The sequence below is a fragment of the Babylonia areolata genome, chromosome 13, assembly GCF_041734735.1.
Source record: "Babylonia areolata isolate BAREFJ2019XMU chromosome 13, ASM4173473v1, whole genome shotgun sequence".
In the NCBI taxonomy this organism is placed as follows: Eukaryota; Metazoa; Mollusca; class Gastropoda; order Neogastropoda; family Buccinidae; genus Babylonia; species Babylonia areolata.
Window position 1 is genome coordinate 11,319,193 of NC_134888.1, and position 60,948 is coordinate 11,380,140.

At 41.4% G+C, this 60,948-nt stretch overlaps 1 protein-coding gene across 1 annotated transcript; it reads left to right on the forward strand.

The window, feature by feature from the left end:
- Window positions 1-11,902: 11,902 nt before the first annotated feature.
- On the forward strand, window positions 11,903-60,634 carry LOC143289053 (acyl-coenzyme A thioesterase 10, mitochondrial-like). Its single transcript, XM_076597864.1, has 5 exons — window positions 11,903-12,096; window positions 18,934-19,019; window positions 46,841-46,928; window positions 55,507-55,660; window positions 60,166-60,634. Exons 2-5 carry the CDS (start codon window positions 18,973-18,975, stop codon window positions 60,207-60,209), a joined length of 333 nt encoding a protein of 110 aa, XP_076453979.1. The 5' UTR covers window positions 11,903-12,096; window positions 18,934-18,972; the 3' UTR covers window positions 60,210-60,634.
- The last annotated feature ends 314 nt before the right edge of the window (window positions 60,635-60,948 follow it).

Here is a 60,948-nt window from a genome sequence, read left to right on the forward strand (position 1 = left end):
TTATATTATCATAATAAGGAGCAACACATTATTGGAAAAGAAAGCTTGTAGTTAATCATATTGTAAAGACAACAACAACAATAAAAAGTAAAAAAATTAATAAATAATAAATATAAAAAATAAAGACTTGCTAGTACAGAATGATAACTATGAAACATGCAAAATTGTGATTAGGTAACAGTTTCCATAATTGGAAGGTAACTGTTCCACTTTGTACGGAAAGCATGATGGTTCATTAGTATATAAGATGCATGTTCTTCGATTTTGTATCTGTATCTGAGCCGTGTTTTAAATGCATTGAGTTGTGGTGGTGGTTTATTGAATTTGCATTTGTACAGAAAGTTTTTGGCAAGTAAAATAATGAAATCTAAAATGTCATCTGTAGCAAATGTGTGTGAGTTTCTAAATAAAACTAATTCTTCACATAATTGGGCATTGTATACATTATTGCATTTGTTATTAATATCAGTTTGGAAAGCAGTCCAAAATCTCTGCACAATCTCACATCTCCAAAAAAGGTGTTCAAAGGTTTCTGGATGTGATCCACAGAAGTTGCATTTATCATTATGAGAGATATTCATCTGTTTCAGTGATCTGTTTGTTGCAATAATCCTATGAACTATTCTTATTTGAAATCATTTTAAGTTAACATCACTTATTTTGTGTATTTTGTGAAATGTCTGTTTCCAGTTAATGTTCAGTTGCAACAAATTGTTCCATTTATTACAGCATTTAGGGGTCATATTGTTTTTAACTAAAGTGTCGTAATAAACTTTTGTTCCTTTTTTTCACTGAATATATCATTTGTAATGATTTTCTCATCTGCAAAGCAATGTCATGAATTTCAATGTTCAGGTTTTTTTTAATATAATTTCTAACAGACCTTATGCAACCATTTAAAGTAAGAAAATTTGTTATATTTCCATGCTTTTGACTAAAGTCTTCATAGGAAAGGAAACTACTGTCCCCATGCACTAGATGAGAAATATTCCAGACCCCCTTTTCCATCCAATTTCTGTATGATAAAATCTTACTTCCAATTTTGATATTTTGGTTCAGAAAGATTGGTTCTGCTAAAACTTCTTTGCTGTTTGATAGTGGGACCTTCTGACAAAATTCTTTGTAGGCTTGGAAAACATGAATCCAGAACTTATTCTTGTCATCAGGTGTTGGTAGACAGGGTCCATATCTATCAATATTTTCAATACTTGGATTGATTGCTTTTATTATTAATGTCCATTTATGATTTGAAAACTTTAATTTACGTATCCAGCTCAGTTTAAGACCTTTAATAAATTGCTTCATGTCAAACATTCCTAATCCTCCTATTCTTGTACTTTTAATTACTGTTTTTCTACTTATTCAATCCTGTTTTTTGTTCCAAATGAACTTAAAACATGCCTTCTGCAGCTCATCAATATATTCATCAGGTGGATTTGGTAGAAACATCCATAACTGGGTTATTTTTGATAAAATTAATGACTTGAGAACAGCTATCCTTCCTAAAGGGGTAATCAATCTTTTTATACATATTCTGAATGACATTCTAATTTAAGATATTTTGTCTTTATAGTTTTATTCCTCACATTATTCTAAATCAACAGTAAACCACACTCCTAAGATCTTAAATTTTGGTGGGTTCCACACCATATTTAACTGAGGTAGATATCTAATTTGACACTGTTTTCTGCTACCCAGCCATACTGCTTGAGTTTTACCTGCATTCATAAATAATCCTGAAAAACTACTAAACGAGTCAATTGTCCTTATGATCTCCTCAAACGATATTCTATCTCCTTTGGTCATCAATTGGGTGTCATCTGCAAACTGCAATTTTATGTTCTGTATTGTTAATATAAGTACCTTTAATCAGTTTATTTTCTCGTATCATTAAGCCAAGGATTTCAACACATAAAAGAAATAAGTAGGGTGAAATGGGATCACCTTGACAACATCCTCTCTCTACTGGAAACCAAGAAGACGCCGTTTCGTTTACTACTACTGTTGATTTAATATTTTGATAAAAAGTACTTATCCATCTACAGAAGACTGGACCAAATCCAAATGCTTTTAACACTTTCATCATGAAAGTGAAGTCAACAGTATCAAAGGCTTTTTCAAAATCTATACAAATCAATAAACCAGGCAACTGTTTTGAATTTAAATAATGAATCATATCATATATTAATCTAATGTTGTCACCAATAAATCTGTTAGACATAAATCCTGTTTGGTCATCACTAATTAAAGAAGAGAGCACAGACTTAACTCTATTTGCGAAGCAAGAAGATTCAATTTTATAAACAACATTTAATAAAGATATCGGTCTCCAGTTCTGAATAAATTCTTGTGGTTTGTCACCCTTTGGTATACAAATTATTATGCCTTCTTTCTGTGTTTGTGATAGTTCACCTTTATTCAAACCTTCATTTAGTGACCTGACAATTACATATCCAAGATCCTTCCAAAAGAATATTAAAAATTTGGCAGAAAAGCCATCAGTACCTGGACTCTTATTGTTCTGCATGTGTTTAAGTGCCTATTCTGGGTCATTCCAGAACTGAATGGTAGGATTGGCCAGCCTGTCTTATGTGGCCTGTCTTGCACACACGTTGACAAAGTCACTGACCAGTCGCCGGCTCACGCGTTATCAAAGTGGCGTCTGAAGCAGGGGGTTCTCAAAATGTTGCGGAGCGAACGAGGCAGCGACGGCAACGTTTTAGTGTTGCTGAAGTACTTGAAATGCCACAAACTGAAGGGTCGGACATCGAAGAGGTGGATGATGACGAAGAAGAAAGTGAATTAAGTGCAGAAAGTGAGCATGGGTATGGTGATTCAGGGTGAAAAATTGGCATTATTTTCTACATAATGGCAAAACTGTAAAAATATGATAAGAAATTTGATTTTTTTTTTTATGTAATAGCCCAACATGTAATAAACCAGTTTTGAAAGTTTCATTTTCTTACTTTTGTATTTTTTTGTAATTTTTTTTTTTCCAAACCCTTACAAATGGGCCATCTGTGGGGAAAAGCAAGGGAGAAAACTTGCCGTCCTGAGTGAGTTAAACAACATTTGATTTCACTTTTCAAAGCTATTTTGCATGACTCATGAGAGTTTAAAATCATGTTTTGGGGACCTTAAGTTTCCAACAATGAGAAACCCCCTGCCTGGGCCATGGGTTGTAACAAGTGACAGCATATTGTCATCTGGGCAGTAGTAATTGAAGATAAGTAAACAGCTGTCACTCATTATCAATCTGATTACAATGTACTCTACCTCATCTTTGACCTTTTTGATTTCACTGACATTAAAGTTTTTTTCTGACTTTGGTCACCATTATGTTTCTTTTCCCTGTTAGTCAATCTGGTACCCACTTGTAAATGGGTTTCTTTTAAGAAAACAACAACAGATGTTGATATCATTTTTATGAAAAAAGGAAAGAGTTCTCATTTATTTTTCCTGTTCAAAACTCTTTTTGCATTCCGATGTATGATATTTATGAAGGGCTTTTCTCTTGGTTTTTCTGTCACTGTGCACTTGGCAGTTTACTTTATTCCTTCCCCTCCCTGTCCAAGAAAACAAATTCAAATGACCTCGAGCCCTCTTACCCCCAGGACGCACGGCACTAATCACCCCTGAAATCCCATGCCAAAGCGAATAACTCAGCGATTTTCGATAGTGGGTAATTATAAACACTGATTAAAAATATAATTACCTTCTTTTGTTTCACATGTTTATTTTTCCTGCATTCCACACATAATAAAGTTGCAAAAGAATTTTTGTTTCCAGGCTCATGTTGCTTTGTATTTACACACACAAAATAAATGTGTCAAACTTGATGGTTAACTTTGAAAAAATTCTTTTAATTACAGTATGATTTTCTTTGAAATAAGTTTAACCCTTTGAGCCCTGACCACCGCTTTACCGGTGGTGGGGAGGGATGGTATAATGCCTGGCCACCGGTTGAGCAGTGCGTAAACACTTGTCGTGTTTTGCTATTGGTTGACTTACATTGAAGAGCCAATCAGAAAAACCGTAATATTCTGACATCAGCGAAAGTAGTACCAACATTGCCGCGCCTTTTCACTGTGTTTTGTGCTTGTGCTTTGGATAAAAAAGATCGATTTCTACCATGAAGCGTGCAGAGTCTCAACCTGACACGCCTCCTTTGATCAACTGATTCTGCATGCTCAGATTCATTTTCAACATCACTATCTGTAGCAAAATCATCCAATTCGAATTCCACCTCACTATCAGAGTAATCATTGTCATACTCTACTTCTGATAAATCATCAAGCATATCAGTTACTTGCTGCGTTGTGTACAGTTGTTTTCTCACACGTTTTGTCCCTGATTTCTGCCCTGACAGGCCAGGTTGGGACTCTGCACACTTCAAGTGTTTACACACCTCTCAACCAGTGGCTGGGCATTATGTCATTTTTCACTGCCACGGGTAAAGCGGTGGTCGGGGCTAAAAGGGTTTAATACCAATTATTTGCAAATTTTGGCTGAGGAGCTCAGGCAGAAGGGTTAAAATTGCTCAGGAACTCAGGGCTCAAAGGGTTAACTGGGTTAACTTCTAACACATCTTCTTTTTGACTCACTTGTTTTAACCCGGTGTTTGGTTGTCTATGTGTGTGTCTGTGGTAAACTTTAACATTGCCATTTTCTCTGCAAATACTTTGTCAGTTGACACCAAATTTGGCATAAAAATAGGAAAAAATCAGTTCTTTCCAGTCATCTTGTTTAAAACAATATTGCACCTCTGGGATGGGCACAAAATTTTTTTTTTAAAAGAAACCATTTTATATGCAAACTGAATTTACTTTTATCTTTATATTTTTTTTTATTCTCTAAAGTTTGCACTTTGATCTGATGTTCTGACACAACAACAGGAACTTCTTTTGCCAAGCATGGAAGTTATATTTATTTTGCATGTCTTTGGTGCTGATAGTAAAAAAGGGAAATTAATCTGTAATTAATTACATTTTGAAATTATACTCAAGACATAAAAAAACTTTTGTGTTTTACTCTCAGTGTACAGGGCTTTCATTATGTTCATTCGCCCAAGTAGTCTTTTTCAGAAAATACTAAAATCAATACTACGAGTGGACTTTATAGATCTATTGGCTGAGCCCTGAAGGTCATGGGCAAAAATCAATTGCGTACATATATTTATACATATTCAAAGCGCATATTCCTCGCAAATGAAGGACGCCATTTTGTTCAAGTTGTTGACCTGCCCGTTCAATCCTATATTCAATCAATACACGATAACATTTGATGGAAAGTTGGAGGAGACCATTAAATATTTATTCTGAGAAAGATTTGTGAATGCCTCATCACTTACTGGATTATGCCCCAAACTGACATAAAAATATCAACAAAATCAGTCAGAATTCACAGTTAAAAATAATAAACCATGAGAGTTAATACCCTTGATGAAACGTAAAAATTTCCAGTCTTGACTTTTCTCAAAATGAAGTCCTTTTCACTTCATACGACGTTTAGGAAGTACTTGTACTTGGCTCTACATGTTATTAATTTAACAAGATACTCAATTTTCATTTCAACTTTAAAACTATAAAACTAGAATGAACATGAAAGAGAAATTGAATCAACCGTGTCGTACTACATTCACAGCGGGTGTAACTAAACTTGTACATCTATCTAGATCCAGAGAAAACGGCTATATGTTGCAGTGTGATTGTGGCGATAGCCACAGACTTAAAAAGAATTTTTAATTGCCCTTAAAGATTTTTTGAATGCCGAAGATACACTAGAATAATATAATTTAAACAGCGTTTTCACTGTGAATACCGCAATCGATTTATCGCACTTAAAAAAGCACATTTAAATATTGAATTTTAGAACGTCTGTTAAGGAGCCACGATAGTGTAATGGGTAAGACAGTTTCTTTTCACCCGAAAATGCGTGGTTCAAATCTGCCATCAGAACTTCTTTTTTTTTTAACCCAAAGCTTTATAATAACAAATACAGAACACATTTTAACGATTAGATTTTTTTTAAAAGCGAGTCTTGAAGGCCTTGCCTCTCATGTTATTCCTTTTCTTACTCAACTTGAATTCCAACAATGAACATGCTGATATTTATGTTCTTTTCATTTTGAGGGATGGTACGTTTTCCTATGATGGTCGGGAGAAAAGCAGCAGCAAACAAACAAAAACAAACAACAAACCTACCTCACATGTAATTTCTCCATACTGAAAGGAAAAATATAATCCATTTAACTAGCAAAATCAGGAAGATCGTGCAGAATGCCAATAAGTATCAGTGCAATCAACGACTGACAGCATCGATTCCGACGGTCTGGCGATCGATTTATGATTTCAGAGGTCAGGCGATTGATTCACGATTTCGGAGGTCCGGCGATCGATTCACGATTTTGAAAGTCTGGTGATCGATTCACACTCAAGTACCAACTACACTCTCAATATCGGTAAAACTCAGTCAGTGGATGTCTAGGTCACTCAGTACAATCGACTTTTACAAAATTCTCACGCAGAAATCATCTTTGGAATAGTCGTTCGGATTAGGGTAAAGTGATCTAATTCCAACCGGTTCAGTCACCTGCTTTGGTTCTCAACAAATTACTGTAGACTAACAGCATACCTATTTGACTCGCACAGTTAGTAACTTTTGTCAGACTGTCTGCGATCGAATACAACGCCTGTCGTGTTTCCATGTGCTATTTTTAGTTCTGCAGAAGCCGTTAAAAAACGGTGTGCTTGATATAAATCTGACCGGGTGGATCAAAATCCGACCAATTCAGTCACTTATTTTGGTTCTCAAGACATTACTGTCAACTGTCAGCATATCAATTTGGTTCGCAGTCTGTCTGTGATTGTAGAATGTCTGTCATGTTTCTGTGTCCTATTTTTAGTTCTTCAGAAGCAGTTAAGAACGTTGGTGTACCTGATCTAAATCCGACCAGCCTGATTTAAACCCAACCATGTTGATCTAATACCGACCAGAGGTCTGAATATGTGAATCTGCATCTGGATATGTACATTGCTGGGGCTGAAATTGACTGTAACTGCAACGGGGAAGGGGTTAGGTGGGGTTCCGCACAGGAGTGGGTCAACTGGTGTTGGCTCTGAACCATTTGCCTGAAGCCAGTTGACATGATAGGCAGGTTGTTCCACTCCCCTGTTGCAAATGTGCGTGTTTGCGTGTGCGCCCGCAAGTGTGTTGTGCAGTGTGTAAGAACTGGTATAGGGATCACACACACACACACACACACACACACACACACACATATATATATATATATATATATATATATATATGTGTGTGTGTGTGTGTGTCTCATCCCTATACCATATATATATGGGGGTGGGTGGGTTGGGCTCTGTGGGTGCGCAGATGACTGGTCTGTCTGCTTTTCCTGGCCTGTCTGCGTTGCTCTGCTGCAGCAATCCTGTTGGCCTCACAGGATTTGGCGCCTTTGTGGACAGCTGAACGCCACTTTGGTCTGTCCATTGCATTCAGCTCCCATGTGTCGTGGCTGATGCTGAAGGCCTTCAGAGAAGCTTTCAGAGTGTCTTTGAAGTGCTTCTTTTGGCCTCCATGGGAGCGCTTGCCATGTTGGAGTTCGCCATACAGCAGTTTCTTGGGGAGCCGGTGGTCTGGCATGCGAACTACATGGCCTGCCCAGCGCAGCTGGGCCTGCATCAAGATGGTGTAGATGCTGGGCAAGTTTGCACGAGTGAGCACCTCTGTGTCAGGGATCTTCTCTTGCCACTTCATGCTGAGAAGTTTTCTGAGGCTGGTGGTGTGGAAGTGGTTCAGCTTTTTGGCGTGGCGTTTGTAGACCGTCCATGATTCACATCCATGGAGCAGTGTGGTGAGAACTATGGCCTTGTATACTTTGAAATTCGTCTCCAGGGCGATGCCTCTCCTGTTCCAAACGTTTTTATGGAGTCTGCCGAAGGCAGCGCTGGCTTTGGCGAGTCTGGCATTCACCTCGTCGTCCATGACAACTGTGCGAGAGAGAGTACTGCCCAGGTATGTGAACTTGTCCACCGCGTTCAGTCGTTGCCCGTTGATGAAGATGTTTGGTTCAACGTAAGGCTTTCCTGGAGCTGGCTGGTGCATCACCTCAGTCTTCTTTGTGCTGATTGTGAGGCCAAAGTTGTCACAGGCAGCAGAGAACTTGTCGACACTGTGTTGCATGTCAGCTTAGGAGGCAGCGTTGAGAGCGCAGTCATCAGCAAACAGGAAGTCAATGACGGTGTCTGTCCTCACCTTGGTTTTTGCTTGAAGCCTCCTGAGCTTAAAGAGTGAGCCATCTGTGCGGTACCTGATGCCAATGCCTACGTCAGCGTCTCTGAAGGCATCTGTCAGCATGGCTGAAAACATGAGACTGAACAGGGTGGGGGCAAGAACACACCCTTGCTTGACTCCGTTGGATGGTGATGAACTTTCTGGGACATCCGTACTTCGCCATGATTCTCCAAAGGCCATCTCTGCTAACAGTATCGAAGGCCTTGGTCAGATCGACATAGGTGGAGTAAAGGTTGGCCTCAGCTGGAATGGAGTCTGAGCCAGAGGCTTTGCCATTGGATAGCAGACGGACAGCTTTCTGGGTCTCCTCCAAAGTTGGAATGGCATCCAACGACTCACTGACTGGCACCTGGGGGAGTCGGTCGATGGCTTCATCATTGATGGTGGAGGGGCGGTTCAGTACACTGTCAAAGTGTTCAGCCCATCTCTCAAGGATCCTATCCTTGTCAGTGATCAGGGTAGAACCATCAGCACTGAGGAGTGGAGCAGATCCGGAGGTGGTGGGACCGTAGACTTCTTTCAGGCCGTTATAGAAGTTCTTCATGTTGTTCCTGTCTGCAAAGCCCTGGATCTCATCAGCTTTGTTGCTCAACCAGGAATCCTGCATCTGCCGCAGCTTCAGCTGGATGGTGCTGCGTGCGCTCTTCAGTATGTCTTTCTTTGACTGTGACTTGGGATCTTCAGTGTGGGCTCTGTAGGCTTGGCGTTTGTCTTCCAGCAGCTGCTTGATCTCAGTGCAGTTCTCATCAAACCAGTCTTTGTGCTTCCTGACAGAAGGCCCCAGGCACTCCATGGCAGTGTTGTACACCGTCTCATGCAGTGCGCCCCATGCTGCCTCCACATTCTGGTTGTCCAGCACGGTGGACTCAAGGCGTTCCTCCAGGGTGTCAGCAAAGCTCTGCTTGATGTTGCCTAGCTCCAGCTTGTTGACATTCAGGTGTTTGAGTGCTTTCATGCCCTGAGGCCATCTCTTGGGCTGGATGCGGAAGTTGAGCTTGGAGACGATAAGGCAGTGGTCTGTCCAGCACTCGGCGCCTCGTGACTCATACGTCCTGCCTGTCCCTCTTCCTGACGATGACAAAGTCGATGAGATGCCAATGCCCAGAGCGAGGATGCATCCATGACGTCTTGTTACGGGTAGGGAGGCAGAAGATAGTGTTTGTGATAAGAAGGTCGTGCTCAGCACATGTCTGGAGAAGTAGTTGGCCATTGCTGTTACAGTTACCAACCCCATGCTTCCCAATCACTCCTTCCCAGGAGGTGCTGTCACAGCCAACTCTCGCGTTAAAGTCACCAAGAATGATGAGCTTGTCTGCGTTGGGAACAGTGGTGATGACAGCGTTCAGGTCCTCGTAGAACTTGTCCTTGATCTCATCTGGGTTGGTCATGGTGGGCGCGTAGGCACTGACAATGGTGGTAAACTTCTTCCCGTTGCATATAGGGAGTTTCATCATCATCAGGCGATCGTTCACTCCTTTCGGGGGCCCAGCCAGCTTGCCAACGAGGGTTGTCTTCACTGCGAAGCCAACTCCAGCCTCACGTCTCTCTTCAGGTCCGCGACCACTCCAAAAGAAGGTGTAGCCTGCGCCTCGCTCACAGAGTTCGCCTTCTTCTGCCAGTCTGGCCTCACTTAAGGCAGCGATGTCGATGTTGTACCTGGCTAATTCACTCGCAATGAGTGCTGTGCGTCTCTGTGGTCTGTCTGAGTTGCCTCTGTCCAGAAGCATACGCACGTTCCATGTGGCAATGGTCAATGGGGTGCTCCTTGTTTTCTTCTTTCTTTCCTTTGTGTGTCAACCGCTTGAGTAGGGTCCCCATCAGCCGCAGTATGCTGACTAGGGTGGTGTAGAGCAGGCAATGTTTAGGGCACCTTTTCTAGCCCCTTCCTCATGCCATGGAGGTGAGCAGTGCTGTCCTGAAGAGGGCTGCTCAGTCGCTCAGGGGGCTGCCGATCTCCACTGCTGCTCCAGTCGGTGAAAAACGACCCTGTGGCCTGAGCCGCCTGTGTGCAGGTCCGTGGCTACGACTGCCAGTGTACCCACACCTGTCGCTTCGTCGCTCGCCTGTCGCCACAGGGCTTGGGGAAAATGATGGTATGGGATGAAGGATGACTGATGACTTGCGCGATGACTTTGTTTATAGTGAGGAGGAGTTGCGCACCGTCAACCTCACTTTCTTGTCCGAGACCATCTGTATCCAGTGGCAAGACGAGGTCAAGACGACTGGAGATGGAAACGGATGCAGTGGATGACCAGGATGTCCCATGTGCCTCATCCTGCCCTCAGCACTCCACAGTGCTCTGCTGCAACCGCCTTCCTCTCCGTTGAAAAATGAAGGTTTCTTCCGCAGAGTCTGCCGGATTCAGTCTTCACATGCTTAGGTAGACAAGCCCTAACTCACCGAGGGTTTGAGACCCATCGGCTACCCTCGCCTAGTTTAGCCAACCTGTCAAAGCCGTTGCCCAGGGGTTGGGCGCTGCCACATGCTAGCAGCTTCTAGGACCCATAGGTGAGAGCTGGGTGCTGGTGGGGACCAATAGAGGACGAACCACTCCCGGAAGAGCGTGACAAGCCCCCCCTCTAGAGGTACTACCCCTCCCGTGCACCCCCTAAACCCCCATACATGTATCTATATATATATATATATATATATATATACACACACATACACATATATATACATACATACATACATATATATATGTATATGGCCAAGAAAGGGGACACACACACACACATACATACGCACACGCACAAAGTCCATGTCACATCTGAACTGGTCGGAATTAGATCCACCAATTTAAATAATGGATCTAACCTTGATCGATTTTGTCAGTCAATGCCTGGACAAAAATAGCCTTGAAACCAGCCGAAATATTTGTTGTTGTTTTTTGTTTATTTATTTATTTATTTTTTTTATCACAACAGATTTCTCTGTGTGAAATTCGGGCTGCTGTCCCCAGGGAGAGCATGTCGCTACACTACAGCGCCACCCATTTTTTTGTATTTTTTCCTGCATGCAGTTTTATTTGTTTTTCCTATCGAAGTGGATTTTTTTACAGAATTTTGCCAGGAACAACCCTTTTGTTGCTGTGGGTTCTTTTACGTGCGTTAAGTGCATGATGCACACGGGACCTCGGTTTATCGTCTCATCCAAATGACTAGCGTCCAGACCACCACTCAAGGTCTGGTGGAGGGGGAGAAAATATTGGCGGCTGAGCCGTGATTCGAACCAGCACTCTCAGATTCTCTCGCTTCCTAGGCGGACACATTACCTCTAGGCCATCACTCCACATTTTATGTAATAACTTCCCAGACTCATGCTCTGTTCACTGGTATGTGAGACAAAGCTAGTGAATCAGCTGTTTCTTATATGGAAATGCGATACTTGCCAAACCAGTGCATTGACGACACTGCGATTTGGCGCCAAAACTGTCGTCAAGTAAGTCACACACATGCGCCACTATACGTCACCATCGGCTTCCCGTGATGCCTCGGTACCCTTGTCCTCAGGCATACCGCGGCAGTGAAGGATGAGGACATGTCGGGCCTCAACGAACCCTAACAGCTCCTCCAATGCGCTCATCTGCCAGTGCCAGGTTTGTGATGGCAGAGAGTGGTCCAGGCCCACCTCCCCAAAAGCTTTCACTCGGGGGGACCGAACCAACTCCCGCAGCTGATCTGGCACTATGCTCTGCCCGCGTCGAGGTGGTGCTGCACAATGCCGGGGATGGAGCCCGACAGCAACCTCCATTGCAGCTGGGAAGGCCTCTAACTCCTGTGATGTGAGGTAAGTTCTGGGATCACAGAAGGAGGCACAAGATCCAACTAGCTGGACCTCTTTCCCAGCCGAGACAAACGTGGCGTTCAGCACTGCAGTCAGGCTAGAGCCAGCCGCAAGCTGCATTTTGCCAATGACACTGTCCAGATGGAAGTGTGTGTTGAAGGCCCGGGGTCTGGCGTCGTCTCTCCCCTCCAGTTGAGCCGTCGGGTCAGCATAACGTGTACGCCGTGTACAACCTGGAGGCCATTAGGAGAGCAGCTTTCCAGTGGAGGAGGGCCGATGCCGAGGTCAGCGGATGTAGGCTGCACACCTCAGGGGTAGGCTACCCAAAAAGTGTGCAAGGCGGTGATTGCGGCCCGCTGACTCTGTGATGCTATTACCAGCATCCATCAGCCGGCCCTGCCACCCCATGAACTGCGCTAGTTCAGGGAGAGTCATTCCCCAGTTAAATGACAGCCACATCACAACCTGTGCTAAAGCATCCTTCTCAACTCCAGGACTAAAGGCAGAGTCGGGTCAAGATGTTCTCTGAAGACACTGGGCTTATGCTGCTCCATCGCATGGTTTTTGAGGCTACTAACCTCCACCTCACAGCCTGGAACCCAGCAACCGGTCCCATATTCCATGGTTGCCACTGGAGATGAAGCTTGGCCTTGAGCTACTACATGCAGACCTGACGCCATGGTGGAGACTGGCGACTGGAAGTTTCCAGACTAGGTGTTGGTGTCTGGGGCCCGTGCTGCAGTCTCTTGACACCCTCATGGCATCTCTGCCAGTGTCTCCTGCGGCTTTTTGAGGTCCCCTGTACTGATGGTATTACAGGGGCCTCAGGTGGTGTGTTCTTCTGTGCCTGGAGCCAAAACACTAGCGTCGGCCAACTGTAACCGTCCGATGCGTGCGCCCATGCTCCCAAGTCATGAGACCCAGGGGCAGGGCGAGTCGGCACCCCTGTTTGGGGGCGGCCAGTCCCAGCTGACTCCTCACAGAACCCAGAGGACCCTTGCCTTGCCCTCTTTCTTTGACTGCGTGTCCTTCCCCTCCGACGTTTAATTTCCTTTTTCTTGGTATGGGGGACATGAACGCCAGAGCTCTCGGCTCCAGATGCTGTGATGGAAGACATGAGCAGAGCTTTTGGGGACAGCAGCGGGCCAGCAGCCGATAGTGGGGGTACAGCAGAAAGCTCACAAATGGTTTCTGGGAGCCGGGGATCTGGCTGTTTAGTCACAGATCCCGACGGCTGGTGGGTATCGTCTCCTGACGAGTTGGGGGACATCAAAACACTGGAATCCAGCATTTTGACGTCAGCCTCCATTGGACTCTCCGAGAGCTCCCCAGAACCTTCAGCTGCCTCTGTTTCCACCCCATAACCTGGTGCTAGCCATGGCTGAGTATCCAGCTGAATGTCACGCCATGCTCTGTCTGGGTCATACAGCTTGGCCGGCTTCCTGTGGTGTTGCTTGGGCAGTGGGGCAATATGCTGCTCAATCCAATCTGGGGAATGAAGTTTGAGATCATGCATAGTTTTGGCCGCCCTGTCCAGCCACTTATTAAGTTCAGCAGACTCAGACGAGCTTTGTGACTTTACCTCGCTCACCTTTTACAAGAGTGTCTCTAGCCTCTCCTCGTTTTTCTTGGAGGTGTCCAGCCAGAGGTCTCTGACGAAGTTCTCGGCAGACTTGGGGAGGTCCCCCTTGGTTGAGGGTTGCTGAGACTTCTTGCTGGCATCTTCCATCATGTACCTGGAACAGACAGAGATATCAGTGCCTTGGGCGCACACAAGACTCACACTTGTATTTATCAATGTCAAGTGTGTTTGTCGCTGTGATGTTAACACAGGACCCATGGTACCATTCTTGGCAGTAATCACACTGGATCATAAATCTGCCTTCCCAGGGTCTCCTGCACAAACAATAGGCCTGATTACTGTCATCCATCTGTTCCAGTGGGTCATCTGCTCTCCGCTGGTGCTGTGTAATCCATACTGGCGTCTTCCTGTCTCTGCAAGGAGCCATACGATCATGGTCAGTAACAAAGACAGCATTACGCAGCTTAACCCTGTACAGGTATGCTGATAGCTTCTTTACTATCACCCCAGGTCCTTTCCATGGAGAGCAGAGTTTCCTGCACTTACCCTTTGGGACTGCCGTGTCTAACAGGTAAACGTCTCCTTCAGTGTATGGTCTCAAGAGAATCTTAAGATCATAATTCCGCTTCATGACTTTCTGGGACATGCTCAGTGTTTGCCTGGCGACAGCATGGGCTTGTTGCAGGGTTTTGACCAGCTCTGACACATACTCGTCCTGGTCTTCATAGGTCTGCCCTGGCACAGGAAACATCAGCTGTCCTGGTATGTTGACTTCTCGGCCCAGCATCATTTTATTGGGGGTTAGGCCCGTCGATCTGCTCACCGACGCCCTCATGGCTCCCACAATCTGCTGGAGGTGTTCATCCCATTTGTTCTGGGACTTCCCGATGAAACACTGGATGGCATCCAAGAGTCTCCTGTTGTAGCGCTCTACCTGTCCATTGGAAGAAGGTCGATATGGTGTTGTTCATGCCTTATGGATTTGTAGTGCATGGCAGAGCGCTTCAAACAGTTTGCTCTTGAAGATCCGGCCCTGGTCCAAGAAATGGGCAGCCAAAACTGGAAAAGAATATGTCAATAGCGGTCTTCGAGTCACTTCCGCCTTCTGAGAGGGTAGGGGAACACATTCAACCCACTTAGTGAATTGATCGACCATCATCAGGCAGTACTCATTCCCTCTGGGTGTTCTAGGGAGTGGTCCGATGAAGTCAATGTGTACCCTCTCCATTGGTGCGCCTGCATGGTACTCAGTCAGGGGAACTCTGCCATACCGTTTGTTCTTCTTGTGGCTGTAAATGTCGCATGACAAGACATAATTCTCAACATCTCGGGACAGATGCACCCAGAAGAATTTCTCTTTTATTTTGGCTTTGGTTCTAGCTACTTCCTGATGAGCGGCGGAAGGTAGGTCATGGTGATACTGAATCACCTTCTCTTGGAGTCCCTTGGGTACCACCAACTCCAGGTCTGCTGAGTCTGTACACTGATGGAACAGCACTTCATTTTGCAGTTGAAACATCTTGTTCACCCAATAGTATTTGGCCTCAGGTGATGCCAAGAAGAGTTTCCCTTCTTCCAGAGGTGGTTTTCCCCTCAGGTGATACAGTATGGGTGTCAAATCCAAGATGGCTACCGCCGTCGTCGGGTCAGTCGTCCGGTATTGGCGGGAAGTCGTGGCTGGGTATCTTCTCAGAGCTTGCGTGGTGTAAGATGCTTTCTCCTCAAAGGTCAAGTGCACACAGCACAGGTTTGCCGATGCTGCAGGGTGACCAAAACACCAGTGAGTTGTTTGCAGCACCCCTCTTCCGATAGCAAGAGTAACTGCCCCTTGGTGCTGAATTTCTGGCGTCTGCTAACCGTGTTTCACAAGTCTCTTCCATTCCATTTTATCCAAGTGTCACATGAGCTTTAAATGTTGTGCTGCTATGGTTTGTTAGAGCATGTTGTCTGGCCCAGCAACACTGTCTTCAACTTAGCTCCTGATCCAAAGACATATCATAGGAGCACAAGGTGGATTGTTTCCTGAGGGTCTCACTTTTAACGCTGCACATAGTTGCATGATGGACTCACCTGCTGATCCACTCCATCCTGGTAGGAACATCACAACTTTGTCCAGAGCTGCTTATTTCTTTAGGCAAGCCTGGCTTACAGCTGTCCCCCATATCTGAAGGTCATGTCACTTTCCACCACCTGTGTGCCAATGGGTTAGGATGGTATCCCACTACCAAACTGGTAGTCTGGTCCCAGTGAAAAGTAACTGTATCCAGTGTTATGCTTGTGAGAGAGACAGACAGACAGATAAGAGAGAGAGAGAGTGTTTGAGAGATTCGGATTTGGATGATTTATTCATATAGGCCATTGCCCCTCATAAAGGGGTATACAACATTATTAAACATGCAAGTGCACAGGCGAAACAATCATCAAAGGAATTATGATATCATAATTGATCTTAACTTAAATGCCTTATGTAAGTAAATGGACAAATTCTTTACAGTGCTTTCTTTATTAGATGCCATCAACAGACTTAGCCTAAACTGATTTGGAAACTTAAAATACTTTAGTGGAATATACTGTTCTCTTAATTTACTTAATGCAGTACAACATAAAATAAAGTGCAACTCATCTTCAACACCACTTCTACACAGAGGGCAATTCAACTCAACCACAGTATGCTTTCTATAACGATAATAATGTTGAGCAATTTCTGAAATACCTAATCTAAATCTTGCCATTATGAATTTTAAATGTTTGTCTAAGCTAATTTGCAAGTACATTTTCACTTCATGAGTAGTACAGAATGTTTTGTACATTTCAAACCGGTCGATGTCTTCCATATGAGTTCCATTCCTGCCACCTGCAAACAATCAATCTTTCTTCAAATTCAGTGAGAAACTGTTTAATTTCCTGGACACCTTGATTCATCCATACATATCCAAAACCATATTGGTATAATTTACATTGAATATTTGATGCCCAATTTGAGTGTTTGAGAGAGAGAGAGAGAGAACAGCAGAATCAGAGCTTTGTAGTTGAAGAGTGTTCTTTTATCTGGCATGGGTCCATTAATGAATGTGACACAAAAACTGCACTGCTGAGACAGAAATGTTTCTGAACATGGAATCCAGGAGCATTGGACCTCATTGGTCTCCATAACAGTGCAAAGGGAAGAGAAGCTAGAGGGTTTATGCACAAAGACCCACCCTTGAACAGTGGTGATAATTCAGTTTATTGCTCCATCACATGATATGAGGATAGTATAGAAATGATTGTCACGGAGCACACCTGAAGGAGGTTCTGGTTTATTCCTAGCTCATCGCCTGATTATGAGGATAGTGTAGAAATGATTGTCACAGAGTACGCCCGAAGAAGATGCTGGGACACAGATGAACACTTGTGAATGGTAGCATACCCAGCTTTAACAAGGTGGTTCTTTTTTTTCCCTTTTTTTTAGAATCTTTGTAACCATATGTGATGCAGCACATAAAAACCCCGCTAAAGCTGCAGCCAGCTATTCTTAGCTTTGCACAAAAGCGCATCATAAGAGTCAAAATAATGAAAATCAAGATTTTTACGCATTTCATATCTTTGAAGTGTTATCTTTGCTGTTGTTAAGTATTTTAGCATAAAACTGCCTGTAACTGCAGTATTTTTAATTCTTTTAGGTACATGCACTGTTGGTACTGCAGCACACATTTGTCACTTAAATTGCAATGTTCAGTGCATTTGACTCAAGGTTTTTCTGAAATTACATCAGTCAATGATGTGGCAGTACACTTAATGGCTGTAGTTAGTAAAGGTTATTTTGATCTGGGATCTAAAGCTGAAGTTCAAAAGATTCATCAGCATTGCAGGAAAAAACTTTTGTTAAAAAATGCAACGTTTGTCTCCCATTTGAATATTCACTGTCACTGTTGACTCTGCTCTCTTGTGGTATGACGTCACTCCTCCACTTGCCGTTCTTGACTTCATTCAAGTACAGAGACAAAATATGAATTTTTCCCATTCTTTTTTTTTTTTTATAGAAATTTATTGTTACTTAATTCTGTATCTTTTGACACCAATACATGTTCCAGATAATTATTGTTCTAAAGTTACAAGCAGGCAAATGTATGTTTTTGTCATGAGCCAATTTCTCCATTTGTTCTTTTCGGGCACACCAACTTTGAAAAAATATGGGGAAAAAAGATAGATAGATCAATTCTGTTTTTTGTAATTTAATCTGTGATTTTTACACTTTCTGAAAGTACATTGGGGGGAAGATCATAACCAACCTCAGGTTTGCAGATGACATTGACAGCTCGTGCAGGTGGAGAAGAAGAACGTGCCACCGTAGTAAAAAAGCTTGATGAGGCCTCAGCAAAATATGGGATGAAGGCAAGTGCTGAGAAGACCAGGCTGATGTCCTGTAGCAACACCACCATCACAGTGGACATAAAGGTTCACGGACAGAAACTTGAGACTGTCCAACATTTCAGACATCTGGGTGCCATAATCAGTGACCAGGGTTCCAAACCAGAAATTCTTTCAAGAGCTGCTCAAACAGCTGTGGCATTGGCAAGACTGAAGCCCATATGGAAAGACAGCAGAATCGCCATCAGTCACAAGATCAGACTCATGCTTGCATTGGTACTTTCCATATTTTTGTATGCTTGTGAGACATGGACTCACACGGCAGAACTGCATAAGAAAATCTAAGTTTGGAAATTGAGATGCTATCGAAAGATCTTGGGCATCTCATATCTGGAACACATCACCAACGAGCAATGTTGTCAGACTATCACTCACCATATAGGGCCACATGACAACCTACGGACCATGGCGAAGAAATGGAAACGAAATGGTATGGTCATACCACAAGATCAAACAGCCTAGCCAAAGTCATCCTCCAAGGAATGGTTGAGGGGAAGTGAAGAAGAGGCAGATAAAGGAAAAAATGGTCTGACATTATTGAAGAATGGACAGGGCTAACATTTGCTGAGATACAATCACTCACACATGATCTCCAAAATGTAGAAAGCGAGTGCACGAGTCAACATTGTGGTACCACGACGGTTCTCCACAGAGCTAAGAGACCAAGTCATGGCAAGGCAAGAAGTATATAAATGTCAAAAATGATAAATTCCGACTTTCCAGTTTTAGTGTGTTGCTTATATTTGTTTATTTTCTGCTGTGGGGTGCAAGTTAAAAAATATTATGTTTAAAATGCTGTTTACACTCAGTATTTTCATTTCATTTATTTGGAATTTTCTTCTTTTCAGGAAAGAAATATTTATAACAAGATATTTGGAGGATTTCTGATGAGACAAGCTTTCGAATTAGCATGGGCCAATGCTGCACTTTACTGGTAAGTAGAACTTGCGGTGAAATTTACTGAATTGTAAGCTGTACAATGTTTGAACCAGTCACATCTGAAGAATAAAAAGGATAGTATTTATTGAAAAAGGGTTTGAAATCTTTAACTGTCAGTGAACCCCTCAACACAAGCAAAAAACAACTTTTAAGACTGACATATTGCATGTTTGACATGTTGCATGTGTCGGAGACTTTCTCTTCAGCCGGAAGCTGGGCTTGTAGGTAGGTCCCAAGAGGATGAAGTGGCCTGTCTCTTGCATTGGTTGCAGACAGACACTGCACTGTACTTCCCTGTGGTAGCTGTTTTAATTAATGGAACAGAGTCCTCCATCTGTTTGTCAGAGTCAGAAAACATAATTCCTTTTTTAGCTCATGTGTGTAAATTAAGTAAGTCTGTATAACAACCTTGTCCCCAAGAATAAGAGACTTCCAGTTTCTGAATGGACCAGTGTAGCTTTGGCTACATTTTGCTTGAATTTGTGCCTTTGCTTAAAGAACATTGTTCTGAGTAGGTTCCTTAACAAAAAATAAGACATACCCAGAAGATCATAAGGTGCTGTCACACTAAATCAAAAGCCATAATTTTTTTTTCATTGGCAAAGAAGTCTTCCATTAATTTTGCAGGTTCAGCACATAGCTGTTCAAATTCCTAGATGTCATGGATTGGAAACAAGAAATTTTACCTTGCTTATGGGTGCAAGCATATGTATATTAATAGTCTATTGTAGATTGATACAGAAAGGAGTATGAAAGGTATATAATTATCAGGAAATTAAAGTTTTCTTTAAAAAAAAAAATAAAAAAAATAAAGAAAAGGGGATGGACAGAACAAAACAAACATTGGAAGAACAAATACATGCGAGCAGACACAGTTGTGTTTAACACATATCACTCACCTTTTCCACACACTTTGCCAGGTATGCTTTGACGATGACTGGCATGCGCTTTAACAAATATGTAGTATTATGTCAGCTTGCTGCAGTGATAGTGTATACATTGATTTGATGATTTGATCAATTATCAGTTGTTGAGTGGTGAAAATTGTGATTGGAAAGGTATAACTTACTCAGTGCCAGAGAAATATGTATCAGTGTATGTATTTATAGGGATGCAAACTTGTAATGGTGCATGTGTGTCTGTGTGTGTATATGTATGCATATGTATGTGTATCACTATGTATAAGTGTCTACATATATGTATGAAGATGTGTGTGTTTATGTGTATGTGTGCAGTCTTTTATTTTGTACAAGTTGCTTGGTCTGTTTAACCAATATCAATTACATACTATGTACTCAGAAATCACAATACATGTGATACAGGTGTGCACAGTTATTAAAAAACAAAACAAACAAAAACAAACCCAGAAAGAGACACACAGAGAGACAGAGAAAGAAAAAGGCATGACTTCCACCCCCATCATCTCTTTTCCCAGCTGTTCCCCCCACATCCTATTCAACATCACCCCCTCCTCCCCCACCATGTTGATCTCTCATGAGGTTTGTGCAAGTTAATGCTGGAATTGCTTGAACAAAATAAATGATGTGCACCATATTATACTCCTGAATTATGAAATTTTGATGTTGTTTTTGTAATGATTATTACAATATGCTATTATGGTTGATGATAATATGATTTGTGTTCATTGCTCTACCCTTAATGCATCAGTTTCAGTTTCAGTAGCTCAAGGAGGCGTCACTGCGTTCGGACAAATCCATATATGCTACACCACATCTGCCAAGCAGATGCCTGACCAGCAGCGTAACCCAACTCGCTTAGTCAGGCCTTGAGATCAGAATATGGTTGGTGTGTGTCATTGATATCACCTGTTAGTACATCTTTACCTTTGTTTATGATATTTGCCTTTGGAAGTAGTGGATTTCTGTTTACACTGTCAAAATTCTGTTGCGCAGTTGGGAATGGCATGTACAATGATGCTAAGTCGCTAATGTCCATTAGTGATTTTCCTGACCACCACTCCACCCCCTCCATGCTCCCTTCTCCCCCTTTTTCAAATGTGCACATAGGCACATCGGCATGCATACTTGAGGAAAAGGAGAGAGAGAGAAAAGAGAGACACAGAGAGAAAGAGAGACACTTTATGACACTTTTTTTCCAAAATGTTTTTATTCAGACAAAGGTTTACAGATAAAAGTATATTATACACTGGGAGGTTACAACAGTAATTGTTCTGAACATCAATCGTTCCACATCAAGATTAATAAGGGTGTAAATATTCATTCAAACATTGATATTATGTCCAGTTATAATGAAATTGTAGTAACAGCAGAATTTGCAATATCCGTTCACACGTTGATTCCGTTGGTTTTACTGTGCCCAGTTTACATCAAAATGATATAGGCAGAACAGCAATTATTCGTTCACACATTGATTCCATGTTATATTACAATACTTGGCTAAAATCCAAGCATAGTCAGAAAAATGGGTATTCTTTCACTCATGAAATTTAATGCTTAGTTTACAGTAACATATCAGTGATTATTCATTCACACCTTGATTCTGTATGATGCAGATCTTAATCTTGTACGATGTGTATGTATGGTGTCCATTTCTGCACAAATTTGTTATATTGCATAGATGTTTTGAAAACGTACTTGTCAATTTCATATGCCTTTTTTAAGATCTTTCATGAATATTTGTAATGTTGGTTTTACTTTATTAATTCTACAGTTGTGTATTTAAAGTGTGGCTGTCAATAAAATTAAAACATGTGAGAAGCAACCATCAGTTTTTGGTTTTTTTGTCGTATACAAATAGTACCAACACGTGGTGTTGAGAAGTCTGTCACAATTTGGACATTTTTCTTTTATGTATCATACAAACTCTGTTCAAAATAACTGTACTGGATTACATTTCCATAGATAATGCAGGACTGTGTCTTTTTCATTAAAAAAATATATATATATTATTTGCTAACACTCCAATATTCATCAGCATAGAATTTATCACAAGGACATGATTATTCATTTTAAATTGGAATTATTTTGATTCTGTTTCTTGGATATTTCTTGTATTTAAAAAAAAGTTCTTCCATTCGAGTTGATTTTCAAAACAATGTTTACACAACCAAACTCGAATGGATTTTCAAAACAATGTTTACACAACCAAAGTATTCCATGTATGGAACTGGGTTATTTATTATATCTAGAAATTCATGAAAAAAAAAAATTTTTAATCTTCCATTTTCTTTAACAAGTTTTTTTTTTTTTTACATAAAAGATATAATTTCTAACCCATTCTTTGAAGTACAAAACTTGTCCATCAATCTTGAATTTTTTTTTTTTTTTTTTTTAAATGGTTCCATCAAAATATCTTGTTCATCATGTACATCCATAGTGTTGAAAAATTATGAATAACTGCGAAATACATCTTTCCAAAAATGGTTTATTATCATCCTCCAACTTTCATTGCTATCATACTACAGAAATTTATATAAAGAAAAAGATGTAAAAAATATAAATGTAACAAAGTACACATTTGGTGGTAAGGGGCTTTAATTTAATTTTATTTATTTATTTATTTTATTTTATTTTATTTGGATAAAGGAATTTAACATTAAAAGAAATATAGTTTTGATCAATTTTGTTGTGGATCTTGATCCTGTTGTATCAATATCCTGCCAAGGATAAGAGCTCCCCCTGCCCTTTGGTCATCCTCTTCCGCCTTCACAGCCGTTGGGAAAGGTTTCCTCCCCCAGGATTTCAAGGATGCTGCTATTGTCCACATTTACAAACGGAAGGGAGACAAAACATCCTGCGACAACCACTGTGGAATCTCTCTCCTCTGCATCACCAGCAAGATCTTCGCCCGCATCATACTGAACAGACTGGTTGACCATGTCTCCAACACAGTCATCCCTGAAGCACAGCGCGGCTTCCGCTCAGGCAGGGGAACACGTGACATGGTGTTTGCTGTACGCCAGATGCAAGAGAAGTGCCGTGAGCAGAACAAGGAGCTCCACATGGTCTTTGTAGACCTGACTAAGGCCTTTGACACGGTGAACCGCCATAGTTTGTGGAAGATCCTCTTAAAGTTCGGCTGCCCAGAGAGCCTAATCCAGCTGATTGTGTCTTTCCACGATGGCATGCAAGCGAGAGTACAGGAAAATACTTTCTTCTTCTTCTTTTCGGTCGCACTTGTCACAGAGTCAGGCTGGCCTGCGAGACAAATGTCGTCGTGGCTTCCAGGTCTTGTCTGCAGCCGTAGAGCTTGGTGCGTAGTGGGGTCGCTTCTGGCCACACGGTGTCTCTCAGTCCCTGGTGGAGGGGACAAGTCTGCAGAACATGTTCTGGTGTTTGGTCTTCAAGGCCACAGGGACAGGTCGGTGATGGTGCCAGCTTCAGCTTCTTGAACATGTGCGCGTTGAGGCGGCAGTGTCCTGTGCGTAGGTGCATAATTGCTACCTGCTGCCAGCGTTCAAGCTCGTGATATGCATCCCTTGTGGCTTGTGGTCGCAGTGCTGCCTTCACAAGGGTCTTCTTTTCAGCGAAGCTAACACTGTTGTTTGGTTGTCTTTCTTTCGCTCCGAGTTTGGCGAGCTGGTCCGCAATTTCGTTGCCTGGAATTCCGCAGTGGGCTGGAACCCATTGCAGGACTGCTCGTCGTTGCTGGGCAACTTCTTGTAGTTTCTCCTTAAGACGAGGAAGTTTATCTCTTGCAAGGGCTTCCAGGACAGACAACGCATCTGTCAGAAAGACAACTTGTGGGCATTCGCTCTCCGAGTCGTGAACCATTGAAGCGGCCTGCCTGAGCGCCTGAACCTCAGCTGCGTAGTTTGAACTGTACTTTCCTGTGGGTATCCTTGCTGTGGATGTGTGGTGCTCAGGAGACTTCATGTACACTCCTGCTCCTCCGTCAGCAACAGCGTTGGTTGCAGAGCCATCTGTGTACACGTGAATCCAGGATTCTTCAGGGTACCTTTCAGCAATCATGGCTTGTGTCAGAGTGTGTTTGGCCGTGTCATCCTGAGAATCTCCTGGAGCGACCTGAGGGACTGATGTTGAGATATGAAAACTTGTGGAGTCTTCATTCCATGGCTGCGGCAGGTCGTTGGGACTCAGTGGAAGCGTCGATGGAGGCACACCATCCCAGTGCGCCCTGGCAAGTCTCTTGCTTTCATGGATAAAGCTACTGCGCTTGAGGCGGTTCTTTGTCAGTCCGTTCATCCTCTTCTTCATCGGATGATCAGGCAGGCACTGGAACTTTTCTGCTTGGACCATGATTTTGGCGTCTCTCCTTTGTGCAAGGGGTTGTATGGCAGTAACCTCCTCCATGGCCTTGATTGGTGTGGATCGCATGGATCCGGTGATGATCCGTAGGGCTTGATTTTGGACCCTATCCAGAGACTGCTGGTGGGTCTTCGCTGCAGTAGACCAGGCTGTTGAGCCGTACTCAAGGTGGGGCCTGGCGGTTCCCTGGTAGACGCGCTTGAGTATCGTTTCGTTTGCTCCCCAGCTGGTTCCGGCTAGCTTTCGCATGATGGCCAACTTGCGTCTGGCTTTTGCTTCAGCACGTTTGATGTGTGGCTTCCAGGTTTGTCTCTTGTCGAAGGTGACACCAAGATAGGTAGCCTCCTCGTCACTTCTCAGGGGTGTGTCGTCCAGTTTGATGGTTCCTGGTTTTTGTTTTGGTGACAGTGTGAAGAGTGTTGTAGAGGACTTTTCTTTGTTGATGGCTACACACCACTCCTCTGCCCATGCTGCTAAGCGGTCTGCTGCTAGCTGCATTCTGTAGGTGGCGGTAGTGGCATGTTCCTCCTTACACCACATCACTAGGTCATCAGCGTAGAGTGCAGCATGGATACCTTTGGGAAGTGTTTCAATGAGGTCATTGATGAAGATCAAGAAGAGGGAAGGGGAGAGGACTCCTCCCTGTGGAACTCCGTGTCGCAGCAGTACTTTCTTGCCTTTGTGTCCGTCAACTGTGACCCTTGCCCTGCGGTTGTGGAGATAGGATCTGATCCAGCGCAGCATGTTCCCTGCGACCCCACATCTCTGCAGCTTCACGAGGAGGCCGTCAGTCCAGACTTTATCAAAGGCCTTTTGCAGATCAATCCAGGCAGCAAGAACTACCTTCTGCTCCTGGAACGCATCTTCTATTTCTTGTGCGAGGTAGGTAGCTTGGTCCTCTGTGCTGTGAAACTGACGAAAGCCTGCCTGTTCAGAAACCAGGATGTTTTCAGTCTCAGGAAAATACTAACATGTCGGATCAGTTCCCTGTGATAAATGGAGTGAAGCAGGGCTGTGTCTTGGCACCCACACTGTTCTCTGTTCTCTTCTCTGCCATGCTGATTGACGCCTTCCAAGACTGACCGGGGCATCTACATTCAGTTTCGCACAGATGGCAAACTTTTCAACTTGCGGCGACTCCATGCCAGGTCCAGGGTGTTTGAGGCACTAATGAGAGAGTTCCTCGTCGCTGATGACTGTGCGCTTGCTGCACACACCCATGAGGACATGCAGTTCATTATGGACAGGTTTTCAACCTCCTGCAGGCGCTTTGGACTCACCATCAGCCTCAGCAAGACCGAGTCCATGTACCAGCTGACTAGTTCACAGAACACCAGTGCCTCCCCCCTCCTGCAATCAAGATCAGTGACACAGAGATCAAGTCAGTCGACAAGTTTTGCTACCTGGGCAGCACCCTATGCAGCAACGGAACCCTTGATGCAGAAGTGACGCTGCGCATTGCCAAGGGCAGCTCCACCTTTGGCAGACTCAACAAAAGGCTGTGGAACAACGAAGGCATCAGGCTCAGCACCAAGATGAAAACCTACAGAGCTGTTGTGCTGACCACCTTGTTGTTCTGCTGTGAAACATGGATGACGTATCGCCGTCACATTCAACAACTTGAGCAGTTTCACCAGAGATGCCTACGAAAGATCCTCGGCATAAAGTGGCAAGACAGGGTCTCCAACCTCCAGGTCCTAGAGAGGAGCGGCCTGCCCAGCATCGAAAGCCTGCTGATCAAGTGCCAGCTACGCTGGACAGGACATATTGTTGGCATGACAGACAGCAGGATCCCAAAGATGCTTTTGTATGGCCAGCTGAAGGAAGGCCACCGTGATCTTGGAAGACCCTGCAAGTGCTCAAGGACACCTTGAAGACAAACCTCAAAGCCTGTGACATAGACATCGCTTCCTGGGAAACTGATGCCCTTGACCGCTGGAGGATGCTGTGCTCTAGTGGCATAAAGACGTTTGAAAACAAGAGAATGCTGGCCATTAAGGAGAAGCATGAGCGAAGGAAGCAGGGCTCAACTTCTGGAGAAGTTTTCCCTTGCAACACCTTTGGGAAGTGCTGCACATCCAGAATCGACCTCTTCTCCCATATGAGGACACACACTGACAGATAAGCCTGCCTGCCTACTCATCTGTCGGACCGACGGGAAACTCCATCATCATCAATATTCTGTCATTGATTAATCAAGGATCAGTATTCTGTCGGCCACGCCACTTTTGCAGCCGTGTACCTGAGTGGTTTATTGATGGTACAAAAGAATTACTGATTGTTTACTGTATTAAAGGATAGAAAAGATCCATGCACTGGCCCAGGTACATATAGCAGGCCAGTCACAAAAGGGTTTTTCTATTTCATTTACAATAGTTAAGTAAAGAAGGAGAGGAGAAGAAGAGATAAGAAGACAATGCCTGAATAGACATAAACAAGAACATGTCAGGAATGCAAGTGGATAGAAAGCACATGTATACATGGAAAGACTACCACTTAGTTGGCATAAGCAACAACATGAGATAATGCATATGTGTGAAGACTAAACACTGACAGCAAATGACAGGTCTAATACATTTAAACACTGTAGTTAAAGTGGTTGAAGCTAGGCTGATTTAGTGAAAGTACTCTGACAGTATAGATTTAAGTAAAGTTCATACTGTGTCAAAGTGACTCAAATGAATCAGTTATCATGTAGCACTATACTGGAGTAAGCGATATTGGATTGGGCATGATACCTAAATTACAATTAACAGACTGTGATACATATCAGATGGTTTTAACCAATAACTGATATTAATCCAACACTATCTTGTAATCACAACAGAATACACACATATTAGAGTACTGAGCACGCTGAGAGACCAGATAGTGAGTGCTCAATAAAATGATTTGAAAACTATTATGGCTTAACCATTAAGTGATGAATTATCTTACTCAAGTAACCCATTGCACCAAAGCCAAATATCAACATAGCTAAGCTTGTGCTCAATATTTAAATCTCTTCCACCAAAACGGGATAAGTAACTTAACCTTCATCAGTGACAGCAAATGAGAAAGAACGCGTAATTCACTAGAACATTCTGAAATAGTCGAATAAACTATCAATGGCCAAGACGTCACCAACTGTGACGTTGAAAAGAATCAAGTGGAATACTGCTACAAGTATATGATGACATGGTGATTATTTAGATCAATCATAGCTGAGCTGTGACTACATATCAAAGCAATAACTGAACAAAGTAAACCAAACTAAGGCAATATCAACATACTCATATGAGCACAAGTACTGTGTTGAAGAATACAATTTACAAATCATCAGCACATTTTACACACAGGACTTACAGCGATACATAATGATATGTTGGCCTCTTGCAGCTACACATTGTGTGCGACACACACTCAGTTAGTGGTCAGCTGGCTGGCTATCGCTGCGGGCAAGTGAAAGGTCGATGTAGCATACCCTCATCATATTTATAGTAATTGGGTGAACTGCAAAGACGCTCGCATGGCCCGTGAAACAAAACGGGCCTATGGCGCTAAATATTTGAATAATCTGTGTTTGTTACAAGGTGTTCAATGATAGATTTCTAAATTATTCCTGAACCAATTTACCTTGGATTGGTCGCAAAGCAAAGAGCTCAACACCTACTTTCTAATGAGTATGAAATGAAGTGTTGATTATTTAAGATGAATTTATAATCTTATTTTAAGTCACCTGAAAAGGGTCAGTTTTAACACAGTCGCTGAAAATTACAAACTGCGTTAAATCAAATTAACGTAGGCAAACACAAATGAAATAGATTTAAAGATGGAATTGTGACAAGTCTGCCAGTATAAAATACTTGTAGTTTACTGATCCGACAAAAGAAATATTTGTTAAATACGGTGTGTCAGAAACACAGTTTCAACTTGGACAAAGCTGTTAAGCAATGTTAAATGTTGACAATGAAAATCAGGTTTTGTATCTTCTAAATACCTGATCTGTTCTCAATCAGCTATGCTTCTAACTGATCAAAGTGTGTGTGTAAGCACAACAAATATAATCTGCAGTGAACGATACCTAGATTTGATTTAATACATGTTCGGAGCAGTTAGAATGGGCACTGATTATTCAAATTTCATGCCTTATGCCTGAGTCATTGAAAGGCAGCAGGTACGCTGTGACAAAAATGGCGTCTGCTATAGCTGTTCTTGAAACAGTATTTGAAGCCAGGTGAGTGCTTGGCTACATAAACATAGACGGTTTTGTCTTGAATCTGCCTGAGCTATATAAATCAGATTCAGAAAAAATAGAAGGACTGATAAGTAGACGGGAAGCAACGGAGGCATTAAAACAGATTAAGAATAACAGTAGACCAGGAACTAATGGAATAACTTTTTTTCTTTCTTTTTTTTATGATCTAAGCGACTTTGTGGTAAGATAACTGAATGAAGGCTTTTTGTAAGGAGACCTGTCCATAACACAAATTATCATTTATTTACCAAAGGGAGATAAGCCAAGACAGTATGGATTTCCACATTCTATAAAAATTAAAAAAAAGAAGTATATTTTGGCTTACATAACAGTTAATGTGAAATATTTTACAAAATAAAAATACAAAGGGAGTGTCACCAAGGGGATCCAATTTCCCCATATCTTTTTGTACTGTGTTCAGAAATTTTACCATGTAAAAGTAGAGAAGATGTTGATATCAAAGGTACTGATTTTAGATTCAAACTTAACAAGAGAGGCAAGGCTTTCAAGACTCACTTGTGATACACTTAAAAAAAAAAAAAAAAATCCAAGCTTTTTATGTATTGAGTATAATTTCAAAATGTAATGTTTAAGATGAGAAAGATCAGTTTAAAGCAAATTAACTCCCCTAGCATTAATTACAGAGTAATTTCCCTTCTTTACTATCTGCACCAAAACGTTTGCAAAATAAATAAAACTTCCATGCTTAGCAAAAGAAGTTCCTGTTTGAACAAAAAATGATAATAATGACTGCTCTAGTTGTTGGCTCAGAATATCAGATCAAAGTGCCAAGTTTAGAGAATACAAAAAATATAAATATAACAGTAAATGCAGTTTGCATATAATTAGGCTTCTTTCTTTATTTTTTTGTGCCCATCCCAGAGGTGCAATATTGTTTTAAACAAGATGACTGGAAAGAACTGAATTTTTCCTATTTTTATGCCTAATTTGGTGTCAACTGACAAAGTAGTTGCAGAGAAAATGTCAATGTTAAAGTTTACCACGGACACACACACACACACACACACACAGACAACCAAACACCGGGTTAAAACATAGACTCACTTTGTTTACACAAGTGAGTCAAAAATCATCTAGTCTGCAGATGATACATCTTCCTTATTAAAAGGCTATAAGTCATCGTATGAAAGAGTATTCTTATAACATTAACTAGTTTGAAGAAATCTCAGTTTAAAAATTAATCATGAAAAAACATACAATGTTTGGTTGGGACAAATGAAAAAGTCTGCTGATATATTCTTATCTGGAAAGAGAATGACATGGAATCCTCCAAAATATATACTCCTTGACAGTTGGTTTACAAATGAACTGTCAAAATCGACAGAAATTAATACCGGTACTTTAGAAAAGCTAGTAGAAGTGGAAAATTTATTAAGGATTTTATCAAAATGTATATGTACTGAAATCTTTTACATTATCAAAACATATGTTTATTGATACTTCTGCCAAATCCACCAGATAGAGACATGAAGTGTTTACCAAAACAATGTTATGAGTTTAAATGGGATAATAAACTGGACAAGATTAAAAGAAAATATTCTGCACAGAACGATAAAAATGGAGGAATAGGTATTCTGAATGTAGAAAACTGCATACAAGCTTTAACAAGAGGGCAAGGCCATCAAGACTCACTTGTGATACACACCTAAGAAACAATAAATTGAAAAATATAAATGAAACTTGATTTTTTTTTAAATTGTTAAAATGTGTTCTGTATTTAATATTATAAAGCTTTGAATTAAAAATTTTTTAAAGCCATAAAAGCAAATTCAAACCAAGCATGTTAGGGCAAGAGGAATTTTATTCACAGCACAATTTTATTCACAAAGCACAATTGATGTTAAAAAATGATATTTCATCGATCATGTTTTTCTTCTAGCGTAATAAATAGGTCACAGTATTTGAATTGATAAATCATTTTATTTTGGTATATCTCAGGCAATTAAGAAATTCTTAAAAGTCTGTGGTAAAGGAAATGTTGCCATGATCTCAAGTGCACTGCCACATGTATCCACTTTCTCCACATCTGCGGAGATCCTGTAAACAGGCTCACATGCAGCCAGCAGAAACTACAACATGGTCCATTCAGTTTCTCTTTTATGTGCATTCTAGTTAATTCAGTATCCACTTTAAAATATTCATATGCAATAAACATGTTGATGCTGTAGTTAGTGTCACTGTATGTGTTCTGTCCAGAATTTATATTTCTTTTCTATTAAAGAAACTATGTGGTCCATTCAGTTTCTCTTTTATGAACATTCTCATTAATTCAGTATCCACTTTAAAATAGTCATATGCAGTAAAAACGTTGATGATGTAGTTTGTCTCACTGTATGTGTTCTGTCCAGAATTCATGTTTTTTTCTTCTTTTAATTGCGAACAAGAAAAAACAAGATATGCACAGACCAGTCTAGATAAGGCTGACCAAAATTCAGTGAAACAGTTGATTCATTTTTGACTCACTTGTGTAAACAAAGTGAGTCCATGTTATAACCCGGTGTTCAGTTGTCTGTGTGTGTGTGTGTGTATGTCTGTGTGTCCGTGGTAAACTTTAACATTGCCCTTTTCTCTGGAAAAACCTTGTCCGTCAATACTAAATTTAGCTTTAAAATAGTAGGGGAAAAAATCTTCACAGTCACACCAATAACAGGTTGTAAGTCTCCCAAATTAAGCTGTGTTTCGCGTATTGTTAACAGTTTATTTCATTGAGGCTATTTCCGGGATTTCGAAAACACCATATTACCGCATCCCAGTTGCAGTAGCATAGGCGATGCTTTGTAAGAACTAAGCTTGTCGTACGTCTATCTAGATCCAGAGAAAATGGTTAAATGTTGCAGTGTGATTGCAGCGATGGCAACATCTCCTTTACCGCAGACTTTAAAGAAATCTTAAATGCCGGAGATACACCAAAATAACATGATTTGAACAGTGTTATCACTATGAATACCACATTGATTTTCAATTGCCAAAGATGTGGAACAAGTGCATTATCACTATGAATACCACATTGATTTTCAGTTGCCAAAGACATGGAAAAGCTCCCTGATAACCTCCGTCATTCTGATTCCCTTGCATCTTTTAAATCTTGTCTCAAAACTCACCTTTTCCCTCAGCAATAAGTTCAATTGTGGCGGGTCCACTTCCTTTGCGTTAGCTGTGATTGACTATGTGTGTATACATATGTATGTGTACATAACTACATGCATGAATATGAATGTGTATTGTGTGTGCATGTGTTTATGTAAGTTTGTGCCTGCCTATGTGTGCGTATGTGTTAGGGTAGCTGTTAGATACACATGTATGTTAAAATGTTTGTATGCATTGTGTGTGTGTGTGTGTGTAGTCACATTTCGGTGTGTGTATGTAATATTGATGTAATGTTTTATGTTAACAAAAGCGTTTTTGTAAAGCACCAAGAGCAGATTTCTGGATAGTGTGCCATATAAGTATCCATTATTATTATTATTGATTTATCACCCTTAAAAAAAGCATCCTTAGATATTAACCCCTGGGCTGCCTATATGACGAGATAACTCATCATCACAAGCATGTACGCTTTGCTGCCACAATGACAAGATAACTCATCATCAAAATATTCTGACTTTTCCCTGGTTTGCATTCAGTTCATTGACGAAAATGCTGGTCGCTTTAGCTTGGGGAATCCTTCTGGATTCTATTCATGGCTAGAAACCCCATCTGCGTCATGAGGCAGTCCTTTATTTGAACATTTTGGTTGGGTTACTGCCGCAATGTTTTGCCTAGCTCCTTTCCTCGCTCGCTGAATAAAATGTTTGACTGACGCCGTGCTCAAGACATGCGATCGTGGCGAACTAAAAATCAATGAAGATTGCTTTCTTTAGCTGATGTTCAGAAAGCATTGAAGCGTAAATTCGAAGGAGAAGACAGTGATGAACATTTATAGGACGATTTGATAGAAAATAAAGGGAACAATCAAGAGAGTGGCCAAGATACGACTATCAATGAGTGATGCCGGCTGCACAAGCGTAGCAGGCAACACAAACTAACCGAATTATTAGCAGGATACAGTGTGAGCGATTTTATTGGCACTCAGCCAGCACAGTCTGTTGAGAACTGGATAAAGTGATCATGTAAGGGGGGTGCAGAGGATGGGGGTGGAGACTTAGGGGGCGTGGCCTCACATCCATATTATCACTTGGAGAAATCACAGTGCATTGTGTATCTGTCTCTTTTAAAAGATTTTTTTTTTTATTGTGGTTGTTCTAGTATGATTTTGTGTGTGCAGATATCCATTTGTCCAGAAAATATATTTTAGTGCAGATTACCTGACTAATGTTTGCAATGAACAAGTTGAAAATGTGACAAAAAACAAAACACTGATTTCAAAACAACAGCATGTCACTAAAGATATATAAAATGGGAAAAAATTATGTTTTGTATTCTTTATTAATTTACCTTTCAGAAACTATATGCTTTTATGGGTCTTTCTCAAATAACAAAGAGCACAGAATTTTTTGAAAATTTATACCTGTTTTTTGTGGAAAAAAAACCCCTGGCAAATAGATTTCACTTAAATCTTATTTTCCTGGCAATGAAAGGGTTAATTTTTTAACATCATTGATTGATCCACAATAGTGCAGTAACTTAGACAATTTCTTCCCACCCGAACATGCAGGGTTCGAATCTGAGCTCAGGCCTGTTTTATTTTTTAACCCAAAGCTTTATAATAACAAATCCAATACAGAACACATTTTCACGATGAAATTTATTTATATAAAAAAAAAGAAAAGAAGACGACGAAGATTTTAAGTGTATCACAAGTGAGTCTTGAACAGTTGAAGGCCATGCCTCTCTTGTTTCTTTTATGTTCATTCTAGTTAATTCAGTGTCCACATTAGAATATTCATATGCAGTAAACATGTCAATGGTGTAGTTAGTGTCACTGAATGTGTTCTGTCAAGATTTTCTATTTCTTTTCTTTTAATTGCGGACAAGAAAAATGATGTCTTGCTGTCTTCTAACCAAATATAGCCTACATTCTGGCAAGTGGGAAGCGGTATTATGGAGTTTTTTGATTGGGATCGAGCTTCAGCAAAATAAACCATTAATGATCCGGAAATACAGCTTCATTCGGAAGACTTACAACCTAATACTGGTATGACTGTGAAGATGTTTTTCTCCTACTATGTTCAGTCCAAATTTGATATTGGCAGAGTATTTCCAGAGAAAATGGTAATGTTTAAGTTTACCACGGACACACAGACATACAAACAGACACACACAGACAACCGAACTGGGTTATAACACAGACTCACTTTGTTTACACAAATGAGTCAAAAATGACATGGGCAAAAATATATATATATACATAGGAGCACCTCACAGGCCTCTGTCAGTCAGTGCTGACCGTGGATAAATCCTAGTTCATGTCTGCCCTCCTGGTACTGTGCTGCCTGTGACTGAACAGGCAGATGCATGAATTAAAGGCTCTGTCACACAAGTCACACTGGTGGATTGACTCTGTGCTGTTTAAACTGCAGCGTTCCTTTCTGCAGGTCCGCTTTTTTTTTTCTCCTGCACACATCAGTCTTTCTTCTGATTTCAGTTGCTTGGTCAGTGTACCTCCAACTGGAGCGGTCATCTGTGAGCTCCTCCCAGTGCTCTGTGTCAATTTCAAGAGACTTCAGATCCCTTTTACAGACATCTTTGAAGTGCAGGAGCACCAAAATGGAAGAATACTCTGTACACAACGTCTCCAGAAATAGACTCCATTGATAACTATGGTCCATTAAGATTGCAAAGCTCTACTAAATGTAATAATTTCTGAAAATGAATAATAATTTCATGTTAAAATTCCACTAAACATGCAAGACTGAAGTTTTCACAGGCCATTTTAGTAGAACTACTACTTTTTTTCTTTTCTTTTTTTTTCTTTTTTTTTTTTTACTTAAATCTTGGGCAAATAAAAAAAAAATGCTCATGGCAAATGATTTGATTGATGAAAATGGGAAATTTTATGTCACAAAATGTTTTCAGAAAAAAATAAGACATTGAAATATATCTTCATGATTACATAGAGCATTGAAATATATCTTCATGATTACATAGAGTGTAAGATTGATTAAGATTATTTATTTAAGAATAATATTGAAATAGAAAACAATGAATGTAATCAGAGAACAAAAGTATTGCAAGATGGCGCCGACCAATGGCGACACAGGGATAGCTGTCCTGTTTATTTTGTGTTTTATTCTGTTTATGTGTGTTAGGGAAACAGCTGCGATCTTACAATATGATCATGACACACTGCTGCGTGTTAGGGAACAGGTAGGTGAGTCCAGTGTTTTGAGATCTCACTCCAACTGACTATCATGATTTACTACTGCCAACAATTAGCACAGACCGGTCAGCACGCAAGGCTCAGTCTGCGAGGAAACGCAGAAAGCGAGGTGGGGCCCTTTCAAGGTTACGCCAACAAAGTTTTCGCCCACCTCTACCACGTATGTTCCTGTCCAACGTTAGATCTCTGCCCAACAAAATTGACGAACTCACATGTAATATTCAGATGAGGAGAGACTACAAAGAGTGCAATGTGTTTTGTTTTACTGAAACATGGCTTAACCTGGACATCTCTGACAGCGCCGTTCAACCACCAGGCTTCACTGTACACAGAGCTGACAGTACTGCTGACTCAGGCAAGCAAAGGGGTGGCGGTGTGTGTTTCTTCGTCGACACACGCTAGAGCTCCGATGTTAAAGTGCTATCGCGTGCCTGCTTTCCTGATGTGGAGTTCCTAACCATCCTTCTACTTCCCACATGAAATTCCCTCAGTGACGCTGATCGCTGTGTACATCCATCCCACAGCGAACCTCTCTGCCACACTTGGTCTGTTAGCAGACGAAATTAACAAGTGCGAGAACAGTTGGCCCAACTCCACCGTCATTGTTGCCGGTGATTTCAACAAAGCCAACCTCAAGAAGAAATGCTGAAGCTGTACCAGCAAGTGGACTGTCCAACACGTGGTGACAAGACCCTCAACCACTGCTACACCTCCATCAAGAAGGCGTACCACTCGATCCGCCGTGCACCTTTGGGACAGTCCGACCACAGCATGATTTTTCTGATGCCGGTCTACAAACAAAAACTGAAAGCTGAAAAACCAGTCATGAAAACTGTGAAACAATGGTTGGCCCCTGCCTTAGAGACCTTGCAGGACTGTTTCGAATGTACAGACTGGAATGTTTTTAAAAACTGTGCTGGGGACTTAAATGAATATACCGACACAGTGTGTGATTATATTTCTTTCTGAAAGTGTGTGCATTCCATCAAAAAATATCAAAATATTTTCAAACGACAAAATTTGGTGTAACGGGGCTGTTAGGCAAAAACTAAAGGAAAAAGAGAGAGCTTTTCATGAAACTGATGATAGAATAGTCCACAATAAGGCAAAAAGAAGTGTTGAAAAATACATCAAGAAGGCAAAGTTTTTATATCGGGAAAAAAATAGAAGAAAACCTGTCTGCAAACAACTCTAGGAATGTATAGACCGGACTGCAGAACATCACTGATTATAAAATGACCCACCAGACAGTCGACAGCACTGATAAAACTCTTCCAGACAAACTCAACACATTCTACTCCAGATTCGACAAACCATTGTCTACTTCTTACGTGGCTGCACCCAAAATTACCCCCACTCCCACTTTCATAGTCCAAGAGACGCCACTTCAGTCATCTGAAAATGAGGAAAGCCACTGGCTCTGACAACATCTCACCAGGCCTTTTGAGGAAGTGTGCAGTCCAACTATCTAGTGTCTTCACTGACATATTTAACATGTCCCTTCAGTTTTGTGTGGTGCCACACTGTTTTAAGAAATCAACAATCATTCCTGTTCCAAAAAAAGCACAGCCTAGTTGTCTTAATGATTATCCTTCTGTAACTTTAACATCAGCCGTAATGAAAACATTTGAACGCTTGATTCTACAATTCCTAAAAACCTGCATTCCTCCATCTTATTCTTTTGATCCCTTTCAGTTCACCTATAGAGCTAACAGATCAGTTGAAGATGCCATTAGCATAGGTCTCTACCACGTCCTCATACATCTCGAAAATCCTAACAGTTATACCAGGATCCTTTTCATTGACTACAGCTCTGCATTCAACACAATAGTGCCATCAAAACTATATTTTAAACTGAAAGACCTCTCGCTGCCTGAATCAATTTGTGCATGGATCCTAAATTTTCTAAGATGCAGACCGCAAGTTGTTAAAGTTGGTGACCTCACTTCCTCCACATGCATTCTCAGCATAGTCACCCCACAGGAATGTGTTCTATCCCCACTGTTGTACTCACTATTCACACATGACTGTGCAACTCAAAATGAATGTAACACCATGGTCAAGTTTGCTGACGATACGACTCTAGAAGGGCTGATTACGAACAGTGATGAGTCAAAATATAGGGAAGAAGCACTAGAACTTGTCAGCTGGTGTGATCAAAACAACTTAGAACTCAACATATCAAAAACCAAAGAATTGATTCTAGATTTCAGGAAGACCAGATCTGACCCCTTACCACTTGTCATTAAAGACAAGCAAGTAGAGATCATCAGCGACTTTAAATTTCTCGGACTGATCATTTCTAACGATTTGAAATGGGAGAAAAATACAAAAAAATTGTTAAGAAAGCATAACCGTGCAAATACAAAAAAATTGTTAAGAAAGCATAACAGTGCCTGTACTTTATTCGGCGCCTCAAAAAGTTCAGAATTAAAAAAAGAAATCACGGTTGATTTCTACTGAGCAGTCATTGAAAGTGTACTAACCTTCATATTACTTTTTGGTACAGAAACATTTCCAAGGCAGAAGTTGCAGCCCTTAACAGAATCGTAAAAACTGCCACCAAGATTACTGGGGCTGATCTACCTTCTCTAGAAGACATATTATAAGCAGCTACTCAAAAAAGCAAAATCAATCAGCCAGGATGAATCACATCCAGCTTTTGGGATTTTCGAGATGCTCCCCTCTGGTCGACGGTACAGAAGTATTAGGACAAAAACCAATCGCTTTGCCAATAGCTTTTTCCCCAAAGCAGTCAATGCCCTGTCTCTTGAACAAATCCAGTATGATAAATAGAATCGTGCAACCAGCATCCATCTACCTGAAGATCTAGTCATCAGCCCCATCCATATGTAACATGCAGCTTCTGTTCAAACGTGTGTGTGTGTGAGAGAGAGAGAGAGAGAGTTTGTGTGCGTATGCATGTGTGTGTGTGTGTGTGTGTGTGTGTGGAGTACATGCATGTGTGGGTATGTACAAGTTTTTATATTGATATGCACTTGTATGTATCCTAATTTCTACTGTATCTGTGTTTGTGTACGATTTTTGATTTATGTTCGTATCTTGTTATGTACCCCCCCCCCCCCCCCCCCCCCCCCCCCCAACACACACACCCCTCCCCCAATATTCCTTGTGACGCCGGTACACTTGATAATAAAGACATATTCTGTTCTATTCTGTTCAAATCCTTACAAAATCTGGCAAAGGAGTAAGAATGTTTTATGATGTAATTCTTGAGCAATATTTGATACTGAATGATATTTGATATCATGTCTTTTGTCAACTGGGAAGAGAGATTTGGTATAGTAATAGATTGGCATACAACTTTAAAATAAATGTTGTTGTTTTTTTTAAATCAAAGAAAAAGATGGCCTTAGTGGTCGGCGAGGCTCTAAGCACCATAATTTCATTTCATTTCAACAACACTAAAATAGTTCCAAATTAGAACATGCCATAACATCTTGGTAACAAACAAAACTCTAATGACAGTAGGCATTATTAGTACTGATAAGTGCACTTTCTGAATGAGGAAAAAATTCAGTGCACCATTGTTTATGGAATTGTAAGATATCACAACTTTGGAATGATTTTGAGATATTCATATGAAACAGATGTATAACCTGTACTAGACTGTCCTTAAATATGGAACTAATTCTATTTGGAAATGATGAACACACCTAAATAGATGAAACCTTTGATCTGATCATCATGTTTGCCATATACTTTGTTTATAAACCTAAATTGAAGAAAAACACAACCAAACACTGAACATTTCCAGAAAGACCAAGAATAATAGGAAAAGAGAAATATAAACATTTCACGGAGCCAAAACAATCTGAATTTTACATAAAATAGTATCCATACCAAAAGCTTGTTAAAGATGACTCATGATTTTTTACTCACTTGTGTAAAAAAAGTGAGTATGTTATAACAGGTGCTCAGTTGTCTCAGTGTGTGTCTGTCTGTATGTATGTATGTGGTGGGGGTTAGGGGGTGCACGGGAGGGGTAGTACCTCTAGAGGGGGGGCTTGTCACGCTCTTCCGGGAGTGGTTCATCCTCTGTTGGTCCCCACCGGCACCCAGTTCTCACTTATGGGTCCTAGAAGTTGCTAGCATGCGGCAGCACCCAATCCCCGGGCAACGGCTTTGACAGGCTGACAAAACTAGGTGAGGGTAGCTGACGGGTCTCAAACCCTCGGTGAGTTAGGGCTTGTCTACCCAAGCATGTGAAGACTGGATCCGGCGGACTCTGCGGAAGAAACCTTCATGGTTCAACGGAGAGGAAGGCGGTTGCAGCAGAGCATTGTGGAGTGCTGAGGGCAGGATGAGGAACATAGGACATCCTGGTCATCCACTGCATCCGTTTCCATCTCCAGTCGTCTTGACTTCGTCTTGCCACTGGATACAGACGGTCTCAGACAAGAGAGTGAGGTCATAACTCCTCCTCACTATAAACAAAGTCATCGCGCAAGTCATCAGGCATCCTTCATCCCATACCATCATTTTCCCCAAGCCCTGTGGTGACAGGCAAGCGACGAAGCGACAGGTGTGGGTACACTGGCAGTCGTAGCTGCGGACCTGCACACAGGCGGCTCAGGCCATAGGGTCGTTTTTCACCGACTGGAGCAGCGGTGGAGATCGGCAGCCCCCTGAGCGACTGAGCAGCCCTCTTCAGGACAGCACTGCTCACCTCCATGGCATGAGGAAGGGGCTAGAAAAGGTGCCCTAAACATTGCCTGCTCCACACCACCCTAGTCAGCATACCGCGGCTGACAGGGACCCTACTCAAGCGGTCGACATACAAAGGAAAGAAAGAAGAAAACAAGGAGCACCCCATTGACAATTGCCACATGGAACATACGTACGCTTCTGGACAGAGGCGACTCGGACAGACCACAGAGACGCACAGCACTCATTGCAATTGAACTAGCCAGGTACAATATCGACATCACTGCCTTAACTCACTCACTGCCATTGTCCGCATATGCAGATGTCGTCGGACAAAGCGTTGGATGCCAATGTCCGCATATGCGGATTTTGATTTTGAAAAGTCACGCTGTTGGAGTGACGTGTTGGATACGAAACTCAAAAGCAAAAGTGATTCTTCAGTTATCTCCTACCAACTTTTCATTCACACACACTGTGTGTGTGCAGTGACACGCTCATTTGCAGACGACAACGAAGCATACCCTCGGTCAGCTCTGCAAGTTGTTTGACAAGATGGCGTTGCGGCGAAGTGTTTGACACAGTAGGAGAGGTCAGACGCAACACAGTGTTGAAGCTACTTTGGAAATGATCCAAACTGAAGGCTCCGATGTTGAAGGAGATAATGTTGATTCATCGGACAGTGATTTTGAACCATATCCTGATGAACTAGAAATAGATTCGGCCGCTGAAGAGGGTGTTTACAGTGGAGAGGAAAGCGAGTCCTGACCATGTGCCAGCTGACCGACACTGACAATGAAATCACTGAGGAAACAGACGACTTTGCTGGTGTTTTTACCAGTGATTGGACTGAAAATGGTGAGTGTGTATATATATATATGTGTGTGTGTGTGTGTGAAAGAAAACAATGTCACATGCTCAGGTGTACAACTGTGTGTGTGTGTGTGTGTGTGTGTGATTGCATGCATATGTTTACTTATTTTCTGTTTTACAATAACATGGAGTTTATTTGTAGAACAAAGTGCTATAGAAATGACAGTAATAGTACTAATACTGATGATACTGTCATTGTTTGTAATATTGTAAAAAATTAAAAAAATCTAAGGTGGTTTTCTTTGACTACATGTAAAAAACTTACCGTATTATGCTTCCATTCACATAAATATTTAGAATAAAGAAGGGAATAAGCAAACAAAAAAATTAAACAGCAATAAGAAGAAAGAGTCAGACCTGCATGATGATTTGTGTGTGTGTATGGTTGCAGGTCATGTTGCTGTGCTGAAGTGGCAGGACAAAAAGTTCATGTGCTGACAACAGTCATGCTGCCAACTACCATGGTCAGTGTGACAACACGACGCCGTCCTGAAATACAGAAGCCAGCTGCAGTACAAGACTACATCACCAACATGGCTGGAGTGGATATGAGTGACCAGCTACTGCAAGTGCAAGTTCTGTGAAGACCTGTTCAAGTGCCACAACACACCAAAACACCAAACTGCCAACTGGTGTCCAAAATGTGGAGTTCCACTGTGTGTGAAGCTGTGCCCAGGACTCAACATCACCTGCCATGAGGTTTTTCACTCCAGACAAGACTATTGTCAGTGATAATACATCAGGTTTATGTGTACAGTGAACTCCTCTTTTTATGTAGAGACAGTATTTTTTTGTGTGTGTGCGTGAATTTCAACTTTCTCCACCATCTGTTCATACTTTATTGCATGTACTAGGTCTTCAGTTCCTAAAATAGTGTTAGGATGTGATGTTGAACATTTGTAAGCTGTTCAAGGACACTTGGTATACCTTTCTGATGGGTGCAAAAATGCTAAAAAAAAAATACCCCAAAAATGGATACCGTGATCAACAAGAAGATGGTGAGTAAATAATTTAATTTTTTGCTCAAATATGGAACAACATTCACTGAATACACATACTACATTTCAATTGTCTGGGTGTTTATTTGTTTTTTTGAGAGTTTTTTTCCCATCCTATACAAACCCTGGGTTTTCTGGGATTCGCAAGGGCAAAAACTCTTGGCATGGAGTGAGTTAAGTGAGACCAGACTGGCAGAAGGCGGCGAACTCTTTGAGCGAGGCACAGGTTACACCTTCTTTTGGAGTGGTCGCGATGAGATCAAGGACAAGTTCTATGAGGACCTGAACACTGTCATCACCACTGTTCCCAACGCAGACAAGCTCATCATTCTTGGTGACTTTAACACAAGAGTTGGCTGTGACAGCACCTCCTGGGAAGGCGTGATTGGGAAGCATGGGGTTGGCAACTGTAACAGCAATTGTCAACTACTTCTCCAGACATGTGTCGAGCACGACCTTCTTATCACAAACACCATCTTCTGCCTCCCTACCCGTAACAGGACGTCATGGATGCATCCTCGCTCTGGGCATTGGCATCTCATCGACTTTGTCATCGTCGGGAAGAGGGACAGGCAGGACGTACGAGTCACGAGGACCATGTGCGGCGCCAAGTGCTGGACAGACCACCGCCTTATCATCTCCAAACTCAACCTCCACATCCAGCCCAAGAGACGGCCTCAAGGCATGAAAGCACCCAAATGCCTGAATGTCAACAAGCTGGAGCTAGGCAACATCAAGCAGAGCTTTGCTGACACCCTGAAGGAACGCCTTGAGTCCACCGTGCTGGACAACCAGAATGTGGAGGCAGCATGGGGCGCACTACATGAGACGGTGTACAACACTGCCATGGAGTGCCTGGGGCCTTTTGCCAGGAAGCACAAAGACTGGTTTGATGAGAACTGCACTGAGATCAAGCAGCTGCTGGAAGACAAACGCCAAGCCTACAGAGCCCACATTGAAGATCCCAAGTCACAGTCAAAGAAAGACATACTGAAGAGCGCATGCAGCACCATCCAGCTGAAGCTGCAGCAGATGCAGGATTCCTGGTTGAGCAACAAAGCTGATGAGATCCAGAGCTTTGCAGACAGGAACGACATGAAGAACTTCTGTAATGGCCTGAAAGAAGTCTACGGTCCCACCACCTCCGGATCTGCTCCACTCCTCAGTGGTGATGGTTCTGCCCAAATCATTGACAAGGACGGGATCCTTGAGAGATGGGCTGAACACTTTGACAGCGTACTGAAGCGCCCTTCCACCATCAATGATGAAGCCATCGACCGACTCCCCCAGGTGCCAGTCAGTTGGATGCCATTCCAACTTTGGAGGAGACCCAGAAAGCTATCCGTCTGCTATCCAATGGCAAAGCCCCTGGCTCAGACTCCATTCCAGCTGAGGTCTACAAAGAAGGTGGTATGGCGCTGACTGAGAAGCTTCATCAGCTGTTCCAGCTCATCTGGCAGCATGAGGCAGTTCCACAGGACTTAAGACGCTTCCATCATACACCTGTACAAGCGCAAAGGAAATCGTCAGGCCTGTGACAACCATCATGGAATATCCCTGCTGTCTGTCGCAGGCAAGACTCTGGCCAGAGTGCTACTCAACCATCTCATAGCGCACCTTGAGCAAGGTCTCCTACCAGAGAGCCAGTGTGGCTTCCGGAAAGAACGCGGGACTATCGACATGGTGTTTGCTGCCAGGCAGCTCCAGGAGAAGTGTCAGGAACAGAACGCCGACCTTTACTCCACCTATGTCGATCTGACCAAGGCCTTTGATACTGTTAGCAGAGATGGCCTTTGGAGAATCATAGCGAAGTACGGATGTCCCAGAAAGTTCATCACCATCATACGGCAACTACACGAAGGGATGCTGGCCTGAGTCCAACACAACGGAGAGATTTCAGAACCATTCCCTGTCTCCAACGGAGTCAAGCAAGGGTGTGTTCTTGCCCCCACTCTGTTCAGTCTCATGTTTTCAGCCATGCTGACAGATGCCTTCAGAGACGCTGATGTAGGCATTGGCATCAGGTACCGCACAGATGGCTCACTCTTCAACCTCAGAAGGCTTCAAGCAAAAACCAAGGTGAGGACAGACACCGTCAACAAGTTCCTGTTTGCTGATGACTGCGCTCTCAATGCTGCCTCCGAAGCTGACATGCAACACAGCGTCGACAAGTTCTCTGCTGCCTGTGACAACTTTGGCCTCACAATCAGCACAAAGAAGACTGAGGTGATGCACCAGCCAGCTCCAGGAACGCCTTACATTGAACCAAACATCTTCATCAACGGGCAGCGACTGAATGCGGTGGACAAGTTCACATACCTGGGCAGTACATTCTCTCGCACAGTTGTCATCGACGACGAGGTGAATGCCAGACTCGCCAAAGCCAGCACTGCCTTCGGCAGACTCCATAAGAACGTTTGGAACAGGAGAGGCATCACCCTGGAGACGAAGCTCAAAGTATACAAGGCCATAGTTCTCACCACACTGCTCTATGGATGTGAATCATAGACGGTCTACAAACGCCACGCTAAAAAGCTGAACCACTTCCACACCACCAGCCTCAGAAAACTTCTCGGCATAAAGTGGCAAGAGAAGATCCCTGACACAGAGGTGCTCACTCGTGCAAACTTGCCCAGCATCTACACCATCTTGATGCAAGCCCAGCTGTGCTGGGCAGGCCATGTAGTTCGCATGCCAGACCACCGGCTCCCCAAGAAGCTGCTGTACGGTGAACTCCAACATGGCAAGCGCTCCCATGGAGGCCAAAAGAAGCACTTCAAAGACACTCTGAAAGCTTCTCTGAAGGCCTTCAGCATCAGCCACGACACATGGGAGCTGAATGCAATGGACGGACCAAAGTGGCGTTCAGCTGTCCACAAAGGTGCCAAATCCTGTGAGGCCAACAGGATCGCTGCAGCAGAGCAACACAGACAGGCCAGGAAAAGCAGTGCCAGCAAGTCCCCGACAGCCGCCACCATCTCCTGTCCACACTGCGTCAGAACCTTCTGGGCGCGGATTAGCCTGACCAGTCATCTGCGCACCCACAGAGCCCAACCCACCCACCCCCAGGATGACTAGATGGTCCTCGTCGATTCTGATGGACGAACCACCACCATGTATGTGGTAAACTATAACATTGCCATTTTTCTCTGGAAATACTTTGTCCATCAATACCAAATATGGCTTGAGAATAGTAGGAAAAAAATCTTCACAGTCATACCAATAATAGGTTGTAAGTCTCCGTAATAAAGCCGTGTTTCCCTTATTATTAACGGTTTATTTCATTGAGGCTATTTCTGGGATTCCGAAAACACCATATCACCGCATCCCAGTTGCAGTAGTGTAGGTGTTGCTGTGTAGGAAGACAGCGTGACCTCAATTATTTCGAATACACATAAAAGAGAAATTGATTTGACCTTGTCGTACTTCCTGGCGAGTGTAACTAAACTTCTTCTGCATCTATCTAAATTCAGAGAAAACAGCTAAATGTTGCAGTGTGACTGTGGTGATCGCAACATCTCATTTACCGCAGGCTTTAAAGAATTCTTAAATGCCCAAGATACACCAAAATAACATGATTTAGACAGCATTACCACTTTGAATATTGCAATCAATTTATTTAGTATATTAAAAAAGCATGCTTATGTATGAATTTTTGAATGTCATTGATAGATCCGCAGTATTGCAGTGACCAAGACAATTTGTATCCACCTGAACATGCTGAGTTTGAATCTGCGCTGAGGCTTGTTTTGTTTTTTTAACCCAGAGCTTTGTAATAACAAATACAGAACACATTTTAAGGGTTAAATTTATCTTTTTCAAGGTTTTTTTTTCTTTTTTTCTTTTTTTTCTAAAGTGTATCACAAGTGAGTCTTGAAGGCCTTGCCTCTCTTGTTTCCCATGTACTAAGTTTTCAAGAAGAAATGTTATACCTATACTCGATTCTACATTGTATGTGTGAAAATGTCATGTTGCCAACACTGTTGCATTTGTATGTGTACTGAAGATTTATATTGCTCACACTGAGTGAATTATCTTGTGACATATCTGTAATCTGTATGTTATTGTTGTTGTTGGTGTTGTTTGTGTGTGTGTGTGTGTGTGAGTGCTTAAATGCGCGCTCAGAAAAAAATCATAACAAAGGCAAAAATGTACATGTCCATGAGTCTATGACAACGTCAAAGTTGATACTCTCAACATAATATGCCCATCATTTTAAAAAAATCCATTGTGTGTTTCTGTTCTTTATATAATGTAATCATTGAAAAAAAAGGTTTTTGAAGAGCATTGAAATAACATTATTAGCAAAGAAACAACCAAGAATACAATGTCACTTTGAAGCTTGTCAGCAATGAAATTTCATCTGTGAGCTCAAACGATGCATTCTGTGCTGTGTGTCAACCAGGCTTCACAGTGAAACAGTCTCAGATGTTTCATTTGCTTGCATGTCAGTTTCTGTGTGGTGTGATGGGCAAGCATTGGAGTTTTTGTTATGAAATTTCTGAGCCAGAATGCTGTGAAAAGGTCAGGAAAAGATTCATCCCTTCAGTGCCATGCATTTATTTTGCTTGTGCTTCCTGTTTGCAAGGTGGATTTTGGTTGTGGAAGGTAAATGATGAACAAGAAATTCAACCATACAAACTACTGCATGAAACTGAAAGTATACATAACCCATACTTTACTGAACAGACTATCAGTTTCTTTACTTAACACACCGGTTAGCAGTGAGCGAACTATTAATATGAGGTAAACAAATTTAGTTGATATCTGAATATATGTTAAGGACTGTTATTAAAAGTAGCTGAGATAAACCAAGAAAATACTTCAAAATAAAAAAAGATAAATTTATCTCCATAGCTTGTGTGCACATAGAGTCCAGAATTCCTGCTATGATGATTATGGATTTATCTGTCATGTGGCACTTTCAAGCACTTCAGAACTTCACAGAAATTTCATTCATGGGGCACTGAAGAGGTTAAAATATCAGTAGATTGGATTGTACCAGTTGCCTGCACTTTGTAACAATGAAACTGTAATCAATCTGGACATGACTGCATAACTGCGTGGCTTTAGTGGAAACAGTCAAAATATTTTGCATATTTTTTTCTAAAAATCTTGGTTATCTTCCCATAATTGTAAGTTATCTCATCCAGTCCAGATTGAACATAGATTTATATTCTCTGACAGTGATAATTTAAAGGGTCATACAAGTCTGATGGTTCTTAAGAGATAAGAAACTGAAAATATCTGATTGAAAAAAATCTTGTCATTAATATTTCTATGTCGAGCAAGTCAGTAGATCAAAGAAACAATTTTTATATTCACATTTATTTCAGATTCTGTTAAATCATGTGACTGATACTAAAGCAGCTTCGTAGTAGTACTTAAGCAGTCCATATTGAATTTGATGAAAACCTTAATGTATTTCTTATTGAAATTGTATGTTATCCATAGCAAAAGTCGCCCAGCCATTTGGATGGTTGATGACATTATCTTCCGCAAGCCAGTGGAAGTTGGATCTCTTCTCTTCTTTTCCTCACAGGTGAGAGAGATAAGAAACACAGTGAGATTGAGTTTGAGTTTGATTTTGAGTTGATAAGGATACTTATATAGGGCCTATCCTCGGTCAAAGACCAAGCTCTAAACGCTTTACAAACTCGGGATCATTTGCACAACAGGCTGCCTGCCTGGGTTGAGCCGACTGATGGTTGCCATTGGGTGATCATGATTCATTTCCTGTGTTATTCAGTCAGATTTCAGGCATGCACACATACACACTCAGACAGACATGTGACATTTTCTACAGTTTGTAGACAGTTTGTCTTGTTGTTGTTTTTTTTGTTTTTGTTGTTGTTTTGTTTTTTGCCACAACCTGGGAAATGTGACTGCAAAATATAGTCATACTTATGATGAGAATGTGTACATGCATGTGTTGCCAGTGTATGCAATATTTCTTTTTGTGCCATGCATGCAACAGACTATGGGGATTGTTCTTTCAGAGAACTTGCTTCCAGACAGTACAATGATTCCAAATTAAAGATGAATACACAATGTTAAATTTTGTATGATAATAATGATAATAAGGGAAAAGATAGAGAAATCTGATAGTTATTCTGCAGAGTAATATTGTAGTGGTCAAATAAAACCCCTGAAACAAGCAATAAAAACATCCCTGAAACCATCAAAGTAGATATAAACAAATAATAATGATGATAATAATGATAATGTATATTTATATAGCGCCCTTTCTCTCTAAGAGCTCAGGATGCTTTACATGAAAGAAAAAATTACAAATTACATAAATCACCAGCCGCCGTGGCGAAGTGGTTAGCGTCGCGGACTGACGGCTGGGAGGACGTGGGTTCGAATCCCAGCGGAGGTGGGTTTTTCGGCCCGTGGCCAGCTTCTACCCAGAGTTGAGTGTGCTGTGGGCTTAAATGAGAAGACTGGGACCACACAGTCAAGTGTCATCCACTTCAAGGAAGCGTCTTTGGGTGTGTTGCTCTAATTACTTGACCAACACTGCAAGTGTCTGTATCTCTCGGGCCTGGTTAACGCCAGGATATCATTATGACAGGAAGCGTAGAGTACAGCCTTGTCACGCAGTCCCAAACCAAACGGACCTCCATAGCAACATCGTCATCCTCCTCCTCCGTCATCATCAATATAAACAAAACAGTCTCAAAGTCTGTGGCCTTTCATGCCCTGCTCTCATGGTGACCTCAGTTTCGATACCCCTCCACTTCTGTACTTGGGGTGAGTCCTGTCAATGTCGATCAGTGTTGGCAGATTCATGGGGGGCTGTTTGAGGGACATGGTGGCGGTCTCCACTCTGGGAGGGATGCTCACTCAGTCTGGCTCCGTGACTAAGCCATTATTGTCGTTAGTAGGAGGCTTAGTATGTGGTGTCCTAAATATGTTAAATCAGAACAGGCACCACTGAACACCACCGAAGTGACTCAGCAGCAGTGCAGGGTCTCCTCTGGTGTGTGGCCCTCTGGCAACCTAACATCGATGGTTCCCTGCAGACTGCCGACTCTTGAACTGTGACGGACGAACCCGGGTGTGGCCTTGTATGGGGGAATCTAAATGAGCGGCGTGGGAGTAATGCCACTGAAACAGGTGCAGATGATGGGGCAGCAAAAAAACAAAACAAAAAAAAATCATTCATCACCACTCTTTCTTAAAACCCCTCCCTCCCCTGTTCCCCCACTCTCCCTCTCCCGCTCTTCATGCATCCAAAGTGAGCTGACATGGAGAATCAGGAAGCTGAGAGTGCTTATAGATTGGTTTTAAAAAGATGAGTTTTTAGTGAAGAGCGAAAAGCAGAGATAGAATCGAATGATATGAGGAGCAGCAAAGAGGAAAAAACGTTCACCATAGGTTCTTGTATTGACAAGAGAAAATTTCAAAAGGTAACAATCAGAGGAAGAGCGGATATTTTTTGAGGAAGTGTAAACACTGATAAGGTCAGAAAGATAGGTAGGTCCTGCAGAGTGGAAAGCAGAACAGCAGAGACACACAACTTTGTATTCAATTCTCACTTAAATGGAGAACCAGTGTAGAGTACGGAGGTGGGGAGAAATGTGATCAGTATGTTGGACTCTGAGACTCAGACAGGCAGCATTGTTTTGGAGTTTTTGAATCTGCTGAAGAAGATTATGCGGACAGCCTATGAGAAGGGAATTACAGTAGTTGATTTGTGACAGCACAAAAGCAGAAATAAGAGTTTTTTGTAGTTTAACAGAAAGGTACTGATGGATAGAGTTAATCCGAGGAAGTTCACAATTGACTGTGCATATCAGATTTACTGCCTGAGCATGCATACTGAGGTTTGAGTCAAGAATGACTTCAAAGTTCCTTGCTGATTTAGAAAACTGAACTGTGGCATCACCAACCACATAAGAAGCAGGAAAAGAAATAGATGTGGACATTCTTGCAGAGGAAATATTCATAGCTTCAGTTTTGTCATCATTTAACTTTAGTTTGTTGAATGTCATCCAGGATTTAACGTTGAGAATGCAATCCCGCATTAACTGAATCAGACTGCCCATTTGGTTTGGTTCTGCAGATTTTTGTAGCTGAGTCTCATCAGCAAAAGATAGGTGAAGAATAGAATGACCCGAACTGACATCAAAAAGAGGAGCAGTGTACAGAACAAACAGAATGGGGCCTGGGACAGAGCCTTGCGGCACACCTGTAGGAGATCAGGATTGGATCAGACTTAAAGTTGTTAACAGAGACAGTCTGGAAGTGGTTGGAGGTATGAAGAAAACCAATTCAGAGCTGTTCAATGAATCCCAAAAACATGTTCAAGTCTGGAAAGGAGTATACTGTGGTCTATTTTGTCAAATGCACCGACAGATTGAGCAAAGTTAACACAGACAGTTTGGCTTCACCAACAGACAGTAACAGGTCATTAAGTACTTTCAACAAAGCAGTTTCAGTACTATGGGCAGATCTATATGCTGACTGAAATGAAGAAAACAGGTTGTTTGATGCTCAGTGGTCTGAAAGTTGGGAGAGAACAATTTTTTTCAATAATTTTGGACACAAAAGCAAGGTCGGATACAGGGCAAAAACTTTTGAGGTCATTGTGATCCAGAATGGCTTTCTTTAGCAGGGGCTTAACAAGTGCAGTTTTGTATACATCAGGGAAGACACCTGAAATTGAAAAATCATTTATAATTTTTGTTGGTGCAGGCAAAACAACATCAAAACACTCATACAGTAGTGGTGTGGGAAGGGAGTCCAGGTCACATGTTTTTGGAGCAGACTTTTTCAACACACAACTGAAGCCATAGATACAAATTGCACACATTCCTGGTACCAGTAATGTACTGTTGCCTCCCAGGCCCTGGAGGGGGTCAGGCTGGCCTTGACTCCCTTCCGGGGGTCACTACCTTGTTGTGGTCAGGAGGTTTATTGGCCAGTGATCAAGCAAGCTAGGTCGGCGGGGGCATCAGTGCTTCTGAAGGTTTACTGCTCTTGTCCTGGGCCTTATTTGACAGCCTACATAGCCAGTGCAGTTGACCAGGCTGTATATGTGGTGTTTTTGGCACTGGTGCCCCTGGTAGGGCTTCCCATGCCGAACAGGTCGTGAGTGAGGCCCAAACTAAGAGTGACCAACTGTTCCTTTTGCTGTTCTCTCTTCTTCTTTTTACTGGTTCTTTTTCTATCTTCAGCTCCCCATCAGTTTTTCTTTTGACTACATCTTCTGTTCTCTGTGATCTTCAGATCCACTGCGTTTGCCATGCAGTGCTTCCGGAGGATGGGATCCTGCAGGTTGAGGCCACTGAGGTCGCTGTGGCGCTTCATGTCAACACACCTCTCTGGCCCGAGGAGGAGGAGTTGCTGTGCTTCTCCCCAATTCTGTGTTATATAGTCCCTTGTCTCTTAACACATCTTTACAGGTGGTTGTGGCAAGAGTTTCATTTCACAAAACTATCAATATTTGCTCATTTTATTTACCTCCATCTGCACCTGTTACCGAACAAGAGTTGGTTGATCTCATCGAGCAGCTCCCCTGACCCTTTTTGCTGTTGGGTGATTTGAATGAACATTCTCCACTTTGGGGTAGTGATGACACTTCTACCGGAGGTCTTCTGCTCGAAAGTATCTTCTAAGATCTCAACTTGTGCTGTTTAAACAATAAATCTCCAACTTATCTTCACTTTGCCACAGGGAAACTATCATGCTTAGATTGTCTGTGTGCAATCCATCATAAATGTTAGACTACGAGTGGAGAGTGCATGATGATCTCCTTAGAAGTGACCACTTTCCATTTATTATTCCGGCTACAGCTCCGCAGTGTGACTCTTTACCGGAACACCTTCCATACCACAAAGCTAATTCGGACCTTTTCTCTGCCTCTATCCATAACCATTTGCAAGAAGAGTTGGTTTTTCAGAGTGCTGATCCTGCAGAAACCCTCACGAGAAGTTATACCAAGTACTTCAACCAAATGGCAAAAGCCCAAAACACCATGGTTTAATGATGAATGTAGAAAAATCAATAAAAAATAAAAAAACACAAACAAGCTCAGCGTCCACAGACCATCCGCGGTAAACGTTCGTGCTTACCAACGACTAATAGCCAAGGCCAGACATATCTTTAAGACCAGCACTCATCATTCTTGGAAAGAATTTTGTTCTTCTATAACATCAGCCACTTCCAAGAAAAAAGTCTGGAAAATCATCTGAAAGATTCAAGGCAAAAACACTAACCTTTCTTTGACCATCTAAAAATTGCAAATTCGTTAATCACTGACAAAACTGCAGTGGCAAATTTGCTGGCATCTACAATAAAAAAAATCTCTTCTTGCACAAACAAATCAACACAGTTCTTGAAAAACAAAACTATCCAAGAAAAAACTCTCTGCAACTTTTCCTCAGACAATTCTGAGGATTACAACTTACCTTTTACTTTGGAGGAACTGAAATCTGGTCTATTGACTTGTACCGACTCTTCTCCTGGTATGGACAAAGTCCATCATCAACTGTTAAAACATCTGCCTGAAAACTGTCTACAAATTCTTCAAAAAGAATACAATCACATTTGGACTACTGGTGTCTTTCCTCCCTCATGGAGGAAGGCTTCCAATACCTAAATCTGGCAAGGACCTTACTAATCCATCTAATTACAGGCCCATAGCCCCAACCAGTTGTGTCTGTAAGCTCATGGAGAAGATGGTCAATGGTCGGTTGATATGGAAATTGGAAACGGATGGTCTTTAAGCCAAAGAGCTGTGTGGTTTCTGAAAAAAATGGTATCCTGTCAATCATCTGATCCGCCTTGAATCCACCATTCGTAACGCCTTTCTCAACAAGAAGCATGTGGTTGCCATATTCTTTGACCTTGAGAAGGCATACAACACTCCTGGAAATTTGGAATTCTTTCTGACTGCATAACCTCGGCTTACGAGGTCACCTTCCTCTGTTCATAAAACATTTTCTTTCAGAGTGACAGTTTCAGGTTTGAGTTGGTACTTGTCTTTTCTGATGTTCATGAGCAGGAGATGGGGGTTCCACAGGGGAGAATCCTCTCTCCTGCTCTCTTCAGTATCAAAATCAACAATATTGTCAAGTCAGTGTAGCAGGATTCTGATTGTTCTTTGCTTGTGGATGACTTGCCCTTTACGCTAGTGGCAGTACTTATCTGGGTGTCCAGCACTGACTTCAGTTACGCGTAGACAAGATCCAGCAGTGGGCAGAAGTGAATGGGTTCACTTTCTCTTCGTCAAAGACAGAGAGCACAACAACCTTAGGCAGTGAACAACCTTAGGCAGTTTTTTCTAGACCCTGAGATTTGCCTGGAAAAAACCATCATCCCAGCGGTCAAAGAAGCAAAATTTCTGGGCATCATTTTTGACCAGAAGTTAAATTTTCTTAGTCATATCAAGCACTTGAAAACATCATATCAACACAAATGAAACATTTTGTGTGTTGTGGCAAACACAGACTGTGGTGCAGATAAAAAGACTATTCTGCACCTCTACAGAGCTTTAGTAAGGTCAAAATTAGATTGTGGCTGTGCAGTGTACCTGTCCTCAAAACCTTCATATTTGAAAATGCTTGATCCCATACACCATCAGGGACTCCAACTGCCTGGGAGTGTTCCGCACCACCCCTGTGTACAGCTTGTATGCAGAGGCAGGGGAACCCTCGTTTTCCAACCGCAGACTAAAACTTACTTTGAATTATCACATTAAACTCTTTTCAGAACCACTGAACCCTGTCTATGACTGTGTCTTTATCCACAATTCAAAACAAGATATGAAGAGAATCCAAATTGTATTCCTCCTTTTGCTCTTCGTATGCTCCCTCATCTAGAACTGGCTGACATCAACCTCAGAGTGGTGTCAGATTTTTCCAGATTCCCTGATACACCTCCATGGACTTTTCAAACACCAGAAGTCTGGTTTGACCTTGCTGCATACCGAAAAGACTCCACCACTTCCTTGGCTTTCAAAGCTTACTTTGCTGAACTTTGTCAAAAGTTTCCTTTGAGAAGATTTTTACCGATGGTTCCAAATGTGATGAAGGTGATGCTGCTTCTGTGTTTTGTCCCTCTGTTCCAGACTGGTCATTTACAAAGCGTATCCCCTCAGAAGGGTCTGTGTATACTGCAGAGCTTACTGCTGAAAGTTATTTCCAAGTCAAAACAAAAGAATTTTATTGTTGACTCATTTGCGTAAACAAAGTGAGTGTATGTTTTAACCCGGTGTTCCGTTGTCTATGTGTGTGTGTCTGTGTGTCCGTGGTAAACTTTAACATTGACATTTTCTCTGCAAATACTTTGTCAGTTGACACCAAATTAGGCATAAAAATAGGAAAAATTCAGTTCTTTCCAGTCATCTTGTTTAAAACAATATTGCACCTCTGGGATGGGCACAAAAAAATAAATAATGAAGCCTAGTTATATGCAAACTGCATTTACTGTTATATTTATATTTTTTGTATTCTCTAAACTTGGCACTTTGATCTGATATTCTGACCCAACAACAAGAGCAGTCATTATTATCATTTTTTGTTCAAACAGGAACTTTTTTTGCTAAGCATGGAAGTTTTATTTATTTTGCAAACGTTTTGGTGCAGATAGTAAAAAAGGGAAATTACTCTGTAATTAATGCTAAGGGACTTAATTTGCTTTAAACTGATCTTTCTCATCTTAAACATTTCAAAATACTCAATACATAAAAAGCTTGTGTGTTTTACTCTCAGTGTGCAGGGCTTTCACTATGTTCATTCGCCCAAGTGGTCTTTTTCGGAAAATACTAAAATCAATATGCCGAGTGGACTTTACAGATCTGTTGGCTGATCCCTGAAGGTCATGGGCAAAAATCAACTGCGTACACACATTCAAAGCACGTGCTCATATTCTTTGCGAACGCGAACGATGCCATTTTGTTTCAAGTTGTTGTCCTGCCCGTTCAATCCTATATTCAATGGACAATACACGATACATGTGATGGAAAGTTGGAGAAGGAGACCGCTAAATATTTATTCAGAGAAAGATTTGTGAACGCCTCATCACTTACTGGATTATGCCCCAAACTGCCATAAAAATATCCACAGAATCAGTCGGAATTCACAGTTAAAAATTGTAAACCATGTGAGTTAATACCCTTGAACTGATCACGATGAAACGAAAAAATTTCCAGTCTTGACTTTTCTCAAAATGAAGTCCTTTTCACTTCTTACGATGTTTAGAAGTACTTGTACTTGGCTCTACATGTTATTAGTTTAACAAAATACTCAATTTTCATACCAACTTTAAAACTATAAAACTAGAATGAACACAAAAGAGAAATTGAATTGACCGTGTCGTACTACATTCCCGGCGGGTGTAACTAAACTTGTACATCTATCTAGATCTAGTGAAAACAGCTAAATGTTGCAGTGTGATTGCGGGGATAGCCATTAAACAGAATTATTTATTGCCCTTAAAGATTTTTTTAATGCCCAAGATACACCAGAATAATATGATTTAAACAGCGTTCTCACTATGAATACCGCAATTGATTTATCGCCCTTTAAAAAAATATGTTCAAATATTAAATTTTAGAACGTTAGTTAAGGAGCCATGATAGTGTAATGGATAAGGCAGTTTCTTCTCACCCGAACACACGGGGTTCAAATCTGGTTAGGACTTTTTTTCTTTCTTTTTTTTTTTTTTTTTAAACACGAAGCTTTATAATAACAAATACAGAACACATTTTAACGATTAGATTTTTTTTTTTAAGTGTATCACAAGTGAGTCTTGAAGGCCTTGCCTCTCTTGTTTTTTTTTTTTTACTCACTGTCTGTTCTGGAAGCCATCGCAGGTCACAGTGTTAACCATCCAAAGCTTTAAAAAAAAAAAAAATTTTTAGATTTTTACCACATTGACAGGGAATAGTTATTGTGTTGTTCTGGCCTGGGTGTCATGTGGATATCCAGGGAAATGAAATTGATGACTGCCATGCCAAGGATGCCATAAAGGGAGTGATTTCTAAGTTGTTTTTCCCTTACACTGACTAGTGTTATGTAAGAATCAGATTATCTTCAGTTGCAATATTCAGGTGTAAGAATTGGGTCTGTTTAACAGAAATGCAGCATGTCTGGTTGACTGTTGTGCAGATTGTCTACACAAAGGGATCCCTGATGCTTGTGAATGTGCATGCTGAAGTACTGGACATACTGACCAGATCACGTGACACCACCAATCACTTCTACTTTGTCTTTGACAGCAAACAGCCAGACATGCCTCGGGTTGTGCCTCACACTTATGCTGGCAAGTATTTCTGCTGGTTTGAGCATAATCACTAAAATGGCATAATCAAGAAAAATCTTATAGTATTTGTAATTTTTACAGCATTTTCAAGAGCTCTAAACACTTACAATTTTATTTAAACTAACAGAAATAAGAGTAAAAACCAGCAATGTTTGAAATACAAAAATAAGACTTTCTCTCACTCTCACTCCGTATGGATGCTCACAGATGTGCATACAGACAGACATACACAACCACAAAGACACACACTTACACAGACCTAAACGAGTGTGTGCATGTTGCAAACAACCACATGCACAAATTATGACAGTGATCAATCCGAATTAAGACACTGAACAGAATACAGAGTGAAACGGCAGTCTGGAAACATAATCCTATTTTCATCTGAACACCAAACCAGATTTATTGCCCTATACATAGAAAATAATCATTTTCCAGGTTATTTACGTGTCAGTAGTGGATACCTACCATTCTTATTTAATGGAGTAGGGAGGGGGGAGGAGGTAAAAGGGATATAGAGGGGACTGGGTTGGGATACCATTATGGGTAGACCTGAGAACACACATCAAATCAAACATGATAGACCTGCACAACAGTTGTGTGCATGTGTGTGGGGATGCACGCATGTTCATGCCTGCATTTGTGTTGTTTAAGATTAGATCTGTTGATTATTACACTCATACATGGTTGTATACTAATGAAGGCTTGTTCAGTTTGATCCATTTAATGAGTGTGCTCACACACATAAGCACACACATGTATACACACACATTCTCTTTCTCTCTCTCTTTCTCTCACGCATGCAAACACACACACTAGCAAACACACACACCAAAAAAACATTGCTGCATTGTCATGTTCTGAGTGTACCAGTAAATACTTCACTATGAATGCTCTTGCTGTAATGACAGGATGACTGTTGCCCTGGTCCTTTAAATCAGGTATACTTTGTTCCATTCCATTCCATTCATTCTCCTGCCCGGGATGGGCGTAGAGGAGACATGAGGGACGATTCCGTAGTCAGACGCTGCCATCCGGTTCTATCTTCTGCCTGTCGTATCAGCGTAGCGCTATCCATATTGGTCCATTCCTTGATGTTGTCCATCCAGCATTTGGCTTGCCTCCCTCTTCGCCTACCACCCTCTAGCGTTCCCTGTAGAACTGTCTTTTGCAGTGAATTGTGGCATGTCACATGCCCGAACCATGACAGCTTCCTCCTTTTGACCACTGCTTTTGTACACAAATGCAATCCACAAATGCAAAACAGTTATTCATCAAAATAAACACAATCATGGATAAATGTACATCTGGAAATTCTGAATAACTGTGTCAGATAATATGTTTCCTTAAAAAGTAAAAGCTGTGGGCACAGAATCAGGAGCACTTTCTCCTCATTCTGTCCATGAAACAAAACACAGTGCCTGCCTAAATCTTAACTTGCAGACTGGCATTGCCAGTTTTGTTGGCTTTTTTTTGTTTTTGTTTTGTTTGTTTGTTTTTTAAACAATGATTGTCTCTGGACAACTCTTTAAGTTTTTCAGTTTCAACCCAACTCAGTTTCAACGCTTGTGGCATAATGGAAAATCTTCGTGGAGGTTATAACTACTGATAGCAGACCCATTCACCTTCACCTTCACCTATCCCGTAGTCTTGTGGACCGTTGGGGCGCCACAGGTGATCTGGCAACCAGCATCCTCCAATCCTCTCAGTTTTCTGACCTCCTGACTGTATCGCTCAACCTCAAGCCCGTCCATTCTGGGATGTTGTCCTCCCATCTCTTCCTCTGTCTGCCTCTCCTCCTCCCCCCTTGCACTGTGCCCTGCAGGAATGTCTTGGCAAGCCCTGATGATCTCGTGACATAGCCATACCATTTGAGCTTGCGTCTCTTGACCAAGGTCAACAGGTCTTCGTAGGGCCCAATGACTTGCCTGATTCTGTTTCGAACTTCTTCGTTCATGATATGATCTTTGTAGGAGATGCCCAGGAGTCTTCGAAAGCATCTCATCTCAGTGGACTGTATTCTCTTTTCTATTTCAGCTGTTAAGGTCCACGATTCACATGCATACAAGAGTATTGATGTCACAAGGTACGCATCAGCAGACCCATTAGTGAAGTGCAACCAGAGGAATCAAATATATCTGATGAACTCAGTCATGCTATTTTAGAACAAGAAGTTGCAGATGCTATTCGGAAATTTAAAAAAGTCAAGGCTTGTGGTGTAGGCAGTATTATGGCAGAAATGTTAAAATCAGCTGATAATATTGCTGTATATTTTTTAACAAAACTGTTTAACATTCTGTTTGATAAGGGCGCATATCCAGATGAATGGGCGAAAGCAATAATTGTTCCAATTTTTATAAACGGAGATAGTAGTTCAACAGACAACTATAGGGGCGTGTCTTTGCTCAGTCTTATTAGCAAATGTTATCATCAGTGCTAAACTGAAGACTTGTCAAATGGGCTGAAGAAAATGATATGCTAACAGAGTCTCAGGCTGGATTCAGGCATGGTTATGCCACAACAGATCATATTTTTACTCTGAACGCGGTTATTGAGAAATCTTTATCAAAGAAGGGAGGTAAGCTTTACGCCTGTTTTGTTGATCTGAGAAAAGCATTTGACTCTGTGCAACATCAGTCTTTGTTTGATATTTTGATTCAGAAGGATATAAAGGGGAAATTTATTAATGCTATTATTGCTATGTATAAATGTGTTACGTCTTGCGTACGTATTGAAGATAAGTTAACTGAGTTTTTTGATTGTCCCATTTGGCCTAAGGCAAGGTTGTATGTTAAGCCCAATATTGTTTTCGTTGTTTGTTAATGAAATTGCATCAGCAGTTGAAATCAGTGGTATTCATGGAATTCAGTTTTTGCCTGATTTATTAGAGTTGTACATTTTTCTGTTCGCAGATGCTATAGAATTGCTATCTAACACTGCGATTGGTCTGCAAAATCAAATTAATATTCTGAATAATGCATGTAAAACACTCTTCTTGAATGTAAATACTGACAAGACTAAAGTGATGGTTTTTTGAAAAGGTGGCTTTTTGAGAAGATATGAAAAGTGGAATCTCGATGGAAATGCTCTAGAAGTAGTGAATGAATATAATTATCTAGGGTTTGTTTTTACGACAAAAATGAGTATAAACAAAGGAGTAGGGATTTTAGCAGCAAAAGGCAAACATGCATGCATTGACTGTATAAAATATATAACAAAGCTGAATGATATTTCCAAAAGATGTTTTTTTCAAAATATTTGATGCTCAGGTACAACCCATTCTTTTGTACGCTTCTGAGATGTGGGGTCTTAACAGACTTGATAATGTTGAGAAGGTTCATTCCTTTGCATGTAAACGTTTTTTGAACATACCACTTAGAGTACCAAACAAGTTTGCATACGGCGAATTAGGACATTGTCCACTGTTTATAAATAGCGCAACAAGGTGTATCAAGTACTGGTTAAGGTTGCTGAATATGAATGTGCACCAATCACCCAGACAGGCATATTTGATGTTGTTTAACCTAGACAAAAGGGGAAAAAAATGCTGGGTGTCTTTAGTAAAAATTACTTTATTTGGACTTGGGTTTGGATATGTCTGGTTGCAACAAGGTGTTGGTTGTGAGCGAACTTTTTTGTCATTATTTAAGCAAAGAATGAAAGATATATTTATGCAAGAGTGGGACGAGTCAGTAATGTCTAAAGATATATATCATAACTAGAGACTGTTTAAAACTGGTTTTCAGTGTGAGCAATATTTTGACTTTGTGGATAAAAAGTGTTTTAGGGACTGTTTGGTAAAATTACGGCTTGGCTTGCTCCCAATAAATGGATCATTTTTTAGGAGAACATTCAAATGTAATTGAAATTACGCATGTAAACGTTGTAATGTAGTCGAAGATGAAAACCATTTTATAAACAATTGTGTCATTTACAATAACCTACGGCAAAAACACTTGAACTCTGAAGGTCAATCGTATGTTCACTTGTTGAAGAATGGTTCTGTTTACAGTATTTGTAAACTCTGCGTTTATGTATTTAATGCTCTGAAGATACGACAGGAATTCTGTGACAACAATGATAAAAGTTAAAATTAATTTACTATGCACAAGAAACACTTTTGTTCTACAGGTTTAAGTTAGTATGTATTTTACATTTTGTTGTCGCTGCGTGATCACCTTGTTGTGTACTTTTGACCTCTTTCTAGGGGCCGGAGGCCTGGAGATTAAAGTTTTGTTGTTGTTCTTGTTTGTGGAAGTGACAAAATGTCAAGGACATCTCATCTGTAAGCATCTGGCACAGTTCAAAAGGATGATTATGCAGATTGCAGATAGCATTTGCGTTTCTGTTTCTGCTTCAGTGTGATCACTCTTGTACATTTCCACTGTTACAACTGTGTTTGTACACTAACGTAAATGCAGCTTTACACTTTATTGTTTGGAACAATAATCTATCTGTCTAGTACTCTGTGTTTAATACATTTCCTTAATGATGTGTCTTTGCAGAATCTATGCTCTACCTGGATGGCATGAGGCATATGAAAGACTGAATGCTCAGAACCAGCAATACAGCTGGAGGCAGCGTGGTGCTGGCATCAAGTTCCCCGATTTTATTTTTTATTTAATTCATTTATTTGTTTTATTTATTTATTTTTGGGGTTTTTTTTAGCAGTAAAGTTGTTAAAAAAATGAAATGACCATCATTTCTCTATGCTTGGTAGGTTAAAAGGGAAAAAAGACACATGGCAGTTGGGCTGGTGAAACCTGTCTTTTCACCTTGGTGTTGAGGCTATCCACATTGATGGTTCCAGTACAGCTGATGATGTTGACTCCTTGCACGTTCTGCAGACTTTGATGGATTGGTTGTGCCAGACTGCAGCAGTTTTATTTGCTCACATGTATAAATTAAGTCTGTGCAATGAACCTGTTATGATTGTTGCTCCGTGTGTGGTGTGTGTGTCTGTGCAATGAACCTGTTATGGTTGTTGCTCTGTGTGTGTGTGTGTGTGTGTGTGTGTGTGTGTGTGTGTGCATTTCCCCCTGGTAAGTAATTTTTTCCTGAAATGCTTTGTTCACACCAAATTTGGTTTTAAAAATCTGTTATTTCCACACTTTCAAATTATAATCAATGCACTGCTGGAAGGGGCACAAAAATTATGTTTCCACAGTCATTTTGCTGTTACATTTTTTTGCCCCAAGACATTTGTGCTTTTTTCTTGACACATTGACAAATTGCAGTAGATTTATAATTTTTAGTTAATGTTGAAATTTCTTCTGCTTGATATGGAA

Bases quoted from the DNA above. Each gene is read 5' to 3' on its own strand.
- LOC143289053 (XM_076597864.1), top strand. From the start codon at position 18,973: ATGAGACAAGCTTTCGAATTAGCATGGGCCAATGCTGCACTTTACTG. The intron at 19,020-46,840 runs GTAAGTAGAACT...TGTTATCCATAG, and splicing joins GCCAATGCTGCACTTTACTG to CAAAAGTCGCCCAGCCATTT. The intron at 46,929-55,506 runs GTGAGAGAGATA...ACTGTTGTGCAG, and splicing joins TTCTCTTCTTTTCCTCACAG to ATTGTCTACACAAAGGGATC.